Below are 72089 nucleotides of genomic sequence, written 5' to 3'. Positions count from 1 at the left end.
GATACTAAGTGTAATAAAAATACCTACATAGAAATTCACCTATCGTGCCTTGGGGTGATACTACGTGTAATGAAAACACCTATACAGAAATTCATCTACTGTGCCTTGGTTGCACCCTATGATAGGGTGACAGCTTTTCCCTCTCAACTCTCTTTATCTTGGCTAGTGAAGCAACAATAAGAAGATGCACCGATTCTGAATTTTTGGCCACATGATTGCCCATGCTAACGTCAACAAGGCTGACCATTTAGACTTGCTCCATCTTTGATAGCTGCAAGACAGACATATTCCTTTCAACTCTCTTCTAACAGTTTGAACTATGTTGATTATTTAAACCTGCTTTGCCTTATTTCCTTATTTTTTACAGCAACTGATGATGTAAGCAGTACACATTCACTGAATATAATTTGGAAAACATGGAAAGGTAGAATAAAATTAAAGTTATAATCTTACTGCTCTGAGGTGAACACAATGAGTATTTTTGGCCGATTTCAATCTGATATTTTGATTTGTACATATGTACATTTAGATACCTATTATTATTATTATTATTATTATTTTTTTTTTGGAGAGGTTTTTGCTATAGGGCATGTGCGCTCGCCAGACAGAGAGAGACAGAGAGACAGAAAGTGAGAAATCACCCCCCGGGAGGGGGATGGCCACGCCGCAATACCTTCTCCTCTCAGGATCTTGGGCACGCATGCACACACGCCCGGATCCAGGACGCAAATCGCGGTCGACTACATGGGAGTCCAGCGATATAGCCATTACGCTAACTGCTGGTCCCCTAGATACCCATTTTCACAATATTATATCTTTTTAAACTTAATATTTTGTCATAAACATCTCCCATGCCATCACATATTCTTTAAAGATACAGTTTTAAATGTATCTTAACATTTAAAGATACATTGTGCAGTGGTGAAATGTGATGCTCTGTGAAGTCAACCCAGATGGGAAGGCTCCTGGTCTGGCAACGACACCTCCCTGAGTACACTGGGCACATGAATGCTCATAATCCAGGAATGGCTAACGCTGGGAGTGGAAAGCAGCATCAAGGTGCTACTGGGGATGCTGTCTCTGTCTTTCCTCTTTGTCTCCATCTGACTGTTTTCGTAAGATAGGTTCCTAGAAATGAAATTATAGGGCCAAAGAGTACATTTTTAAAGTTATATATACAGACACACACACACACACACACTTATTTGCAGTCCCCTGGAAGTGAACAAGGTGGTCAATTTTGCTGCATCCTTGATAATTCCATTAGTATTTTTAGTACCTCTCTTCTCCTTTCCTCCTCCTCCTCCTCCTCCTTCTTCTCCTTCTTTGTCTTCTTTTTCTTCCTCCTCTCTTCCTCCTCCCTCTCATTCTTCTTCTCCTTCTCCTCCCCTCCTTCCTCTTCTTCTTCCTCTTTTTCTATTGCCAAATAGTGTGTGTGCTCACCGGAAACAGAGAGATGGGGTGGGGTAGAGGGAGAGCCTTTCAATGGGGCATGCTCAGATTACAATCCCTTCCCCTTGGGATATGAGGCACACACACACACATGCACTGAGCGTTGTGGGCTGGGAGTTGAACTGTGGACAGCCATGTGGGATTTGGCTTCCTTATCTATAGGCTATGGGGCCAGCCCCTTTTTAACATCTATTTCATTCCTTCTCTGCAATTACTTCAGTTTAGCTCTCATGTGAACCATTCCATTAGCTTCCTAAGGGGTTTCCCTGACAATGTCTTTCCTCTTACTGAAATATTGTCTATGCTGCAGTTGGGGGTATTTTTCCACACCACTGACCTCACTTCCATGAAAAAAACCTGGGATGGCTTTTCAGGCCCAATGAAGTTACAGGGGGCACACATACAGTCTCCCTTTTCCACCCATTGGTCCGTCACCTCTGAGTACAGTGACTCAGCCACACAGAATGTCTCTTTACTTACAAAGCATTCAATACTCATTTATGCCTCCAAGCTTTCACACATTATCACTCTGTCACGCTTCCTCCCTGAAACCTCAATTAATCCTGCAAGACACAGGGCAGAGGTCCCTTGGGTGACAGTTTCCTGCCTTCCCAGCATGAGGCAGTCGTGCATGGCACTGGGAGGCCATGCCCCCAGCACCGTGCCTGGGGTCACACTACAGGACTAATTCTGCATCCTATTCATTTGCTTGCCTTGTTTCTCTGCACTGAGTTTGAACACCTCAAGAACTTTGTCTTTTTTATTCTTGTTCTCAGTTTTTAGCCCATTATATAGTTGGAGATCAATACATATTTATTGACTTAGTGGCTAAAAGCACAGAGTTGGTTTGAGTATTCTGACCTTATGTAGCTCAGAGTAGTGAATCTCAGGGGTTTGTCATCGTTCACGAGTCCACGGTGGTTTCTTAAGTGGATGCCCTGAGCTAGCATCTAAGCACATGGTCTGGACTATTTAGTCTTCAATCTCAAGTGCCTGTGTATTCTTCCATCTCTTTCTATTCTTTATCTTAATGTGCTCTCCAGCCTCCCCCACATTTTTTCAGTCTATCCTCCACTTGAGTTCACTAGTCTGACACAGCTCGGTGCCATGAGCAGTTTTTTATGGCTTTCCCTCCATCTTTTCCCTTTGTTCTTGTACTATTCTCAAGGAGCACCCCAGCTGTTAACTTACTCTGCTCCTTTGTACAGGTGACTGATTGTTGGCTGGAGAAACACACAGAATTGTGTTGTCGGAATTGTCCTGTTGTGAGCTCTATTCAAATATATATTTATATATTTTCTTTGTCTCTGACTTTTTATTTTGCTGTTCTTGGAAATGCCCTGTAAACAACCTCGATCCTTTGTTGAATAAGGCAGAATGTAAATGCACACATAAGTCAATGCATCAGTGCATAGATACATGCTGATTTTTATGATTATAGAGGCATGCTCTCAGCAGGCTGCTAGGTGCTCTTGGCTGCCCACCTGTGTACATCCTGAGTCGTCTTTTGATGCAACTCCCAGGGTTGCTGTTACAACCTTTTCTGTTCTTTCAGTGATTTGGTCCTAAATTTCTCTTAAAAATAGATGCCACATGAAAATATTTCTCTTACCTTCTGTTGCTTTCATCTCTCCCTCTCTATTGGGGCTGTCCTGTTGGATGTTTGCAGGAGTATCACTCACCTCATGGTTGGTGAGCACGATACTTCTGGTTTTGTGCTATGCACAGTCTATGGCTCCTCCTCTGCCCATACACTTGCTACCTTGGGTCTCTGTCCAGCAACTCAGCTAATAGCTTACTTCTCTTCCTTTTCTATGATGCAACCTAATCTCTCTCTCTCTTTTTAAAGTTTACTTTGTTATTTATTTTAGGAGAGAGGGAAACAGAGAAAAAGAGAAAGAGACAGAGCGTTACAGAGAGGGGGGCCCCCATGAGTATCTTTATATCAAGATCTCACCTGCAACCTCAGCCAGCATGGTATGCATGCATGCATGGCTGGTGTACACAGGGTGGTCTTCAGATGTGAACTCAGGGCCTTCTCACATGATCTCATATAATGGGACATTGCATTACTGCTGTGCCCCATTGACTGGCCTTGTGCAATGTAGTTTCTGACTCAAAACCTCAGTCTAATGATGTGGTGAGAAAAAATGAACTTTCATCCTTCTTAGGGTTTACTCTTTCCTCCCAATGAGTCTTATGCAGTTGGAAGGTCTGAGAACAGGGAGAGAAGGAGGAAGACAGCAGTGGTTTAGTCTCTTGAGCATTGGTCTGTATAGGTTACCACTGAGAAGTCTGTTTTAACACTTCCTGGTGTGGAAGCATCTTTGTTGAGCCTCCGGGGTCCTGTGTTCCTAGGCAAGTCATGCAGCTGTTTCTCTCTAGGTCTTACTTCCTTCTGTGGGGCTGATGGGAGACAGAGTCCCCATTATTTATCTTGGAATCAACAGATGGCTTTCCATCCACCTCCTCTCCTTCCCTGTCTATGGAAATCTCCAATCTGGGGGAATATGCTTCCCTTCCTTTTGCTTCTAAAAAATGGCTTATTTGACTGAGTCAGTCAAATTATAAAATAGGATTCTTCTCCTTCTCCTTTTCCTTCTCTTTCTCCTTCTCCTTTTCCTTTTCCTTCTATGTCAGAGAATGTGTATATTCACCAAAGAGAGATGAGAGAGAGAGGTAGAAGGACAGGGAGAAAGCATCCCTTAGTGGGGCACGATCGCACTGCAATCCCTTCTCCATTTCTCCATCCTGTCAGGATTTGGGACATACATGCACATGTGCCTGGAATAATATTTAAGCCACAGGGGCTGGGATTACTACCATGACCAACCATGTGGGATTGACTACTAGGCTACGCAACCAGCCTCAAATTTCTTTTACACATCAGAATAAGTTTTCAAAAGACTTATTTAGTAAAACAGTTCATTTTATAGAAGCTTACTCTGTTTATCTTGTATTTCCTTGACCAAATCCTTCATTGTATCTTCATTGTCATTTGGATTATAGCATATTCAGTGTCTCTGTAACATAGTTCAAATTTATGTCTCCAGCTCGATCTCAAAGTAGATTTTAATGAATATCCGATTTACTGCAGGATGTATGTACTGTTCCTCAGCTACCACAGATGTTGCTTGATTGCTTTTGCTTGTACTTTTGCAGTTGAAATGTATAAAATATAGAATGTGTCCATTGCTATTCGTTGAATTCTTAGTCCTCTTTAAAACGTCTCATGGTTTTATGCCATGGAACTGTTTATATCTGTCTCACTAGATGTTTTCTTTCCTCCTTTGATTTCCTACAGCACTTTGTTTCAAACTCATGCTTGGTTGCTATCTTATTCCACCCTGTAGAATGGTAATTTTCTATTTCTTTTACCCTTTAGTTTAAACTTCAGTCTGGTGCCTCTTCTTACATTGCGGATTTAACTGTGCGCCTTCTATATGGAAGGACCCAGTATCTATTTTCTCTTTGTATTTGATACAAAACACTCTCTCTATCTCTCTCTCTTTTTTTTTTTTAGGGCAATAATGTGCCCAGATAAAAATACTTTCCACACTCCCTTGCAGTCAGGTGGCCACATGAGTCAGTTCTAAACACAGCGATGGAGGCTGAGGGTTTCTGACTTTGTAGATACAGACACCACACTCCCTTTCGCTTTGTTCTTTTTTGTGCCTGAAACAGGACCTGAGTCTAGTTTATGGCCATTAGGTAATAATCGTCAGAATGAAGATCAACATATTGATTCCTTCATTCAATAAATGTTCATTGAACAATTACTGTAGTGCCAGGCACTGCTATAGATGCTTTAATAAAGAATACCAGTGGGTTATGAATGTTCACAACATAATATAAAGTGTTAAAGGTGGTAAATATATTAATATCCGTGATTTGCTTATTATACACTTATACATGCCTTTAAAGACCATGCTGTACTCTCCAAGGTGGGTAATGATTATGTATAAATCACACATTACAATAAATATTTAAAAAATAAAAATAAAAACCAGCAGTGGACTGGCTCCTAGCAGTTAAGTGTTGTGCAAAAGAAAGCCAGATTCTACATAGACAACTGGGGTTCAAATCCTGCCTCATTGGCTTCATGCAAGCTGCAAGTGCATGTCAAGGATCCTGATGAGATGGAGAATTGGAATGAAAAGGATTTCAGTTTGACCAGGCTCCATTAGGGAGTTTTCTCCCTCTCTTTCTCTCTTTCATGTGCATATGCATCCTCTAACATAAAATAAAATAAAAAAATAAAATAAAATAAAGTAAAAAGAAGATAGCAGAAGGAAAGGAAAAGAATCAGAATCCCTGTTGGTATCATTAAACATTGTTAACAGCTTTCACTGCATACTTCTGGATTTCATGAATCTGCTTTTTTTCATGCTACTTTTACTTTGTTGTTTTTATTTTTTTAAAAATGTTTACTTATTTCTTCCATGAGATAGAGAGAGAGAGAGAAAGGCATCCCTAGCAAGGTCCTCACACCAAAGGCATTACAAGTCTCAGCATGCCCGGTGTGCAAGGGAAGTCCCAGGACACAAAGCCAGGGCCTTTCCCATGTGGGTCCAATTGCACTGCCACTGTACCACCACCTGGCCCAGTTTTCTCTTATTCTGAAGCTGGATGCATTTCTTAGTTACACAATGTAATTCAGTTATTTATTTAGTTATTTATTTACTGCTTAGAATGTTTTTTAAAAAAGAGTTATTTCATTTATTTATTCATTATTATTCGGTTTGACCAGAGAGAGACATAGAGGCAAATAGAGAGAGAATGAGAAAGCAAGCCACCAGGTCTAGGACTAGAACCAAGGTCAGCCATGTGGGAGTCTGGCACTCTAACTACCACACCACCTACCAGACCTAAAGCCTAGAATTTTAAGCCAGATTCTACATAGACATGGATTGTCTTAGGTTTATTTTCCTCTGAATTAATCATGTGAATTTTCTTTTATTCTATTTGTTATTAGTCATTTTCAAATCTTAATCAAACTCCCACTTTTACAATAAGCCTTACTTGATTTTAATGTATTTATTATCTTTTTTGTTTCTTGGGGGTTCAACTTGCTAATATTCAGTTTGAGATTTTTACATTATGGTCATGAAACATACTGGCCTGTAATTTTCTTTCCTTATAATGTTAGCATCAATTTTGATATCAAGATTATGTTGGTTTTAGATACTATGACTTAAGAAGCAGCCCTTTTCTATTATCAGAAATAATTTGCATAACATTATTTCTACTTCCTTAACTATTTAGAAGAATTTACCAGTGAAGCCATCTGGACTTGGCGTTTTCATTATGAAGTCCATTTCTTTAGTAAATACAGAACTATTAGTAGAAAAAACAATTGCCAGAGGGCACATGATTTGCTATAGATAGAGAGAGAGAATGTGAAAAAGCAGCCCTCATAGGGGATGGCCACACTGCAATCTCTTCTCTTCATTTTTCTCTCCTTTTGAGATGTTGAGCATGCACACACATGCAGTCAGCATATTTTTAAAGCTGCCAGGACCAGGACTTGAACTGTTCAGCCAGGTGGGATCCAGCTGCCTTAAGCACCATGCCTCTGGCTGATCCTGAGATTTTTCTACTGAGGGGAGAGATATTGGTCAAAGGATACAAAATTTCAGTTATTTTGTAGGGTTAAGTTCAAGAGATCTATTGTACAACATGGTGACTGTACTTATTAACAGTGTATTGTAAGATAAGTATACAAAGTTATGCATATATTTTTTAAGCTCAATTTAGCCATTCCATAAAGATTATCTTTATTCACTTCAGTTTTTAAAATTATTTCTTTATTTAATCTTATTTGTTGTTGTTATTATTATTGTTTATTTATTTATTTATTTATTTATTTTAATTTGACCAAAGAGACAGAGAGAGAGAGCATGAGAAAAGGGGAAAGTGAAAAAGTAAGCCACCAGGTCTGGGACTCAAACTGCAGTTGGCCAGGTGGGAGTCCAGCACCTTAACTACCATGCCATCTGCTGGCCCCTATTCACTTCAGTTTGAGGGGCTATTCATACTCTCTTCGTCCATCCTTCCAGGAATTTATTTATTTAACATATATTGAAGTTTTATCATGTAGTGGAAGCTGAAGGTACAAAAATCATATGACAAAAATCTCTTTTCTTGAAGAGAGGTAGGGAAATCTAATGAGAAAAATAACTCTAAGGAAAATTTTATCTTCTTTGACATATGTAATGATAGCAGAATTTACAGGGTGCTAGGAAAGAATATAGGAGAAAACTTAGATCCCATATCTGGAATTTCCTCCTGTTTATTTTTTTCTAACTTGTGGATGATTCAGATTTCCTAGACAGATGATCATTTGAATTGGGCCCTTTAGAATGACTAGGCATTAAACAAGTGGAGCAAACACATTTTCGTGTAGGAAAAAGAGGGCATCCTAACTATTCTAAGCAGAGAAAGGATTTATGTAATTATTGGAAGGGTTAGAATGGACTCCAGTCCGAGCGTCTGGGAATGAGTCACAGAGTGTCATCTGTGATGGGATCTTGTCATATTCAGGAAGTGGGAATTTAGAAGTTCACTGAATCTATTAATTTTAAAAACATGGTACTATAATTAGGACCTAAGGGTTGTGGAGCTGAGATCAGGAAGCGGCTGATGCCAACACTCTGCCACTCAACACTCGTAAAAATGAAAACAACATGCTGCCATGCAGAAATAGTCCTTATCTGCATAACTTTCCTTGCCTACAGGAAGGAAGCAATCAAAGTCCGTTGGAAGATGGCTTCTCCTCACCTCTACCTTCTGATCTTTGAGTGATTATATCTGACCCATGAAGCCTCTTTCATATCCAGAATCCTAGGTGTAAGTGATTCTGGGAAATGTGACTTTTAGTTTTTCCAGCTTTGCTGTACAGAGGAGTGTGCCCTAGGAGGAGAAAGGAACAAATGCAGAATGTAGATTCAACATCAAACATACCAGGTGAGGATGAGATGAGAGGAGGAGCATCAGAACGTCAGAATATTATGTGAGAAGAAGGCAAAATAAAAAGGTTTTAGGGAAATTTCTAAGAAGGCTGGACAGGAGAAACAACCAAAGATGGATAGAGAGGGAAATATTATCTAGACGATGACGTGGACTGAGAAAGGGTGGCAGCGAAGAAGAATACCGAACTTTGACACACCAGCATAGAGGTTATTACATTAATGTGAATGATGGCCATGGCTTGAACGAAGACACAGTGACAGAAATGGAGAAAAGGAACAATTTGGAAAGCTAGTTAAAAGATCATGATCATTTGTATCTCATACTTTTCTTTCTTCATGGTGATTCTTCTCTCTGGAATACCCTCTTCCTACTAGTTTTGTTTTATTTATTTGTTTATTGCCTATTTTAATATAAAGCTTATAGAATGTGTTGTCCTAGCCCAAGGTGATTCTCCACTTTCTGAGTAGCTATTGTACATGTGGTCAGTCCTGGTTCTACCCTCATGTAGTTTAAAAAAAAAAAGTTTTAGAGAATTTTGCCATAGGGCATGTACACTTGCCAGAAAGAGACAGAGACACGGAAAGTGAAAAATCGCTCCCAGGAGGGATGGCCACACCGCAATCCCTCCTCCATTTTCCTCTTGGGATTTTGGGCAAGCACACACATGCTCCTGGTGTGAGTTTCAAGGCATGGGATCTGGGACTCAAACTGTGGTCAGCCACGTGGGAATCCAGTGCCTTAAGCACTACACCACCTGGTGGCCCCTATCCTCATGTAGTTTTATATTTTGTTTGCTTTCTAAGTCAGAAATGAAACAGAGATCACACTTTGTACTTACTTAGGGGTAACATTTGAAAATTTTCACTAAGGTACAGTTAATAGATATATTTCCTGGAGAGGTTCCTGATCCAAATATAGGTTCAAAGGTGATGTCTCAAAACCAATGACAAGACTGTTACAATTCTTACTCCCATGGAGGGTCTGCAAAAGAAAGACAAAGGAAGAATTTTGAAGAGAATTTCTTTGGAGAGAGCTATGGTGTGATTCTAGCTTTCCCCAAGGGAAGAAGGATAATAGTACATATGCCTCAATTCAGGCGTGGTGCAAAAGACTTACTGGGAGCATTCACTGCACTTGATATGGAATTAGGACACAGAGTAAATCAGTGTTTGCCTCCTGTTGGAGAAATCTAACAAGCATGAGACAGGCTGATTTTTTTCTGGATGGATGAACTAGAAGAGTGTTCATGACTCATATCAAGGGAATTTCAGATAAGAAATCCTCCGTGAGGCAGCTCTTTCTAAGAATCCACAAAATAACTCCTAAGAGTCAGTATTCTAAGAGACTATGAGACCATTTTATGATAGTGCTAATTAGGTGAGAGTATCCTTATCCCACCCAAACTGTCCTCTCAACACCATTTGACCTTAGAAGAATGGACCAGAACCAGATTAACAAAATGGAAAAGGGGTGGTTCAAGGAAAAAGGACCCCTCCGATCCCCTTTCTACCACTTTCTTGTTTTCCTACCTATCAATTTTACAGGGGGAAAGAAGGGAACATTTACATTTCAAATCAGGTTTAATGCTTTAATTACTGCATGTAATTGTATATTATTTATGTCTTATCATTAGAGGGTGTATGCATGAACCAGTGAGAGAGAGACCCTCAATGGGGTGTAGTTATACTGCAAACTTTTTTCTTCCTGTGAAGGTTTTGGGTCACATACACATGCACCTGGCATGTTTTCAAGTGTCTGGGGCCAGGACTCGAACTACAGTTGGCCATGTTGGATCTGGCTTTCTTAACTGCTGGGCTATAGGGCCACCCATAAATATTCTAAATTATGAATTTGAGACTGTGTTTGTAACTCAAAAGGACCGTTCAACTTTTCATGATCTAAGTGGTCAGAAGAATCATAGAACTTTTGAGTTTTCATCCAAGTCAGTAAAAGAAAGTTTCTCATTGATTAACCATTAATAGGAGAGTGGACAGAGACCAGCAGAGGGAGTAATGTTACGTTGCTGGACTTCCACATGGCCAATCGTGGTTCGAGTCCTGGACCTGGTGGCCTGAAACTCACACTGGGTATTTGTGCGCAAGTGCCCAAAATCCAAGTGACTGTGGTGTGGCCTCCCCCCCACCCACTGGGGAGGGTGATTTCTCACTTTCTGTCTCTCTCTCTCTGTCTCTTCAATGAGTGCATATGCCCTATAGCAAAAGTTTTTCTCTCTCTCTAAAAAAAGAAGAAGAATGGACAATACAAAGTTGCTTGTTGGTTATACCCCTTAATCCTGTTTGGTTACGTACTGGTTAAACTTTTCCATTTTTACAGGGCTTGCTGATATACTTGTGGGCAGGAGTGGAACACATGAGTTGGTGTCAAGGGCCTCCTGTTATATCCTACTTGCATGGCCTCGTAAAATACACGTAATTCCTATAATATTTCCTACTCTGCAAATTACAGTAAATACATAATGTCTGCCTTTTTTACTCTACGGTATTATTGGGGAAATCACATAAGGTTGTATACTGGAAAATGTCTCCAAATTCCAGTAGTTACTCAAAATCAATTAAATGCTGATGATTGACATACCTTGACTAGATAATACCTTGAAAGCTCATAAAATCTTTCCCTCTCATTCATAGACTGAGTCATCCTAAACCCGTATCTGAGTAACAACTAAAGGAAAACAAAAAACACCTCTAGAAGAGAATATTCCATAGAATCTTCCAGTGATCCTTTTCTGTTTCCTAATACTGCCAGGATAATCTGTTGTGCTTGAATATTCATGTTTTATCACCTTTTATAAAAATCATTGACTACTTGGCACTAAGGACAGTTTTCTTCTCTTCATAGTTGCCCCCTCTGCCCATAGGAGTGTTGAATTACTGGCCAATTACCTGAGAACTGAAATGAACCCAAGAGAGTTAGTGAATTACTAAGAGAACCATTTACAAAGAGAAGTAACATTGATGGAGAAGGTTGATTGACCAAGTGTAGAACTGAGTGTAAAGAGACTGATAGACAAGTTTTTTGGACAAAAACAAAGAAAATAATATGACCACCTTCTAGATAACATCTGTCTCTGCTTACAGGATGGGATCTCCCTGACAAAGCAACTAGGAAACTGGGTGCCTCTAATTAAAAATGGTTCTAGCCATTCTTGAGCAAAGTAGAGTTCTGTTCCATTGTGTAAAAGAATAAGAATGGAGGCACATGTAAAGGAAAAATGAACCATAAATCTAAGGGATGCTTGAGTGTTGGTAGGAAGCTGTTCCTCTCTCTCTTCCCAGTGTTTCAAATTTAGATTTTTAAGCTTCTCAAAATCAGTGACAATGAATTCTACTCTCTACCACCACATTGTAGCTGCCTTTTTTCCCCACCCTGTATTACTGGGTTCCAAAAATTAGATTCAACTTAACCATCTGCAGCTCCCAAATTTCATTCTCAAACCTGTCAAGGTTCTTTGGCAGGAGTAGAGTGTACTGACGGGGGTTTGTACTCTGCTCAGGAGGTGCTGCAGTGCTGGGCAGGGGCTCTCTCTGAAGGAGGATCTGTGTGCTGTAGTCCAGTGAATTGTGCTGGGAAAAGAGGGAGTAACTTCTGGCATGGCCCCTCCTGGGAATGTTTGTATCATAGAAAGGAAATATTGGAGGGATAAAATACTCACCTCTGCACTTCTATGGTAGGAAAGGTACTGCTAGACACCACCACGCATCCCTGACAGATTTTCCTTTTGCCTTTCTGAATTTTCTTTTCTCTAGTGAGAGAGAAGACATCTGAAGAGTTGGCATATTGTTACCTTCTTTCTTTTCTTTTCTTTTTTTTTTTTTTTAGAGAGTTTTTTTGCTATAGGGCATGTGCACTCACCAGAGAGACAGAAAGTGAGAAATTATCCCCCTTCCAGGGCGGATGGTCACATTGCAATCACTTCTTCCCCCTTCTCCTCTTGGGAACTTGGGCATGCCCGCACACAAACCTGGTGTGAGTTTTAATCACCAAATCCTGGACTCAAACCATGGTCTATTATGTGAGAGTCCAGTGATGTAACCATCATGCCATCTACTGGTCCCGAGTTGGTGTACTGTTCCTAAAGGGATCCAATCCCTGACTAGATTTCTCCGGAGAAGTCTCTACAATACAGCTTTTTTGATACTGTACAAAATATTTACCAGATCATAAATATATTCAGAGAGAACGTTGCCCTTCAAGAGGGTACAATTGTAATAAAATAACATCTCTTTTTTTTTTTTTTTCAGAGAATTGTAAGGCTGGCCCCATAGCCTAGTAATTAAGAAAACCAGATCATGAATGGCCTACTATGGTTAAAATATTGCCTTTGGAGGGTTGAAAAACATACCAGGAACTTGTGTGTGCATGCCCCAAATACTGATAGGGTAGAGAAATGGAGGAAAAAGAATTGTGCCATGACCACATGACTATGCCCTGTTGAGGAGGTGCTTTCTCTCTCTCTGGCACATGCCCTCTGACAAAAAAAAAAAAAAAAAAAAGCAAACACAATACATATTCTTTTAAATCAATTTAAACATAATGCTGCTTATTGAATTTATAGATTTATCAAATTCTGTAAATATTCTACTCTGATGAGGTAGCCTATACTAGTACTAATTGCAAAAAACACTACTAAAGAAATGTTTTGCTTCAATTTTGGAAAAAGATTTTCTTCTTTCTGATTAGGTGGAAAGAAACTCCTTGTACTTCATGTTTGGCTGTTATGAACATATCTGCACACTATATTTATTTAAAAAGATTTGCCTTTAGCCCTAAAGGTGCATTTTCTTTTGAAATCAGGAAGGTTGCCCCATCCCCATTATTATTTTGGCCAGTATAGGCCGTAGTTCAGCAAAATCTTCAGGAGTGGAGGTGATGTTGGTGAAATGACAAGATGTAATGGACAAGCAATCTGTGAAATTGCAATTGTGTATTATATCACATTTTGTACTTCATCTTTTTTATCTTATTTTATTTCAAGTTCTTTTATACATTCAATAACATCATTTAGTTTGCGAAGTGAATATTCCAACATGTTTACATTTCTCCCCAGTCCAGTTGATAATAGTATAAAGTTAGCTTATACTTCATCTTCTTAATAAGTGCCATGACTCTCGGGGACCAGCAGTTAGTGTAATGGCTATGTTGCTGGACTCCCATGTAGTCGACCGCAGTTCAAGTCCCGGACCTGGTGGCTTAAACTCACACTGGGCATGTGTGCGTGTGTGCCCAAGATCCCGAGAGGAGAATGGAGGATAAGGGATTGTGGCGTGGTCATCCCCCCTGGGGGGTGATTTCTCGCTTTCTGTCTCTCTGTCTTTCTGGCGGGTGCACGCACCCTATAGCAAAAAATCTCTCAAAAAAAAAAAAAAAAAAAAAAAAAAAAAAAAAAAAAAAAAAAAAAAAAAAAGTGCCATGACTCTTCTTAGAAGGACATTTTCATTATTGTCCTTGGGAATAAGAATAGGTTAGAAATTGCCATTATGTACCAATGATCCACTGTTTGATGATTTTCATCCCTGGTGATCAGGCTCAAATGGGTTTTTATCTCATTGGCCTTACTACAATACAGAGCTAATAGAAACTAATTCGTTATATCAGGGCTTTCCCTATTGCAGTTTACAGCTAACCTGCTGGAGAATTGCAGGGTGCATTTTTAAAATGTAGATTCATGGACCTCACCCTAGAGCTACAGAATCACAATCTTAGCATCACAGCTACCCACCCATTTCTCCACTTTTTGAGGCAGCAATGTTTAGAATTGACTGTACGTTGGAATTACTTAAGAAGCTTTAAGACAATGATACCTGGGTCCATCTCTAGAGGTTCTGGATCAATTGTTCTGTGATATGGCCTGCATAGGGTATCTGAAAGCTTTTTTAGGTATCCTAGTAAGTAAACAAGGTTAAAAACCACTGTTCTCTTTAGATAGTAGGAGGAAAGGTTGGTTATTTCAACATCAACTTCTCCCACTTTAACATTGGCCATGAAAGAGTTAGTTTAGGGAATGTTGTTTTGCAAGTACTGTGGGAAATATTTCACTTCTCACTCTTTGTGGGAGAGACATACCTCTATTTCTCAAAAGTTTCACCAGTATTGAAGCTCTTTACTTATGGCTCACCTGACCTCACTTTCCCCTGAAGTCCTACAAGTGATATGGGTAAGGAGTCTCAGGGTATGGCCTATTTATAAGTGTACCCCAGGGGTCATAACTTCAAAACTACAATAATACCCTAATGATATTGGGTTGTTGGAAAAGTTATGACACATTATTGTGTAGAAAAACAGAAAAAAATAATGTCATGACTTTTCTGACATTAATTCAATATATTAAGCACAAAATGTAAAGAAATAAGTATGTGTACTTTGATATTGTTGACAAAAAAATCTTTTTTATATTTTTAAAGTTTGTTTATTTATTTATTTATTTATTTATTTATTTATTTATTTATTTAATGAGTTAGAGAGAGAGAGTGAGCAAGAGGGAGCACAATCCCAGAGGGATTGAGGCCAAGATCCTCCCATCCTTCATTTAGCCCCAGATTATGGACACGTGCATGTCCAGCATACTCAGGGAGGTCTCCAGACTTGAACCAGCAATTTTTCCATGTGGGACAACCTTCTAGATTGTTGTGCTTTCCTGCTATGTCACAATCTAGCCCCTATTGATAAAAATTTGTAACTCTTTTGACTTTGTTCCTTTTTTCCATCAAAAGTTTAAGCTCGATCATGGGTCCCCCTCTCCATCAAAAGTTCAAGGAGACTGAATCAGCAAGTGGCATAGTAGTTAAATCACTGGATTCCCACATTGCTGCCTATGGTTCAAATCTTGGACCTAGTGGCTCAAAAATTATGCCATGTATGTGTGTGTGCATGTGCCCAAAATCCCAGGAGGAGAATGGAAGAGAAGGGACTGTGGTAAGGCCGATCCCCCCCAATAGGTGATTTCTCACTTTCTCTGTTTCTTTCTAGTGAGCACACATACCCCATGGCAAAAACTTAAAAAAAAAAAGTTCAAGGAGATAAATCCATGAGTCCCATCTCAGCTTCTTACCATACTTTCTTACCTGCTTGCCTTTGCCTAAGCTTTTCTGTTTTTGAAATGCCTTTATTCTCATTTCTTCTACACCTGGCAAAAGTTTGATTCATTCTTAAAAGTTGAACTCACTTATCACTTTATTGTATAGCTTTTTCAAACAGCCCGTATTCTAAATAGAATTGGTGAATTATTTGTACATGCATGCACATCATCTTAAACTTCTTTTAATGACATCTCTTACCAAATTATGTTATAGCTACTGGTTTTCTCAAGTGTGATTTCTGCTAGATCAATTTAGCACACCCATAATGAGCAGCCACAACTGCCAGGTCTTGGGCTAAGGAACACGAAAATGAATCATATTTTCTCTGCCCTCTGGTTTGTTGAAGCTCACCCTGTGGTGGAGTAAATTAAAAAATTATTGCAATATCCCTGTGTAAAATGTAGATATGCAATGCTAAATTAAATTCTGAGTGCCTAGGAATCTTGCCGAAGACTTCACAGAACCAGGATTTAAAGGATGAATAACTTGAAAAGAGTTAATTTCCATTGGTGGATAATCTCAGGAAGGGAGTTCTAGGCTGGGGACCAGCATGTACAAAGGTAACTGAGCAGGAAAGTTCATAGCACAGTCAACAAATGCTATGTATAAAGGTAAAGCTATGGTTTCAGATGGGCATACTTAATTCTCGAGTGCTGGAATCACTCTCAATTGGTCATCAGAGAATACTATGAGCAACTATATGTCAATAAACAAGACAATCTTGATGAGATGAACAAATTTCTGGACATGTATAATCTAGCAAGACTGAATCAAGAAGACATAGAAAGCCTGAATAGACCAAAAACAAGCAATGAGATAAAATAGTCTTCCAACAAAGAAAAGCCCAAGTCCTGATGGCTTTACTTCTAAATTCTACAAAATCTTTAAAGTAGAGCTAACCCCTATTCTACTCAAACTATTTCTAAAGATACAAAAGGTAGGAAACCTCCTGAATTCATTCTGTGAAGCCTTCATCACTCTCATTCCCCAAACAGACAAGGACATTACAAAAAAGAAAACTATAGACCAATATCCCAGATGAATACATAATCAAAAATTCTCAACCAGATGCTAGCAAATCATATCCAATGACACATTAAAAAAAGATTATGTATCACTACCAGGTTGGCTTTATTCCAGGAATGCAAGGGGGATTCAACATGCACAAAATCATAAATGTAATACATCATATTGATAGAAGGAAATATAAAAACCATGTGATCATATCAATCAATGCAGAAAAAAAGCATGTGATAAAAGGAACATTCCTTCATGATTAAGACTTTCAGCAAAATTGGCATAGAAGGGACTTTTTGCAACACAATAAAAGCCATATATGAAAAATCCATAGCTAACATCATAATGAATGGAAAAAGGTGGGAAGCTTTTCCACTAAAAACTGGAGCAAGACAAGGCTGCCAGCTTTCTCCACTGCTTTTCAATATAGCACTGGAAGTCTTAGCCAATGCAATCGAATAAGAGACTAAAATAAAAGGCATTTGAATAGGACTTTTTGCAACACAATAAAAGCCATATATGAAAAATCCATAGCTAACATCATAATGAATGGAAAAAGGTGGGAAGCTTTTCCACTAAAAACTGGAGCAAGACAAGGCTGCCAGCTTTCTCCACTGCTTTTCAATATAGCACTGGAAGTCTTAGCCAATGCAATCGAATAAGAGACTAAAATAAAAGGCATTTGAATAGGGAAAGAAGAAGTGACAATATCTCCATTCATATACCTACACACAGAACTTCTGGAAGTCATAAATAAATACCGTGACAGGATACAAAATCAACATACAAAAATCTTTAGCATTTCTATATACCAACAGTGAACATACTGATCTAGAACTGAAGAAAGCAATTCCATTTATTGTACCATAGCCACAAAAAAGAAATAAAATACCTAGGAATAAACCTAACCAAGGAAGTCAAAGACCTCTACAAAGAAAACCATGAAATAGTTTAAAAAGAAACTGAAAAGGATACAAAAAAGTGGAAGGACATTGCACATTCCTGGATTGGAAGAATTAACATGTCAAAATGTTAATTCTACCCAAATTAATTTACAAATTTAATGCAATCCCAGTCAAATTACCAGGGACATTCTGTCCAGAATTAGAAAAAAAAAATCATAAAATTTGTCTGAAGTAATAAAAGACCTTGTATCACCAAAGCAATACTATGCAAAAAGAGGGGAGTAGAAGACATCTCACTCTCTGACCCCAAAATATATTACAAAGCTGTGATAGACAAAACAGCATGGTACTGACACAAAAACAGGCACATAAACCAAAGGAACAGAACAGAGAACTCAGAAATAAACCCTAAAATGTATAGCCAACTGCTTTGTGACAAAGAACACAAGTTAATTCGATGAGAAAAAGAAAATCTCTTCAGCAAATGCTGCTGGAAAAACTGGATATTCACTTGCAGAAAATAAAACTGGATCTCTATATCTCACCATTAACAAAAATCAACTCAAAATGGATCAAAGATCTAAACATAAAACCTCAAACTATGAAACTAGTCAGTGGAAAACACAGGGGAAACTCTTAGTAATATCAGAAGAGGCTAATACTTTTTAAGTAAGACTCCCAAAACACAGGCAATGACCTCAAAAACATACAAGTGAGATTACATCAGATTAAAAAGTTTCTGCACAGTACAAGAAATAATAATTAGAGTGAAAAGATAACCCTTGAAATGAGAGAACATATTTGCAAACCATACCTCAGAAAAGGGATTGATAACCAGAATATGCAGCGAGCTCAAGCAGTTTACCTCCCCTTCCCCCTCCAAAAAAATCGATCCAATTAAAAAACGAGAAAACAAGTAGAACAGACAGTTCTCCAAGGAAGACATAAGAACAGCCAAAATGCATATGAAAAAATGCTCAACATCTCCTATCATAAGGGAGATGCAAGTCAAAACCACAATGAGATACCACCTAGTCCCAGTCATAATGGCTAGTATTAAAAAAAAATAATAATGTAAATATTGGTGAGCCTGCAATGAAAAGGGAACTGTCCTACCCTGTTGGTGGGAATGTAAATTAGTGCAACCACTGTGGAGAACAATATGGAGATTACTCAAACCTACAAATAGAACTACCATACAATCCAGCAATTCCACTCCTGAGTATTCATTCAAAGGATAGGAATACATTCAGTTGGAAAAGTACTTGCACATCCATGTTTATTGCAGCATTGTTCCCAATTGTTTAAATATGAAATCAACCCAAAAGTCCCAGAACAGATGAATGGATTGAAAAATTGTGGCACATATACACTATGGAATACTACTCAGTCATAAAAAAACAAGACCCTAGCATTTGATTAAAAGTGGATGAATGGAAGATGTAATGATGAATGAAGCAAGTCAGATTATGAAAGAGAAACATTGTATATCCCTGCTTAATATATACCAAATGTCTGCACTCTATGACAGAAACGGAAAGATTGAAAGGCATCAAGGTATGGAGAGCAGCTATAGATAGAGAGAGAGTGCAGGAGGAGGATGGACAAGGGGGGGGTGGAAGGGAGGGAATCAAGAGAGTGGAAGAAGAAGCAAAATCACTTAACCAACACAAAAATGGAAAATTATCTGGTGACGATAATATATATATGGTGATATCTTTGACTGGACTAAAATGTAACGTGTTTATAATGGGAAAATCCATTTTGTATGCTGTAAAGATGTACAGTTATTGAATGTAAAAAATAAGAAAATTTAAATAAAGAGAAAAGTTGACTATTTGCACAAACAGCTAATCTTTGTCAAAATATTGTCAGAAAATTTCTGAGTACATCAATATGGGTATATACAGTGTTCTGGCTAGGCTCAACTGTTGGGTCTCCTAGGGGATGATCTTTGTTGTACTGTTATAAGCTGTGTACTTTAATTGTTGGCTACCTCGAAAAGACTGAACACATTCTTTTCTTTTTTTCAGTTTGGCTGTAAGGTGTATGTATGCTCTCACTAGTAAAAGATACCCAGAGAGAAAGTAGGGATTGTAAGAAACCACTTGCCGGAGAAGATGGCCATACTACAATCCCTCCTCTTCCATTTTCCTCTCAGGGTTTTGGGCATGCACGCACATGCCCCTGGAATGTTTTTCAAGCCACTGTGTCTGGGACTCGAACTGTGCTGTTGGCCATATGGGATCCAACTACCTTAACCACTACACTACAAGCTGGCCCCACATTCATATTATGGTATTGAGATAGAAATTCCCAGGTGCTGAGGAAAAAATACTAGGTTTTGAGTCCGTTAAGTTTGAGTTTGAACCTAGCCTTTATTATTTACTAATTCAGTAGCTAAATTCCTTACTCTGAGCTTCATTTTTTTGTTTGTTTTGTTAAGAGTAGATATCTCGTATGATCGTATAGTCATGTATGAAAAGCATTTAGCACAGTGCCTGGAACATAAAAGCAAACAAGCAGACAAAAACTTAGCAAATTTATATTTCTCTTCACATGCTTCCAAAACCTAAAAAACAAACAGGTTGGTCCCAAGCCAGAGAAAAAAAAAATGCCAGAAGGAATTTTGGAGTATTAGCTACTTGTTCCTCCTTTGATCTGAGTACTATCATTCCACGACTTGCTCTGCTCATCCTAGCAACTGAAGAGCTCATTTGCAGCTCCAGTTCCCTTTTCCAGTTTAGGTTCAGGCCACTTGGTTTCAGCGTGCCTGTGTTCAAGGTGAGCAGAGCCACCTTCCTCCTATGACAGCCCTGTGAGGCTGGCTGCCAGAGAAGCACTCATGACTTCTTTCACTCATGGCTGTCTGGGGAGAGAAAGAAGGCGCTTTCATCCATAGTTCAGTAAGTACCTCTGTTGGGCAGAGAGCACGGACTAGCAAAACAAAAGAGGAAGGGCTTTCTGATTTGTGTCTGGCTCCTCTGAACCCGGGTGATCTGTTCTTGTTTAAAACAAAAAGCAAAACGTGTTTCCTCAAACTAGTTTAAGAGAAAAGTGATGACAAAGGCAGTATATTTATTTCGGCTGTCACAGGAGTCATGAATTCCTAGATTTTTGGGAAAAAAAATTCTCCTTCTGTATATTTGAAAATACCATGATTCCCTTCCTAGGAACTCTTGAAAAGAAATTCTTTCTTGGATATAGAGATGGCAAGGGAACACGTTCTCAATTCTGAAAACTTTCCTTGTTTAAAAAGACAAGAAAGATTTGTTGAGAACATAGCTTTAAAGATGGTTGAGTGGGGTTAAACAAATGAATAAAGGGACAATTATTAACTATATTCATTCATTCTATAAATAAGCACTGTTCTGTAGCAGAGACTATAAATACAATTATAGAGTAACAAAGTTGAATGAGATGTACCTGAAATCTTATTTTTTAACAGCCTGAGGACTGCCAACTACACATATCATTATAAGGTAGAATTGTAAAGGCTCTGATATTAGAAGTACAATGTAGTGGGGCAGGTAGCATGGTGGTTGGGGCGCTGGTCTGCCACATGGTCAACTTTAGTTCAAGTCCCAGACCTGGAGGCTTACTTTCTCACTTTCCCTTTCTCTCTCTCTATCTCTCTGGTCAAATTAAATAATAATAATAACAAATAAAAATAAATAAATAATAATTAAAAAAATAAGTACAGTGTGGTGTAGGAGAGGAGTCAGAGACCAAAAGGATGAGCAGAATTTAGCCAGAAGAAGAGAGTGAAAAGAGGGTGAAAAATGTGTTCCAGGTAGAGGGAGCAGTATATCTTAGGCTTAGAAAAAGAGCAAAGTGGATTTTAATGTATTTAACATGTATTTTAATATATCTGGATCACAAATGTAGCAGGAAGAATGGCCAGAGATGAGGCTTGCTGGATACTATCGTCTTTTGGCAGCATGATGCTGGTGAGGTGTGGTCTTGCAATCTGGAAGGTAAGACTCCCTGTAGATTTTTGGGCCAAGCCATGTGCTCCAACAGAACCTGGACACAGAGATGTTAAATGTGGTTCCTTCTTTCCATTTTGCTGTTGTTTCATGTGTAGTCACTTGTCCAAAGGAAACTCAAGGGATGCCTAATGGATCGAGATTTAGGATTTCCTTGACCCATTAACTAAAAATCAGAACCTCATCTTAAATGCCAACTATTGGGAGATGTGTATGTGTTATAATATATAATTATATATTATATATTGTATATTATAATATCATATATATTGCACACATATATTATATATATATATGTGCATTGCACACATATGTTCTGGGATATTTTGTTTTCTTAGTTATTGACTGCCTTTTATAGTAGAATTTAAGCCAGGATTTATCTTAATTATTGTTGTATTCCCAACATTTAAAACCATGGCAAAAACATAATGGGCACTGAAATATATGTTTTTACATTTATGAATTAATGAAAAGTATATAAAAAATGGGTCAGCTACATCATTGATCTTTCTATTATCCTGATATTTTTCAAATTTTAGCATGCATATGATTTCCCTGGAGATATTTTTAAAAATTTAGATTTTGATTGAGAATATCTTGATTTTGAAACTCTGCACTTTAGAAAAGTTCTCAAGATGCCAATGATTGAGGTTGGCCCGTGGACCACATTGCAAGTACCCTACTGTAGCTGTGCTACTGAAGCAAAAGATAGGTAAGCTTTGCCAGAAGACTTTTAAAGCCCAGTTAGATACATATGGTTTAGTCATGATTTTCTTGTTTTGTTTTGTTAAATAATGAGTGGGAAGTTAAGCTGCATTTTGTTCACCATTTTATTATAAACATTTTCAAACATACAAAACTTAAAAGACTTTTACAGTGAACCTGTAAACAGTGAACAGACTCCTGGTTGGTGACCAAACTGTAGTGGCTTCAGGGGAGTCATTTATAAAGTTGGCCCCCTCTGTCCCTTCTCATATGGGCATTCTCATTTTCAGCCTATTTCCATAGCACACTGAAGTTAGTGCTCTGGGAAGTCTTGGACATATTTTATATTTTTTGAAGGTATCCCATTATGATTTTAAGCCTAAACCAAGTTTACCTGTGGGAATAATGTAAATTTTATTCTGAAAAAAAAAAAAAAGGATAGATGGAACTATAAGTTACTTTTGGCTCCTGGCATTTTTTAGCAACTAAATGAAAGCTGTAAAGTTGAAATTTTCCTTTTAGATTTAGAACTTCTTGAGGGCAGGAACCATTTCTTAGTCATCATTGACTTCCCAGTGCCTAGTACCACTTCTGGTGAACAATAAATACTAAGTGTTTGCTGGAAGGGTGAGTGAGAGAATGAATGAACATTCACAATGGAATAGTAGTTTTCTCACTTGATTGTTGGTGTCTGTCCCTGGCAGACTCATTTCTATACAGAGCCTCCACAGAATTCACATTTTAGGTTGGATCAGTCTTTGTTTTGGGGGACTGTCCTGTGGATGTGAAGTGTCTGGCAGCATCTATGGCCTCTCCTTACTAGATGTCAGTAGCGCCCCATTCCCCTCAGTGGTACCAATCAAAAATAATTCCTCCTATTGTCACATGTCACATAGTGGACAGCATTGCCCCATTCAAGAACCACTGAACTACAGTGACTAAAGCTCTACAACTTGAGGCCAGTTCTGTTTAATGTGAGCCCGGAGCCAGCCAGATGGCATGGTAGTAGGGCAGCTAAATCCCACGAAGCCAACTGCAGAGTTCGAGTCCTTGACCCAGGAGCTTGAAAAACATGCTGGTTGTGCACGTGTGCACATGTGTGTGTTCAAAATCCTAAGAGGACTATGGAGGAGAAGGGCTTATAATGTGGCCATCTTCTCTGGGGGTGTGGGCTGCTTTCTCATTTTCCCTCTCTGTTTTTGTCTCTCTCTGGTGAGTGCATGTACCCTGTAGCAAATTGAAAAACAACAAGGAAAAGCCTGGATATGTATTAAGAGTCAGAAGAATAAGAATATTTTGGTTCCCTAGAATTCGCAATGGAATTGAGAAGTGGTTTGTGGCTTAAAATGCTTTGAACGAACCCAAAGTGCCTTCCCTAGTCAGCATTTTCTGCTGGGCCCCATTGTGTGTACCCAGTCTTTATGGCCGATTTCTGTCTGTTTTTGATTTGTGCTCTGTTCCATGCTGGAATTCAAGCATTGTCCTCTTCCCTGATCCCTTGGCTGAGGGGCTGATTTCTTGTCAGCTTCTTCCCCTGTGGGTTGGACCCTGCTCCGCGTACAAGGTATCCAAGTTGCTGTTTCAATGCAGAGATACTCAGCTCCTCAGGTCTTTGACTCTGCACCTGTTTAACTATGTGTTAATGCAACCTAATGACTCCAGCTGTGGTTCCCTACCCCTAAGTAAACCCATGATACTGACAGTTCCTTGAGTATGACCTGAGTTTTCTGGATCCTTTGGATTGGCATCACCTGCACTTGGAGTTAACCCTGCTTTTTGCTAAATTTCTCTTGCCCCAGGAGCATTGACTCTGGTCTCTTACCCTTTTCTTGCCAATTCACTGGAAGTTATGATAGTCAGTCTCGACAGTCTGTTTCCCCAGCCCACATACGTTAGATTCCATCCTCATCAAGGTCTTTGTGTTCACAGACTTCGGGTTGATCTTTTCAGGCTGCTCAGCTTTTCTAGTCCTGTTATCAGATTCTCCAGTCCTCAGAGGTACCTCTTTTGTCTTCTGCCCTGAACCAGAGAGCTGCTGAAGAAAGACTCATAATTAAACACAAATAGCCCACAAAAAACCCTCCATTTCCTTCTTGGCCTCTGTACTCTGCTACAATTTGTTCTTCCTCTGTTACCTGCCTAAATCCATGCCCTAATGGTTGCTTCAAACACATTCTTGTATCTATGATCTTCCAGGCTATCTTTACCACTGCTGACACACTGACAATCTTACTTGTCTTCAGTAAGATTAGGACTATTTTTCTACTTCATCTTATCACTTTCATGTTTATCTATTCTTGATTCCTTTTTTATAGGCTTAGCCAAGAAGTGCCCTTTCTGTTTTGGTGCTTGTAAATTTTTTTTTTTTCTGGGTTCCTTAATCAGATTAAGCCCTGCAGTTGTTTGATTTAGAATCACTTCTTTAAATACGTGTGGGCAAAGTCTAGTTAGTTATATCCTGCTTTGACTCTCCCAGAGCGGACAAATGTGATCGCTTCTTTTATGCAAACTCCCCTTTTCATTTTGCTGTGAAGGGGAAAAGAAAATACAATGGACTGTGTTTATTATTATAGCTTAGCTGCTAGTATAGTTTTGAGGAGACCATTTTTCCATAAAACTTCTAGTCTAGTGCTGGGCATATAGTACAGAGTGGAATATTGAGAGACCAGCAGTTGGCATAATGGCTATGTTGCTGGACTCCCAAGTAGTCAACCGCGGTTTGAGCCCTGGACCTGGTGGCTTAAACTCATGCTGGGCACGTGTATATGTGTGTCCAAGATCCTGAGAGGAGAATAGAGGAGAAGGGATTGCAGCATGATCACCCCCTTGTGGGGGTGATTTCTCACTTTCTATCTCTCTCTGTCTTTCTGGTGAGCGCATGCGCCCTATAGCAAAAACCTCTCCAAAACAAAACAAAAATAAAACAAGAAAACAAAGTGGAATACTGAAATTGTCCATCAATTGCTCGATTAAAGGGGCGCACAACTCTGGTTCAGTCCATTTATCTCTTTCAAAAAGCAACCATGTTCCTGGCATAGTTCATCTGGTGTGGTTAATTATCTCCACCTCGGACTTACCTTTTCTTTATCTTCTTCATCAGCCATCAGTTTTCTCCAGAACTCTTCCAGTTAAATCAATTCCCACCAATTAGGTCTTAAATGCCATTCTTAGGAAACTGAAGTTTCTGGTAGAAACTTCATTTTTGTAGCCACCCACAGAAAATCCGTGTGGGTTTGCTTATACAGTGAGCAAATATTCAGTTCCTCAAGTGAACAGGCCTTTTAATTCACAATATTTCCAGTAATTTTTCTTTGAGTGACTCACTCTTGTTTGGCGGTTTGAGCATTGTTCAGTGTTGGAGGGCTAATCTATCCATATTGTTAGGCCAGCCATTCAATCTCTCTCTATTCCGCTGGTGTTGAGTAGGTCCCTACTGCCTCCTGCTATTCAGGATCCTTTGTTGTTGGATCAGAAAAAGGATCTGATCATTAATTTTGACATGAGAGCTAGGATATTTCTGATGTTTTTGGAAAGTGATATGAAATGACATTAAGAATACTCTACTGGGAACAGCCCGTGGTGTGGAAGTTTAGGTGACTGGATCCCAGTGACCAATAGTGCAGTTCAAGCCTGGGACCCGGCAGCTTGAAAAACACACTGGGTGAGTGTGTATGCATGCCCCAAAAATCTCGAAAGAAGAAAGAAATGGAGGAGAAGGGATTGTGGTATGATCATTTCCCACGGGAAGTATTTTCTCACTTTTCTTCTATCTCTGGCAAGTATAGGTGCCCTCTAGAAAAACTGAAAGAAAAAAAAATAAAGAATTCTATACTGAAATTTAGGAAATTTGAGGTTGTTGTAAATCTGACTATAGCTTAAAATAAAATCATCCTTAATCTCTGAGTCTCAAGTTTAGTTTTTGAAAAATTATGTTTCCTTTTGTAGTAAATGTTTTGCAGTTTCTGTTTCCAGTATTATAACAAGAATTTTTTAGGGACTTCATTTTATTCTTACTGCTCCATAATTTTGCTATTATAGATCTTGCTATAGATCTTTGTAAAAATCCCCCTCCCTGGGAAACTTATAGTCCTATAAATTTAGAGGTGATGTAGTTTAGAGATTTCCTCATACTATGTGAGTTTCAGATTTTTAAAGGAACTCAAAGTCAAACATACACCCTGAAAATGTATAGAGGTTACACTTAGAACATCCAATTTGCAGAGAAGATAATATTAAAGGCAGTTCTGAAGAGGCAGTATTTGAAGAGAAATTAAGAATTTTCCTGAGTTGAACAGAGACATGAGTCTTGATGTAAAGTACATGTCAATTTTAAAGCAACTTAAGTAAATAATTCCACCTCAGAGTGAAACTTCAGAAGATCAAGGATAAAGAAAAAATCTCAAAGATCACTTGATCCCAAAGAAAGATTTTGTATAAGAAAAGTCAATTGCCAGTATACTTTTCATCTGTAATCATAGATTTCAGAAGATGGTGAAGTAAACAACTTCAAAGTCCTGAGAGAAAAATAATTGACAACCTACAGTCCTATTGCCTGCTGAATCTTAATTGAAGGATGAGGGGAAACTAAGATCATTTTCGGGCATGCATTCCACCTATAAACCCTTTCTAAAAGAGAACTAGACCATAAAGACCATATATAATATTATATACAGATATCCCTGTATATCCAACAGGGATAGGAAGGATGTAATAAACCACAGTAAGCACAAAAGTTAAAAGATGCCAGTAAACTTAAAGAGAACATGTTGACTATCAAAAATAGTAGTAATATCTTATGTTAAAACATAAAAAAAAAACAAGGGCCAGCAGGTGGCATGGTGGTTGAGGTGCTGAACTGCCACATGGCAGACTGCAATTCGAGTCCTGGACTCGGTGGCTTAAAATTCATGCCAGGCACGTGTGCGTGTGTGTCTGTGCATGTGTGTATGTGTGTGTGTGCGCCCAAAATCCCAGGAGGAGAATGGAGGAGAAGGGATTTTGGCATGGCCATTTCCTTTAGAGAGGTGATTTCTCACTTTCCCTCTTGCTTTCTCTCTCTGTCTCTCTCACGTGAGCACATGTGTCCTATGGCAAAAACCTTTAAAAAAAAAAAAAAAGAAACAAAAGCTAGATAACATTGTGGGGATGGGAAATATGCAAGTGTTCCAGGGTCATTGTTTCATTTGTTAAGACAGGAGCTACATTGAGTAATTCAGATTTTGCTAAAAGAAGATACAACTAAGTATATGTTTAGGGAAAGCCCTAGAAGAATGGAAATATAATGGATAGCTTCCATAACAGCAAAGGAAAACCTTATTACCTAACCAAGACAGGAAAAGAGAGTAGAAAAAAAAAAACACTAATAAAAGCAAAAGGAGATGAATGAAACAACTCTAAATGGAGAAGGAATAATAATAACTGAATATAAATTATTTTTAATCATAGAAATTTATACCCATATATTATAGACTTTGGGATTACTCTGTATTTCCTTTTCTTTGAGAGGCAGGAGGAGAGGCAAAAGGATGGAAACCATTTAAGGTACCAGGATCGTGAGAGCTAGTTTATTCTTATATCATCCAGTTGTTCAAATACGAAAACTTTTTGCCTTTAATTATTTACAACATAATCTCAGATAGATTTCTAAATTTTCTGTATCTAAGCTAGATTATAGCACATATATGTGAAAAACACTTTTATCTAATACCTAAAAGAAGAAAAAAAAATCTTTGCACTCCTGCTCAAACACCTAGAATCTGGTGTATGATTCAGTTCCCAAATGAACTTCTTTAGTAGAGTTCTTTATAGACAGCCCATATAGGTTAGGAACACCAAGTAGTATGCTGCAATTCTAGAGACTGTTTATGCTAGAATCATAGAGGTATTTAAAAGTTTTGCATTTTGAGAGAGAAAAATAGAAGGATTTGGGGCAATCATTTGTTATGGACACATTTTGAAGTTAAATTGAAGCTCTGTTTAGTCTACCTATAGTAGAGTTTGACTTAAAAAAGTCTAGAGTTTTCAAATGTGCAAATATTCTAAATCCAGTTGCCTAAATTTCTCTAGCAACTTTAAAAACTGGGAAATCAATAAATTATGCGTTGTGTTGATGAGGCTTAAATTCCCAATTTAGTCATCTATTTTGTTCTCTTAATTTGTACATTTTTTTTTGTATTTATTAGTACACTTTATTCTTTTTTTTTTTTTTTTTGAGCTTGAGTTTACTTTTTGTTCTCAAGTTAAATCATTGGTCATTGAATTACTTGTGTCAATATTCTCAGGACTCCTCTAGTCCAAATTTTATTACATAGAAGGTGATTCTCAGTGTCAGTGAGAAAATGCAATTTTCCCAAGTTCCCAGGAATCATTAGAAGCAAAGAGATGCTACTCATAACCTAGAAAATTCTTTGTCTTCATTTAGAATTTCTTATTACATGTCAAAAGAAGTGATCATTTCACAATTTGGGCAAAAAAGTTGTTTTACTGCTTTAATATTTAATAAATTAATTTTAATCTGTATCAGTGGAAATTCAGCAAAATGTTTCATTGATCAGTTTTTGTTAAATGGTGTGGTTACTATTCACATTGCCTAATTCACAAGAAGAAAATAATTTAGGAAATTTCTGGATTTAGCCTGTTCTGCTTAATGTTGTATAAAATAGTAATTTGTTATTATTTTTAAATTAGAGGCTATTTCATGCACACAAAAAGATTAGATAAAAATCTAATAGATAGCCATATTTCTACCACCATAGTTAACATATGTTTTACTCAAACTATGGTTTTTACTTTTATCCATGATAATATTAAACATTCGATTCATTTATAAAACTATATCGTTTAGTGTTCAGTCATGTAGTTCACTCTTTTATTCCCCAAAGATAATATATAGTGTTTTTCCAATTTATTTCTGCTTTCATAGGCAATACTGTAGTTAACATCCTTGTACACTTTTCTTAGTACATATGAAGACTATGGAAAACATGGGAATTTTTTCCTAGGATGTATAGCCAGGAGTTTTGGAAGAGAAGGCTCAAAATTGCTCTTTCAGTTTTAATCAAATAATGTTTTTCAAAATATTTGTGCCAATTTCCCATCCCAACAGCACATGTGAGAATGCCTTTTCCTCCATCTTCATATACTCCTTTTTTTTTTTTTTGAGAGGTTTTTGCTATAGGGCACGTGTGCTTGCCAGACAGACAGAGAGAGACAGAGAGACAGAAAGTGAGAAATCACCCCCCAGGGGGGATGGCCATGCCACAATCCCTTCTCCTCCATTCTCTTCTCGTTACTTGTGTCAATATTCTCAGGACTCCTCTAGTCCAAATTTTATTACATAGAAGGTGATTCTCAGTGTCAGTGAGAAAATGCAATTTTCCCAAGTTCCCAGGAATCATTAGAAGCAAAGAGATGCTACTCATAACCTAGAAAATTCTTTGTCTTCATTTAGAATTTCTTATTACATGTCAAAAGAAGTGATCATTTCACAATTTGGGCAAAAAAGTTGTTTTACTGCTTTAATATTTAATAAATTAATTTTAATCTGTATCAGTGGAAATTCAGCAAAATGTTTCATTGATCAGTTTTTGTTAAATGGTGTGGTTACTATTCACATTGCCTAATTCACAAGAAGAAAATAATTTAGGAAATTTCTGGATTTAGCCTGTTCTGCTTAATGTTGTATAAAATAGTAATTTGTTATTATTTTTAAATTAGAGGCTATTTCATGCACACAAAAAGATTAGATAAAAATCTAATAGATAGCCATATTTCTACCACCATAGTTAACATATGTTTTACTCAAACTATGGTTTTTACTTTTATCCATGATAATATTAAACATTCGATTCATTTATAAAACTATATCGTTTAGTGTTCAGTCATGTAGTTCACTCTTTTATTCCCCAAAGATAATATATAGTGTTTTTCCAATTTATTTCTGCTTTCATAGGCAATACTGTAGTTAACATCCTTGTACACTTTTCTTAGTACATATGAAGACTATGGAAAACATGGGAATTTTTTCCTAGGATGTATAGCCAGGAGTTTTGGAAGAGAAGGCTCAAAATTGCTCTTTCAGTTTTAATCAAATAATGTTTTTCAAAATATTTGTGCCAATTTCCCATCCCAACAGCACATGTGAGAATGCCTTTTCCTCCATCTTCATATACTCCTTTTTTTTTTTTTTGAGAGGTTTTTGCTATAGGGCACGTGTGCTTGCCAGACAGACAGAGAGAGACAGAGAGACAGAAAGTGAGAAATCACCCCCCAGGGGGGATGGCCATGCCACAATCCCTTCTCCTCCATTCTCTTCTCGGAATCTTGGGCACGCACGCACACACGCCTGGCGTGAGTTTAAGCCATCGGGTCCGGGACTCGAACCGAGGTCAACTATGTGGGAGTCCAGCAACATAGCCGTTACGGTAAATGCTGGTCTCCTATCTTCATATATTCTTCAAATTATCAAACTTTAAAATGTTTATCAGTCTTATGAGGATAAAATGGTATCTGATAGTTTTAATTTACATTTCTTTTTTTAAATTATTTTTGAATTTGCCACAGGGTGTGTGCACTTGCTAGAGAGAGACAGAAAGAGAAAATGAGAAAGTGCCCCTCATTGAGGATGGCCATACCACAATCCCTTCTACTTCCGGGATATTGGACACATACTCATGCACCTAGCTTATTTTTTTAAGCTGGTGGGTCCAGGATTCAAACCACACATTTAGCCATGTGGGATCTAGCCATATTTACCACCATGCCATAGACTGGCCCTATATTTCTTTTGTTGCTGTTATAAATAACATTTTTTACTCTTTTGTTGTTGCCAGAGGGTTTATATGCTCACCAGAAAGAGACAGGAGAAAGAGAGAGCACCTCACCAGTGGGGCATGGTCATGCCATAATTCTTTCTCCTCCATTTCTCCAGCCTAAAAAGATTTGGGGGTAATGGGTCCAGCAAGTGGCATAGTGATTAAGGTCCTGGATTCCCACATGGCCAATCTAGGTTCAAATCCTGGACTAGTGACTTGAAAATCATGCCACGTGTGCGTGTGTGTTTGTGTGTGTGTTCAAAATCCCAGGAGGAGAATGGAGAAGGGATGCAGCATGGCCATTCCCCTGGGGGATGGTTTCTCACTTTTCCTCTCTCTCTCTGTGTCTCTCTCTTTGGTGAGTACACACACCCTACAACAGAAACCTTAAAAAAAAAAATTAGGGACATGCATGCACATTCACCTGGCATGATTTTCAAGTCACCTGGCTGAGATTTGAACCACTGCTGGCCCTGTGGGATCTGCTCCTTTAACTGCTAGGCTATACAACTGGCCTATTGTAGATAACATTTTTGTATATTTTATCACATTTTGCTTTCATCTTTTGTGAATCTTGTGGTCATAGCCTTGCTTAGTTTTCTATTCTTTAAAATTTTTAATTGATTTGTCAACAATATTTATATATTCTGGGTACCTATTCTTGATCTTTTACATGAGTTGCAAATGTATTTTCCTAGCTTGTCTTTTTGTTGTTATGGTTTATGATATCTACTGGAAATAAAAATTTAAATTTCAGTGAAGTCAAATACATCAGTCTCCTTTTTAAGGCTTGTCTTTCTTTGGTCTTATTTACAAAATCTTTTCTTACATTCACCAATATTTTGTTATAAAAGAGTTAAAACTTTACATTTCTCATTTAGGTTTTTAATTCATTTAGAATATGAATTATGTCTTACATCCTTTGATGTGGATAAATAATTTTTCTAGTACTGTTTAACAGCTTATCATTTCCATCTTTTTATCAAATACTAAGTTTCTCTATGTCTTATTCTGTTTTGTGCTACTATAACAGAATTCCTGAAACTGAATAGTTTATAAAGAACATAGATTTGTGGGGCTAGCAGTTGGTGTGATGGCTATGTTGCTGGACTCCCATGTAGCCGACTGAGGTTCGAGTCCCGGACCCGGTGGCTTAAACTCACGTCGGGCGCGTGTGCGCGTGTGCCCAAGATCCCGAGAGGAGAATGGAGGAGAAGGAGAAGGGATTGTGGCGTGGCCATCCCCCCTGGGGGGTGATTTCTCGCTTTTTGTCTCTCTGTCTCTCTCTGTCTTTCTGGCGATCGCACACACCCTATAGCAAAAACCTCTCCAAAAACAAACAAACAAACAAACAAACAAACAAATCCTCACTTTAATAATTTTAATAACGAACCCACACCCATGATAACGATGGTAACTCAGTGGGTGAAATTACTTCTCAAAGATCTTACCTTCCCGTACTATTACATTAGGGATTCAATTGCTCGCTCACAAGTGAATTTTGGGGGACAGCATCAAATCATAGCAGTCAAAACATGTGGATCTTTCCTTGGGCTCTATTTTATTCCATTAGTCTTTTTACTTATTCCTGCAAATCCCACACAATTTATTTACTACTTATTTTTAATATGTCTTGATAATTGATAGGACATTATCGCTCCTTCATCTCTTCTTCTCCCACTCAAAATTGTGTTAGTTGCCTTAGCCTTCTATTTTTATCTGTGAATTTTAGGATCAACTTTATAATAATGCAGTTGGGATCTTGACTGAAATTACATTCGGTTTATAGGTTAACTTGAGGAGAATTGCCATCTTCATGATCCTGAATTTTTTCCACAGAAATGATTCACTTTTTCCCATTTATGTTGGCCTTTTCTTATGCTCTTCATGATGTTATTAAGATTTTCCATATAAATATATTGGACATATTTGGTTAAATGATAGTTAAGATTTTTGTTCATATAGTGAATGAGATTTTTTAAAAAAAATCTTACATTTTCCTCTCCAAACAAACAAACAAACAAACAAACAAAAAGCTAAAACAGAGACCAGCAGTTAGCGTAATAGCTATTTCGCTGGACTCCCATGTAATTGACTGCGGTTTGAGTTCCAGACCTGGTGGCTTAAACTCACGCCGGGCACATGTGTGTGCGTGCCCAGGATCCCGAGAGGAGAATGGAGGAGAAGGGATTGCGGCGTGGCCATCCCCCCTGGGGGGGTGATTTCTCGCTTTCTGTCTCTCTGTCTCTGTCTTTCTGGTGAGCGCACGCGCCCTATAGCAAAAACCTCTCAAAAGAAAAAAAAATCTTACATTTTCTACCTGATTATTGCTAGTAGATGAAGGCATTACTTATTTTTTATTTTGTGTACTCTCGATCTAATAGAAACACACTAATTTTAAAAAATAATTATTATATTTAACTTAATTAATTTGTGTATTTTTAATTTGATCAGAGAGGGACAGAGCAAGAGAGAGAGAAAGTGAGAAAGGAAGCTGCCAGGTCCAGGACTCAAACCATAGTCAGCCATGTGGGAGTCCAGAGTCTTTAACCAACATGCCACCTGCTGGTCCCTGAAACACACTTTAATTAATTCCAATAATTTTGTTTCTTTCTTTTCTATACTTGTATTTCTACTTTATTTCTTATTTTATTGTACTGGATGGGTAGTCCAGTAAAATGCTGAATTAAGCCAAGAGTAAGCATCCATATGTTGTTTCTGAATAGACAATGGATGCTTCCATTATTTTGCCTTTAAGTATTATCTTTGATTTCTTTTTAATAGATAAAGTTTTTGTCAGTTTCAGGAAATTTCTTTCTATTCACAGTTTGCTATAATTAAAAAAAAATGGTTTTCCATTCATGCAGTGGATTGATTTGGCCTCATGGGCTATTGCATATTTTCGAGTTTGTTTATTTATTTATTTTGTGAAAGAGAGGGAGGGGGCTGGCAGGTGGCATGGTGGTTAGGGTTGCCAGACTCCCACATGGCCAACTGTGGTTCAAATCCCAGATCTGGCTACTTGCTTTCTCACTTCCTCTCTTTCTCGTCAAATTAAAATAAATAAAGTTAAATAAAATAATTCTTAAAAATAAATAAATATAACTTAAAAAGAAAGAAAGAAAGGGAGAAAGACAAGCACCCTCACACCACAATCATCTCCTATCCTTCCCAGCCAGTCAGGATCAAGGTTGACCTAGGAATTAAACTCTGATCTTCCGTATGGTTCAGGCATGAAGGAGGTGCATTATCACTGCACAGCTGTCGCTGGTCGTCATGAATTTATGTTAGTTACAGATTGCAATTTGTCTTTTTTTTTAATATACAAATAAAAAAAATGAAATAGAAAACAACCTAATTGTAATGCAACAAATACAGACTGGGCTGAAAATATTGTATCTGCTAGCTAGTACTCTAAAATCAGGACAGAAAAGAGGCATGAGTCACAGGAGAACTTCATTACCAAGAAGGTTCTAGTGTGTGCTGAAGCTATGTTGGGTTGATACTTGCAGGCCTTGGATACAGGAGTTTAGAAGAAACAGGTATATCAGTCTAGTAATGCCAAAAGCCTGTTGGAACATATGGGCTGTGGGATTATGAAAAAATAATCAAAACTACTAACAAATATCTGTGGGAGGGCACACCTACTTAATACAGCAGGATTATCAAAATCTTTGAGGTTCTGGTGCAATTAGCTTCTGTTAATTAGCTTGTTTGAATCCCAAAGTGTATGTTGGTTATTACTTTTCCATAGAAGCTAGGCTGCAGTTAGTTCAGGCAATCCCCTACACGTGTGCTTGCACCCTGCTCTAGCCTGCTAAGAAAAACTAGTTTTTCTCACAGCTATTTGTTCTGCTTCATTCTAAAGTGGGTACAAAAATTAAGTCACCATCTCGGGCTTGTTCCCTATGTTAAAACGAACAAAACAAATGAACAAAAACAATCCTTGACATCAAGTCATTTTAATTCTGCAGACGTTTGCTGAGAGCCTGGTTTGGCAAATGTGTAATGCATGTGCCCTCATCAGTGAGAGAGAGAGAGAGAGAGAGAGAGAGAAAGCAACCCCTCATGGGTGATGGAGGTGCCACAATTCTTTCTCTTCTATCTCTCCCTTCTTTCAGGATTTTGGGCATGCATGTACACACACCCAACGTGTTTTCAAGCCACCAGTCTGGCACTCAGGCTGTGCAGTGTGCCTTATAGGATCTGCCTTAATCTTCAAACCATGAACTGGCCCAGCACTTATTTTTTAAAATTTTAGATTTACAGAAAAATGAAGAAGATAATACCAAAGCTCAATCTCTGTGGTGCAGTTGTAGCTTAACAGACTGTGAAGCTAGAAGCCTCATACTGATTGCGGTTCGACTCCCTGGCCTGGTAGGCCCGAAGCATGCATTGTGCCCAGAACCCTGCCGAGCAATTAACGAACTGATATAGACACACTATTATCAACTGAAGCTCATACTTTATTCAGATTTCTTTAATTTTTATGTAATGTCTTTTTTTCAGTGCCAGGATCCCATCCATGATACTATATTACATTTGGTTGTCATGTCTTCTTAGTCTTTCGTTGTGATAGATCTTCAGACTTCCCTTGTTTTATAATGACTGTGACAATTTGAGGGGTACTAGCTGTGTATTTTGTACAATGTCCCTCTATTAGGATTTATCTGATGTTTTCCTCATGATGAGACAGAGTTATGGGTTATGGGGAGGAAGATCAGAATCATTTTCATCCCACAATATCAAGGGCTCATACTATCCCCATGATTTATCACTGTTCATCCTTATCCTGATCACATGATGAGGTGATGTTTGTTACGTTTCTCCACTGTAAAGTAATCTCTCTACTCCCCCCATACTGTGCCCTTTGGAAGGAAGTCACTGTGCACAGCATATACTTAAGGAGTGGAGAGGTGGTCCACCTCCTTGATGACAGAATAAGCAATAAATTATTTGCATTTTTTTCTCATGGGAGATTTTTTCTTCTCTCCCTTCTGTTTATTAAATTATTTATTTATGGACCAGTAGATGGCATAGCAGTTGGAGTCCTGAGCCCAGTGACTTGAAAATCACGCCTGTCATGTGTGCATACATGCCCAGGATCCTGGGAGGAGAATGGAGGAGAAAGGATTGTGGCATGGCCATCCACTCTGGGGAGTGATTTCTTACTTTCTCTCTCACTGTCTCTGTTTCTCTCTAGCAAGTGCATGTGCTCTAAAGCAAAAACCTCTTAAGAAATTATTTATACCAGTATAGATGTATGGACATTTATTTTATACTTTGAGACCCAGTTCAGTACTACTTATATTTTTTGTTAAAATTTTCTCAACTTTGGCCATCAAGAGCTCTTTCAGAGTTAGTTGGTCTGGCAACACATGTTACTCTATCTAATATGTGATTTATGATAAAATGTAAGAAACGTGGCTTGCAGTATATGTATATACACATAGGCATTTTATTGCACTCTCCTTTACTGCAGTTTGCAAATACCACAGTTTCTACAAATCTAAGGTTTGTGGCAACCCCATGTCCAGCAAGTCTATGGGTCCCATTTTTCAAACCGCATGTGTTCACTTTGTGTCTCTGTGTCACATTTGGTAAATCTTGCACTATTTTGATCTTATAAAAATCACTATTACGTATTTTATCTGTTACAATGAGCTGTGATCAGTGATCTTTGGTGTTACTATTATAATGGTTTTGGGGCACCACAAACCATGTTCATATAAGATAGCAAATGAATCCATAAATGTTGTGTGTGTTCTGACTGCTCTGCCAATCCGTCTTCTGGCACTCTCTAGGTCTCCTTATTTGCTGAGATACAATAATATTGAAATTAGGCCAGTTAATGAGGCTATAGCAGCCTATAGTTCCACTGTGTGGCCAGATCAAGTACTGGAGAAGGTAGGTAATTGGAATTTAATATCCTTTGGAGAAAAGCCAGGCAAAACTTGGCACACCATCTAAATAAATTGAATATATGTAGAGCAATAGAGGTGATTAGAAGTAAGAGTCTGTGACTTGACCCAGACCTTCAATCCAAGTTTATATACGCAAAATCATTTTCTTCAGAAAATCTGAAGAGGGGACCTCTGTGAGAGGGGACCAGCAGTTAGCATAATGGCTATGTCGCTGAGCTTCCATGTAGTTGACCGTAGTTCAAGTCCTGGACCCAGTGGCTTAAACTCATGCTGGGCATGTGTGCGTGCATGCCCAAGATCCAGAGTGGAGAGTAGAGAAGGGATTGCAGCATGGCCATCCCCCCGGGAGGTGATTTCTCACTTTCTGTCTCTCTGTCTCTCTGGAAAGCACACACGCCCTGTAGCAAAAACCTCTCTAAAAAGAAAAAAAAAGAAAACACCTGTGAGAGACAGCGAGGGAGGAAAAGACTTGATGCTGCGATCCTCCGGCCTCCATTGTTTTTTGCTGTAGGGCGGGTATTACTACGTCCTAAACAAACATCTGTGACTATTAAATGACAAACCCAGACAACACAAGCCAAGGTAAAGTTTCAAAATGTAGCCAGTTTCCAAGAATTAAAATGATGATTTTCACCATGTAGCTTGGCTGTTCTGTCTTCTGATAAGCGTAGAAGGATATGCACTCTGCCAGTTGTTTGTGGGGCTTACTGGAGCGCATACTAGAAAGTCAATAGATGAGCTTCCTGCAGCACATCCTCAGACGTGCATCTGGCTTGTGGACTTTGGGATAAAGGCTGGGGCTCTTCTCACACAGGCAGCAAGAATGACTTTTTTCAAGCTAAAAATGACTTTTCAAGCTAAGGTCACAGGCTCATAAGCCATTCAAAGTGTTGATATCAACAGGGAACAAGGCTGTGCAGAAAGTGTCATCTTTGTGCATGTGTGAGTTACCAGGAACTGATGGTCACTCAAGGCTATTCAGAATGATGCCACAAACTGGTAGCAACACTAATTGCCAGCCCTCTTTGGATGAGGAGGGGCCTATATCGTTATCCAGAACTACAGCCATCATTCAAATTAATTGCATTTTTAAAAACAGACAGTTGGAAGGGCAAAACATAAGGAAATTATTCAAGAAGAGACTCCATTTGACATTGAGGGCCTGAGGAAAAGGTATAGTTTAAAAATGAATAAGAAGGGAATAGAAAAAAAGACAAAAATCTAGTTTAGAGATAAATGGAGCCTTATATCTCATCATACAGCCAAGAGAAGATAAACTTTACTATAATAATAAACCCAGAGATCTCTGTGGCTTCACACACTAAAACTTTATTTCTTAGTCACACACATCCAGTTTAGGGTGGTGGACACTTTCATCTACCTGATGATTTGAGGGTCCTCGCTCTGTCCATGTGATGATACTGCCATTGCTTCTGCAGTCGCCATGGTAGGAGAACAGAGAGATAAAGTGTCCACACTGGCTTCTCCCAGGAGTGACACATGATTTATGGTCATGATTCATTCGCCAGACTCAGGCATGTGGTTTCAACCTAAATCAAAGTTGCTAGGAAATGTAGTTTTCCTTTGAAACACTGAGGCAAGGATTGGGACCCACGTAAGGCCATATTATGTTCCCTCTTCTCAGTGTTTGCCACACTCAATTGCTCCCTGAATCTGGTTAATATTTTACCTTCAATCAATTCACTTAAAAAAATTCTAAATACCAGTCCTTAGCTGGTTTGATGTAAGAGTTACCATTTTTTTTTTGTAGTATGCATTAAAATATTTATGTGCATTAAAAACATCTCTCCAACACTCATGGTAAGTCTTCAAAAACATTCTAACCCTCTATTGTAGGATGAAAAAATTGAGGCCCAGAAGAATGAGATGTGTCCCTTGAAGTCACAGAGGAAGCTGAATGGCAGCTAGGACTAGAGTTTAGGTTGCACTTTATCATTTCTTTAATCCTCTGAGTTTATGGGGGAAAGGAGGGCACTGGAAAAACAAACTGAGTCACTGCAATTAGGGGAATTAAAAGAACACAGGCACAATGTACGAATATCTTAGAGGAAAAAGAAATCAGTGGGGAGAATTGGGAAGGCTGCAAGGCAGACAGGGTCTCTTGGAAAACATGACTCCCACACAAATCAGCAGATTTGGGTCATGGCTGTCTGAAGGCTGATTTTCCGAATTACTTAGAATAACTGATGAATAATGATAGAGGCCTTGAGAAACACCACGGGAGTGGAGAAGAGGACATGTGGCTGCAGGAGCCACTGGACAGCAAAAGCGCTGCACAGGAGGCACCAGGAGTGGTGTCTGTCTCACAGCTCATTGCCCTTGGGTGTAAGAGCTACCAACCCTCTGGTATGCTCTTCTGATAAATAGAGGGAAGAGCATCACTTCGATATGGATGAAAATAAAATAAAATGAAAGATGATTGGGATAGGAAACTCCTGGAGGATTAGTGAGAGTTCATTAATATTCTATAAATCAGCTTTGCAAACAAATGTCTGCTCATGAAGAACCATAGCAGATGCTGGCAGACTGAATTTTACTAATTAGGATCATAGGCTGTGACACCTAAAGAGATTTTAGAGGTCATCTACTCCAGTGGTTGCAAATTTTCTTCCAAAACCCATAAAACCACTTCTTCCACGTAAGTCTTATGGACAGATATACAACATTTACAGAACCACTTTGGTTTTTTTTTGGAGAGGTTTTCGCTATAGGGCGCATGCACTTGCCAGACAGACAGAGAGAGACAGAGAGACAGAAAGCGAGAAGTCACCCCCCAGGGGGGATGGTCACACCACAATCCCTTCTTCTCCATTCTCCTCTCGGGATCTTGGGCACGCATGCACACGCGCCTGGCATGAGTTTTAAGCCACCGGGTCTGGGACACGAACTGCGGTCGACTACATGGAAGTCCAGCAACATAGTCATTACGCTAACTGCTGGTTCCTGACAGAACCACTTTGGTTGGCGGAGTTAAGAGAGGTTCTGCAGCTTTGCCATCCTGGTTCTTCTTACCACCCTCCCTTTCTCCACCTTCTGGGCACAACATAATATAATGCCCCTTCATTCAGTCTAATGTTTTCATTTTAGGAGTGCAGAAACTCAGGCTAGAGAGAGAGAAAGATTTCTGAGTAATAGCAGAGTGAGAATTAGAATCATAGTCTTACAATTCATACTGAGTCTTCTTGTTCCTACAAGAATGGCAAAAGATCCTGATATTGTGATGTACTATTGATGTATTATTGTTAAGTCATATGAAAAAATGCTCAACATCCCTCATTGTAAGGGAAATGCAGATCAAAACAACAATGAGATACCACCTAACCCCAGTTAGAATGTCTAAGATTAAAAAAACAAAAAATGATAAGTGTTGGCAGGGGTGTGGTGAAAGGGGAACTCTCTTACACTGCTGGTGGGAATGTAAATTAGTCCAGCCACTGTGGAGAACGGTTTGGAGATTCCTCAAAAATCTACTAATAGAACTACCGTGTGATCCGGCAATTCCACTCCTTGGTATCTACCCAAAGGACAGAAGAATTCTTCATCAGAAAAGTGCTTGCACATCGATGTTTATTGTGGCACTTTTCACAATTGCTAAGACATGGAACCAACCCAAATGCCCCTGAACAGATGAATGGATTGAAAAACTGTGGCACATATACTCTATGGAATACTATTCAGCCATAAAAAAACCCCAACAAAACCCTGACTTTTGACAGAAAGTGGAAGAATATGGAAATTTTACTGCTGAGTGAAGCAAGCCAGGCTATGAAGGAGAGACATTGTATATCCCCACTTAATATATACCGTGTGTCCACACTCTATGACTGAAACTGATTGACTAAAGGATATACAAACACAATAAATGGGTGTAAATACCATATATAGTGTGTGTGGAAGAGTAGGGCCTGAGGAAGGACATTTAGAAGAAAAATTCGGAGGCAAAACATTAATGGGACAAAGAAATGTGGTATTATCTGTTGAAGATATAGTTTAATCAACTGGACTAGGGAGAAATGTTCACGTATTGAAATATTCACTTTGTAAGCTAAAAAATGTAATTGAATGTATAAAAAAGTGAAATAAAAAATATACTATGTGATTAATATAGAAAATTTCTTTATTAATAATATTTAAAAATTATACACTCTTTGAGATACAAAATAGTGTTCTTTCATGTTCTAGACACTTAAAATGCAAAACACAGATAATTTTATTTTTAAAACAGAAATATTGAGGTGTAATTCATATAAAATAAACTGAAATAAAATAACATAAAAATAAATATTTAACACACATTTGTAAAACCATTATTAAGGTCATGAACATATTTACTATACACAAAAGTTCTCTTGTGCCCTTTGTAATCTCACCACCTCCCCCACATTTTCCCCAGTCTAAGGCAACAATTGTTCTGATTTCTGTCACTAAAGATTAGTTTGCATGTAATACAATTTTATATAAATGAAATCATGAAGCCTATACTGTTCTTGTCTGCTTTCTCTTAGCATGATTATTTTGAGATTCATCTGTATTACTGCATGTGTGACTAGTCCATTCAAGTTTACCATTGAGTACTATTTCATTACATGGCTACAATATACTTCCAAAAAAATTTTAAAAATGTATTACTATTATTTTAAATTTGACCAGGTAGAGACACAGAGAGAGAATGACAAAGAAAGCCACCAGGTTTGTGACTCAACGCATGGTCGGCCATGTAGGAGTCCAATACCTTAACCACCATACAACCTGTCAGCCCCTATGATACACTTTTTAAATCTATCTGTTAATAGACATTTTAGTTATTTTCACTATTACAAATAAAGCTGTTTAGAATATTTTTATACAACTCTGTGTATGGGCATTTTTCTTAGGTATTTACCTCACAGTAGAATGGTTTATTCCTATAATAAATGAATAATTAATATTTTAAGAAATTGTTGATTGCTTTCCAAAGTGATACTTTCAGTTCCTATTCCCACTTGTGGTCCATCAGAGTGTCAGTTGTTTCACATCCTTATTAACATTCAGTGTGGTCATTTTTGAAATTTTAGGCATTCAAGCAGGTATGTAGAGGTATCTCATTGTGGTTTGTCATTTCAGTGTAATTTTTAGAAAATATTTATTTATTTATTTAATTGTATTTGTTATTTTTATTTTTTAATGTGACCAGAGAGAGAGAAAGGGAAAGTGAAAAAGCAGGCAGCCAGGTCCAGAACTCAAACTGTGGTTGGCCATGTGGGAGTCCAGTGCCCTAACAACCATGCCACCTGCTGGCCCTCTATTTCAACGTAATTTTATTTGATAATGATTGATGCTATTGAGTAGTGATCTTGATATACACTTATTTGCCATCTTGGCCATCTGTGCATCTTTTTGATGAAGTGTTTGTTCAAACCTTTTGCCAAGTTTTTAAATTGAGTTGTTTATTGTTACATTGAGTTTTGAGAATTCTTAATGTATATATTGAATACAAGATCTTTATCAGGTACAACTGTTTACAATGTTTCACCCCAATACATTACTCATTTTTTCATTCTTTCAACAGTGTCTTCCAAACAGCAGAATTCTTGATTTTTATGAAGTCTAGTTTATCCATTTTTTCTTTTATGGTTTGTGCTTCTGTTGTACCTAAGAAGTCTTGATCCACTATAAGGTCACAAAGATAGTCTTATCCTTTTTTATACAAGTTTTAGACTTTTAGGTTTTACATTTAGGTCTCTGACCCATTTTTACTTAATTTTTTATATAGTGGGATGTATAGGTTAGAGTTATTTAATTTTACTTTTGTATATGAATATCCAATCATTAAAACACCATTTGTTGAAAATATTCTTTTCTTTCCACTGAATTGGATTTATACTTTTGTCAAACATCAATTTTCCATACATGTGTTGAAAAATTTTTGTATTCTATTCCATTTGATTACATTTTATATATTTATTTAGTTCTATGTTAATATTACAGTCCTGATTACTATAGCATTTGGATACATTTCAGAAGATAATGTAAGTCTTTAAACCTATTTGATGCAATCCCAATCAAAATCATGGCAGACATTTTTGGAGAAATAGCATAGCTGGTTCTAAAATTCTTGTGAAAATGGAATAAACCTAAAAGACCCAAACTGAGTTTTTAAAAAGGAACAAGGTTTAAAGATAGTTTTTATTTCTTCCTTTTCGTCTGGATACCTTATATTATTATTATTTTTTTCTTGTCTTATTACATTGACCAGGAACTCCAGTATAATATTGAAGAAATGGTGAGAATGGACATCTTTTTCTCATTCCTTTACTTAGGAGAAAAGCATTCTGTCCCTTACTATTAAGTATGATGCTAGCCATATATTTTTCATGGCTGTCCTTCAGGTTGAGAAAATTTCCTATTTTTCTGAGAATTTTTTCTAGGGCTGTATATTAGAATTTGTCAAATGCCTTTATGAATGTGATTTTTAAAGTATACTTTAAAGAATATTGTATGATTTTTTAAAAAATATTCTGATATATGGTTAATCACATTGGTTGATTTTCAAATATTAAAATCACCTTGCATTCCTGGGATGTATTCTTTTCAACATGTTGTTGAACTTGATTTTATTTTTAAATTATTTTTTAAAATTTGCTATGAGTGTATGTTCTCACCAGAAAGAGAGAGAGAGAGCAAGACAGAGAGAAGCCCTCCCACCCCCCAAAGAGGTATGGCTATGACACAATCCCTTTCTCCTCCATTTTCTTCTTGAGATTTTAGGTAAGCATGCACATGCACCCAACATATTTTCCAAGCCACCAGGTCCAGGACTCAAACTACACAGTTGACCATATGGGATCCAGCCATCTTAACCACCATGCCACTGGCTGACTCTGATGTTATTTTTAAAGGAATTTTGCATCACTCTTTGTGAGAAGTGTTGAGCATAGATTTCTTTTCTCTATGTCTTTATCTCATTTTGGTGTCAAAGCAATGTGGCCTTAAAGAATGAGTTGGGAAGTATTCCATCTTGAATTTTTTGGAAGATTTTGTGTAGAATATGTGTTTCTTTTCTTAAATATTGTGTAGGATTTCCCAGTGAAGTTATCTTAGGTTTCCCTTTTGGGAAGGCTTTACACTACAAATTTAAGTGTAACAAATGTAGGGCTATTCAAGTTACCTAGTTTTCTTGAGTAAGCTTTAGTAGAATATGTCTTTCAAAGAACATATACAGTTCATCTAAATAGCTAAATTTATTGGCATAAGGTTGCTCTAATATCTCCTAATTCCTCCCCCCCGTTTTTTTTTTTTTTCTTTTGAGAGGTTTTTGCTATAGGGCATATGCACTCGCCAGCCAAACAGAGACAGAGAGACAGAAAGCGAGAAATCACCCCCCAGGGGGGATGGTCACGCCGCAATCCCTTCTCCTCCATTCTCCTCTTAGGATCTTAGGCACGCACGCACATGCGCCCGGCGTGAGTTTTAAGCCACCGGGTCTGGGACCCAAACCGCGGTCGACTACATGGGAGTCCAGCGACATAGCCATTACGCTAACTGCTGGTCCCTCCCTTTTGATATATGTAGAATCTATTGTTATATCCTTTTTCTCAATTCTAATATTAGTAACTTTTGTCTTCTTTTTATCTTGATCAGTTTGGCTAGAGGTTTGTCAATTTTTATTGATCTTCTCACAGATGATTCAGGTGATACTGAGATGCTCTCTTGGTTCCATCTTTTCTTACTTTATGTAGCTCTAATTTTCATAACTGGAATTTCCGTACTACAAAAAGATAGTCTTTTCTAAAGGAAAAAAAAAGAACAAAACTAAACTTGGGATCACACATAAGACCTAGTCTAACATTCTGCTATTGTTTATGCTCCAGTCATTAACAAACTACTTGGCATTTTCTTAGTATGTTAAGAATGTAATATCTTCAGGGCTTTGCACATGTTGTTTCCATTACCAAAGATATATTCATCTCCTCTTTATTCTTTCTTTTTTTTCTTTAAGAATCTGTTTAGGTTTGACTTCTTTTCCTAGTATGACTTCTTTGACTACCTCTCACCTGAGTAGGGCTTCCAGTGTTTCCATAGCACCCTTGCATATAGCTCTATAGCAGTTATCATATGTGTATCATTGAGATTCCATTTACTTACATGTCTAATTATTTAAACTGTAATGTACAGAAGCAATGCCTCATTCTTCTTTGTATCCCCACTGCTCATGCCAATGACTATCATAGAGTTAGAGGTCGGTAATGAGCCGATATTAAGTGTTGTTCATCATTGGTCCTCAAAGTTTGGTTCCTGGATCAACATCACTATCATCTAGGAACTTGTCCTGCCCACCTCTACTGAATCAGAAACTCAGTGATACCACTGGTTTATGATTTAACAAGCCTCTGGGTAATTCCATTGCCTACTAGTGTTTGAGAATCATTTACTGAGTAGCTTGAAAATGACTGTGGAGTCAACAGGATCCTGTCTGAATCCTGCTTCTGTTACTTTCAAACTCTTTGACCTGAAATAACTTAAGATTTTTAAAATCATAAGTCCCTCACATATAAAAGGGGGACAGTAGGAGCTATTTTATAAGTGAGATAATTTAGGTAAAGCTTCTTGTGTTATAAGTAATTCATGATATGTGTTCAACAAATGATAATTATGAACAACAGTTAATGATAATAATAATAAGGATCATACTACTAATAATTGCTACATGATGGAAATGCAAGGCTTGTGCTTATGTCAGTCTCTCTGGATATTATTTTACTTATAAATGGAGAGAAACAAAGTTACAGGTAAATACAAAATAATTGCTCTTAGAACAAAATAGCATAAGTAAATAGAATCAATAAAAAAATGGAAAGGAATAGAGTAAGGGAGATGAGTGTATTAGAAGAGGACAAAATGTGATGAAATTATTTGAAAATGTGGTACCTATATTTTGCAGTAAATTCACAGTCACAAATCTTTTGCTTGGTTAAGAAAAGAGACCTGGCCAGTCAGAGTGTGAGGGGTACTCACAATTAAGAAAAAATTATTGTGTATTTAATTTTATTTATTTATTCATTTATTTCAATTTGACCAGAGAGAGACACACAGAGAGTGAGAAAGTCAGAAAGCAAGCCACCAGGCCTGGGACTTGAAAAATAGTTGGTCATGTGAGGTTGTCCAACAACTTAACCACACCACCTGCTGGTCCCTGGTACTCAATTTTTAAATTATCATTTTCTTTCAGTTATAACACTCTTTTTGAGAGCCAACCATTGAGTAGGAATGGTGCTATTTAGAGAGAGATAGTATTCTCTGTGGAAACTAAGCTGAGAATCCAGTGGCACTTCCTAGATATTACCAAGATTATATATAAAATATATTAAGCAGAGTACTTCTTTAGAATTTTAAATACTTTTTTAAAGAGAGGTTTTTGCTATAGGGTGCATGTGCTCACCAGAGAGATAGAGAGAGACAGAGAGACAGAAAGCAAGAAATCACCTCCGCAGAGGGGATGGTCATGCTGCAATCCCTTCTCCTCCATTCTCCTCTTGGGATCTTGGGCGCGCATGCACACACTCCTGGCATGAGTTTTAAGCCGCCGAATCCAGGGCTCAAACTGCGGTCGACTACGTGGAAGTCCAGTGATGTAATCATTGTGCCATTTGCTGTTCCTGAGAATTTTAAATAATTTTTAATGGGGATGTTGTAAAGAGGAAAAATAGCTGGACAGCCAAGAGGCCCGACAGTGTTTGGTGTATCTATGAACAAATAGAAAAGAGATTTCCTTCAACACCGTATTTGAGTGGGTATTTCTTCTGGAATTTGTATCCCTGATTTTTTTGGCATGTCACAAATCCAGATCTATTACATACTTCTGGAGATACACGAACAAGAGGGTAAAAAACTATGTTTATTATTTTGATTTGGCAGGTAGAATTTCAAACTTGGTTCAATGCTGTAAACATATGTTGGTTATCTATACATTAAGGCAGTATGCTAGATAAATAAAATGTAATAGTAGCAAAGATAAAGAAAATGTAATCCTTTACCTGAAATATTAGGTTGTCAGGAAAGTCATGATGCATTTTTGCACAGGAAAACAAAAATACATCATGGCTTTCTCAACCACCTTATAGTACAAGTTTATTACAAATTTTGAAATATGTGCATAGTTTTTTTTTTTCCTAATACACCTTTTCTATGAAATTTTGGAAGACTCCTCATATTATTAGACCATTTTACTGGTAGACAATTGAGTGAAAACAATGCCGACTATGCAGCTGTAAACATATACATTGACACCATCCTCTATCTTATTGCCCGTATGCAATCAGTCAGTAAGTTTTGTTGATTCTACCACCCAACTGTCTGTAATTTTTGCTTCCCTCACTATTTTCACTGCCACTGCCTTAGTTGAAATAAGTTCATCCTTTCTTGCCTGGGCTATTTCAATAACCTTCTAATTGGTCTCCCTGCCTACAAGTTCTGCCCACTCCAATCTGCCACCATAATTCTTTCAAAAACAAATGATCATGCCATTCAGCTGAAAAACCCTTGCTGGCTCACCTATTCACCAAGATACACAAGGATGGGCCAGACAGGTGGCGTGGTGGTTAAGGCGTCTGGATCCGACATGGGTGACTTCACGGTTTGAGTCCTGGACTTGATGGCTTGAAAAACACAGCAGGCATGTGTGCCTGCATGCCCCCAAAATCCCAAGAGGAGAATGGAGAAGAAAGGATTGCAGTGCGGTTATCCCTCCTGGGGATGCTTTCTCACTTTCTCTCTTTCTCTCTCTCTCACTTTCCAGTGAACGCACAAGTAGAAAACAAAACAAGAGAAAAAAACCCTTTTACACATGGCATAAAGAGACTTCACAAGGTTACCCCAGCCTGCCTTTCCAATCTCACCTCTTGATGTCCATCAACCCACTCTCTCTATTGGATACACACAGACCAGAAGATACAGCAACACTGAACTTACCATGTTTTTTTGGTCTACATACCTGTCTGATAAACTTTGTATCCTTCAAGATCAAGCTCAGATGTTACCACCTCTGGGAAACCTATATGATTATGGAGATCTCTCTCTCTTTTTTTTTTCTTTGCTTTGTCATCTCAGACCCCTTTGCATCTTCTTTTATACCATTTCTCACAACGTAATAGGACAGTTGCGTGACAGACTTTTCTCTGGAGCTACACTTAAAGCCTTCTGGTGGAAAGGGGTCTCATTTTGATTATCTTTAGCAAATCCTGGAGACCCCAGTACTAAGAGGGAGGACCCTTGCCAGGGTCATCAAATTGGTCAATAGGATGACCACCTAAATTTCTGTTGCAGATCTGCAATAAGTGATTGTTAAGTATAAGTGTGTTTTAAATACTGCATGAAATATACTTATGCTAACATTTTTAAAATCTAAAATTCAAATCTAACTGGCCATCCTGTTGTATTCTTTGCTAAATTGGGAAGCCCTGGCTTCTGTGGACCTAAAATCTAGCTCCTATAACTGGTGGCAGTTAAACACTGCCATATTTGCAATGTCCAGTGAAAACCAAGGCTGAAATTCCTGCCCGGCCCTCATGGAACTTCTGGTTTAGCAGAGAATTTGCAAAAAATTATTTCTAGAATTAATATTTCATTCTCAGAGTGATGTGTTTCTGATAAACACTGACATGGTAAACTCCATGTCTAAGGGCACATCGAGTATTCACTTTATGGGAGAAAATAAATCTGAGTCTTTTCAGTTGTATAATGATAAGAATGTATTGAAAGGTGTCTGGAAAGCTTAACTAAAACTGACTTGGTTGCACTTATAATCAAACCACCACATTATTGGGATTAGGAAAACCTTGGTCAAATTGCTTCATTTTCCTGTACTTCCTTTTCAAGTATGCCTGGAGGAGGGGATGGGTGGGACTAGGCGGGTAACCCAACTTTCTTGCCTAATGAAATGACTGTCTAGCTAAACATGTAACTTCACAGCATGCATTCAGATGAGGGCAGAGGCAACGGTAAGGTCAGCAGCGTTAATTACCAGGTTTTTAGTTCTTGTGGTGGAATGCACAAACCCGGAATTGGAGCCAGGCGATTGCAAAAATGATTCCAGATCTGCATGGTAACAATTTAGACTGACTTCCACTCCTGCCTGAAATTTAGCAGCAGAGGAAGTTCTTTCCCTGGCCTGCTGCCTTGTTGCGCCTCCCCCTTCCCTTAGTACCTCCGCTGCTCACTTCCCACATCTGTTTCCAAGTCCTAGAGCGTAGGGTCACAGCATGGCGCAATAGGAGCATTAGCAGGCAGCATGAATCAGTGGTAAACCTTTGATTTTAATTCCTTGTCTCTCCTAGAGAGGAAGTGTGGTCTAGTGGCTAACCCACTAAAAAAGCAACTAGGAGGCAAAATTCCTGTCCTTCCCTCTTCTATTCTTGTTGAGACACTCTGCCCATCAAAGATGCATTTTTTTAAAAAACTTTGCTCTAATATGTTGTTTCCTGAACTGGCTTGATAATAAGACTCACTTGGGAAACGGCTTAAATGATTTCTGAACCCCATCCCAGAATTCCTCCAAGGAAAGGCTTAGAAATCTTCATTTCCAGCAAGCAGTACCTGTGGATGAGTCTTTACAATCGGATCCAACTCAGCTGTAGGCTGGTTACAAATCATACAAATGAGAGAGAGCATTAAAGGAAACTATAGCCCGAGGACTGAGGTGAAAAAAAGCATATCTCCTGTAGGGTTTGCTATTACAAGCTCAAGTGAAAAAGGCAAATGACAAGGAATAAAGATGTCTAGATTCTAGTTCTGCTCTGTGGATCTGTAGTTGCATGAGCTTGGTCAGGTCAGCGAAACTCCCTTGATTGCATTTTCATCATTTTAAAAATAAAGAAGGTTAGATCATCTCTTTCAGTTCTGTGATTCAATGAATTATTTCTGTGATTTCACAGAAATGCCATGATGGATTCAGAAAATCTCTTTTCCTGAAAATGACAGTGGGTGCAGTCACCAAGGTGTGGGCTGGCTTGTTTGGGACTATGGGAAGACAATGGAGACAAGTGGCAGCCTTGTGGTTTGGGGCCAGGGCTACGAGGAAGTTTCTCCCCCTCTGCTCTCTTGAGGCTCTGCAGCTGGCCTACTTATGCAAAGGCTTTGGCTCCTCTTTCCTTTTTAAAAGCTTTTCTGACTCGTACATTCCCTGAGGAGCAGATTCATCGTTTTGCAGAGAACTTGCATACGCTTTCCTGAAAGCAAGGAGGAGGGAGGGTTGGAGGGCTTGGGTGGATTAGTGAGCAGGCTAGAGTTGGTTGCCAAAGAAATGAGTCTCTCCATGTGTGATAAACACATACCCATTACGCCGTTGGCCCTGGAAATATGCAGCCAAATCCTTTGTCCCATTTCCACAATGCCTAGAAGTGTGTGCTCGTTAGTGGACTGGACATCCGCCTCCTCATCTGTCTCAGGAGCATTTGGGCATTCTTCCACCCAGAACAAGTGGGGGGTGAGTTAGGAGAAGGAGGAGTGAGTCATGATTGTAGGAAAAGGATGTCTTACGAAGCCAACGCAGAACTAGCTTCCTAGAAACATCATGACAGGTCCCATAAAGCCCACGTTTGCTTCTAATTATAACATGCCCACATTTGAGCATTTTTGCAGTTTTCCCATGGTAACAACAGGGTTTCTGAGGAAGAGGACTTGGCTCAAATGTGCTCTGTCTCAGAGCGAGAGCTCGTCGGACTTTTTTTTTTTTTAAGTAGTTATTTTTTGCTATTTTACAAAGGAGATCTCACTAGCTTGTCTATGGCTATTAACTGTCGACTGAGGTGAAGTACGTGATATTAAAAGGCCAATATAAGTTACAGAATTTTTGAAAATATATTTTAAAAGGTTAAGATGAACATAGGAACAAAATTGAAAAAACCAGAAATTTTAAATAAGTGGAATTTGTTATCTCCTTCAAATTGAGACAAATGGCAAACTAAAACAAACAAAAATAAAAAAAAAAAAACTCAAGGGCTTACTTAAAAAGCAACCTGACACTAGGAACCATTATGAACCATTTACTTGTAGTTCTGTTTTCTGCAATTTCTGATACTGTTAAATAATGACTGCTCTTTCTTGGGACAACCATTAAGCACAGCGCCTATCTTTGAAAGATCGAATTATGTTCACATGTGATTTTAGCACCATATGTTATTATTAGTTTTTACTATAGAGGTGTGCATTCGCTGGAGAGAGAGAGAGAGAGAGAGAGAGAGAGAGAGAGAATGAGAAATCACCCTCCAGGGCAGATGGCTATGCCGCAGTCCCTTTTTCTCCATTCTCTTCTTTGGATTTTGGACTTGTGTGCACACACACCTGGTATTTTTCAAGCTGCTGGGTCTGGGACTTGAACTGTTCAGTCAACCACATGGGATCCAGCCACCTTAATTGCCATGCTGCTGTCTGGCCCTATTTTATTTTTTTAAATCATCAAAATTGCTGGGACCAGCAGATGGCACAGCAGTTATGTCGTTGGACTCCCACATAGTTGACAGTGGTTTGAGTCTTGGACCCGGTGGCTTTAAACTCATGCCAGGCATGTGTGTGTGTGCTGAAGATCCTGGGAGGAGAATGGAGGAGAAAGGACTGTGGTGTGGCCATCCCCTTTTGGGGGTGATTTCCTACTTTCCCTCACCCTCTGTCTTTCTCTTTCTATCTTTCTCTCTCTCTGGCATGTGCCCTAAGGCAAAAATCTCTAAAGAAGAAAAAAAAACCTATTTATTCTGGGAAATGATTATTTATAACTTGTCATTGTATCCAAATTCATCATTTTATGTAAATGAAATTGTGTTCTTTTTGATCCATTCTTTCCCATATTTCATCATTTGTATACCGGAGATAATAGTTAGGGAAGGTGGAGAGAAAACTTTCCTTGTGTCGTATAAGGTGTTCCAGATTAGAGTAACTATATCCGGGAGATCCCCAAGGAAAGAGGAATTACCTGGGAATTCCCTACTCTGGGTATAGAGCTGAGGAAGAGTGTGTGCTCCTGCTTAGAACCAGCTTGGGGCTGGTTGAAATATTTTTTTTTGTTTGTTTTAATTGATGTAAAAGCTGACGACACATGGGACATTTAGAAAAGGGAGAGAAGTACTGCCTACTTCTTTTGAAAGTTTATCAAATGAGCCTTTACTCTGTAAATCTCTGCCGTTTTTCAAGTTGCTGTGGTTTTGAACCCCACCACCGGAAGCAGGAGTGATCAGAAAACACGTTGGTCATGTTTCAAAAATTTCCAGAAGAGATTCTCTTTCTGTATGAATAATAATGACCTCAGGTTTAGTAGCTTCTTTGGAAATGATTAAGTCAAAAGATACACACTTTTATCAATCTTAGTTTCTTTAGGTAAGTCTTTGGGGTTTTGTATGATAAATTCAGGAACTTACTACAGTTTATTTTCATGATAAGTAACGTAATGTTAACATATATGCACATTTTCAGTTTTTTTTTAAACTCATTTTTATGATAAAATGTCCTTTCAACAAAAATTGTGGCTAAGCACTAATGTTTTGAGGAAGCTCCCCAATATAGTGTTGGAATTAAAATTGTGGATCAAAGTAATCACTGGCATCTCATTTTTATATAATTTATATAGTTTACTACATGCCAGGCACTGTCTTAAGTACTTCCCAAAATTACCAGTAATATAGTTAATTTTCACAAATACCTTTATCATCATTTTACAGATGGCAAAACCAAAGCACAGAAATAGGTCACATAACTTGTCCTAAGTCACCAGGTCATAAGTGAAGGAGCTAGAACACAACTCTGTGTTTCCCCAGTCTGTGTTTAATTGTTCTGTGACATTGCCTCTTTAAAAACTGACCCAAGGCCCATCATAGAGACAGGGCTGTAGACCAAACTCTGGATGCCTGGTAACTAACTCTGACCATCACTTCCTACAAAATAGAAAGAGGAACATATTTCTAGTGATAGTCAGAGGAGTCGTTGGCATGACTGTAGCATACCTAAGGTCTAAGAGATACTCCTTAAATGAGTTAAAAGGGGATAAAAGCCATTAGATGAAGTGTTTCATCTTCTTTATCAGCTGAAATATTGTGCCTATAAGTGCCATAAAGGCACATTTCCTGTCTGTGAGGAACTTGTGGTTTGATAAGATAAAGGTAATTGTTTACATTTGATAAGCTCTTATTGCAAAACCACTGTAAATACGGAATATAAAGATGAATGAGCCATCATGTGTGTCTTTGAGGTAGTTGCAGCCTGGAGGAGGAGATGGACAACCACTGTAGGGTGTAGTAGATGCCATTGCAGTGAGAGAAAGTTTACAGGGAGGGCAGAAGGCAGAGAATTCCAGGAGGGCTTCTCCAAGGATATGATGTCTAACTACCATTCTTTATAATAGATCTTCCCCATTTTCACATCACTCTCACCCTCTCATTCACATATGAATTAATATATATATATATTTCTTTTTTGTGGAAAGAGATTTTTACTATAGGGTGTGTATGCTCCTCAGAGAGACAAAAAAATGAAAAATCATCCCCTGGGGGGATGGCCACACTGCAAAACCTACTCCCCCATTCTCCTCTCAGGATTTTGGGCAGGCACGCACATACATATGCCCAGACTGAGTTTCAAGCCACCAGTCTGGGACTCAAACCATGGTCGACTACACTGGAGTCCAGCGATGTAACCATTATGCCATCTGCTAGTCTCCTGCATGAGAATTTTTAAGTACTATCCTTAAAGACAATTTGTTTCTCAGTCATATGTCTTCCTTTCCATCTAGCTATCAGGTCAACTGCTGAGGTCACTCTCGGTCAAAATAGCTAAGGAGCTTTGGACCAGGCAGTTGATTTCCTCAGGACTGATTCTTTTTGCAATTGGCACTCCTCATCTATTTCTAGACTGGGCTTTCTGTGTAGGTGGGTCTCCTGGTTACTGACCACTTTCTCCTAATGTTGAGCTTTCCTCTGTGTTTGCCTTTGTTAGCTTTTTATTTTCCCATATATTTAACATAATCTACTTTTTTGTCTAGTTCTGATCTGGTTGGTAACTCTGATTTTGGTTTATTTTCTTTCAGACTTGCTTAACCATGTTCAGTCAAGTCCCTAGCCTTAACTAGATGTCTCCCTTTTGGTTTACACACTCTGCTTTCTGTACTCAGACCCAGGGTGAACATTCCTAACCCTCAAATCTGACATTCGAAATCCTCCAAAATCCAAAAAGTTTTGAGTGCTGATGGGAACTCACAAGTGGAAAATTCCACACCTGACTTTTGTGATGGGTCACAGCCAAAACACTATAATCAAACAATATATTGCATAAAATTACCCTTAGGCTCTGCACACAAGGAGTCTATGAAACAAACAAATTTTATGTTCAGACTTGAGTCTCATTGCCAGGATAGTACGTCTATGCAAATATTCCAAAATCTGAAAAAATCTGAAATTTTAACCACGTTTGGTCCCCTGGTCCCCTACCTTTTTTTTTTTTTTTTTAAAGAGAGGTTTTTGCTATAGGGCGCGTGCGCTCGACAGAACGACAGAGAGAGATAGAGAGACAGAAAGCAAGAAATCATCCCCCGGGGGGATGGCCATGCCGCAGTCCCTTCTCCTCCATTCTCCTCTCGGGATCTTGGGCACGCACGCACACGCATCTGGCATGAGTTTAAGCCACTGGGTCCGGGACTCGAACCACGGTTGACTACATGGGAGTCCAGTGACATAGCCATTACACTAACTGCTGGTCCAAGTAAGATATAGATATTTTACTGTTCTCCCTAAACCAGAGAACATTTCTGGGAGAGAAGTAAATTTCAAAAACCTTTGACCATTGGGGCCAGTAGGGAGTGTGTTGGTTAAGGGTGCTAGATGCCCACACAGCTGACTGTGGTTCGGGCCCCGGACCTGGCGGCTCGCTTTCTTGCTTTCCCTCTCCTTCTCTCTCACACACACTCTCTCACTCTGACCCTCTCTGGTGAGATTAAAATAAATAAATAAATAGATAGATAAATAAAGTTAAATAAAGTAATTCTTTATAAAAAAGAAACCTTCGACCGTAATTGTTGTTATCATGGACACACCACCTTTGGATTATAAAGGAATGCTTTAGACTCAGGTAGGCAAATTGAGTTGGCATTTTTGTGTATTCCCTTAGTTTTAAACAAAATTAATTGTGACATGTGAACCTACAAGATGACGCTAGGACATGAATACGCAAGAAAGGATACTGTTAAGCTGCTGTCACAAGCTGTCCTGTACTTATTGCCACAACCTGCCACTGTGAGGTCCATAGTGGGTGTGTTCTCCAAAATGCCTCCATGCTCTACATGAAAGATTTGACTTGAAGATTTGAAGGAGGGCCCAGGGCCAAAGACCAAGGAAAGGCCAAGTTCAGAAAATGAATCTTAGCATAGGAACTTTCAGACACACGCATTTCATACTCCAGGTCTATATCCTGCCATGCTGAAAATGCTTTCTGCAAAAGTTAAAAAGACAGAAATTGTCTTCATTGTACAAGTTGTCCTCACTCTAAAAGCCTCTTCCCATTACAAATAACACTTATTTCCTCAAAATAGAAATACCAAAGAGCATTTCCTCAGTGTGCCAATCAATTTTCTCCAAACACAGGGATGCTAGGTCGGCTTCTTTCTTTTTTTTTCTCTTGAACCAGCTTTACTTTCTAAAGCTTTGCCTGCTGTCACCATCTTTTCAAGCAACAGCAACATAACTATTATTTCACATCGTTATGGAGGAAGGACGGACAAATATTGGCATCAGAAGGACATACTTAGTGAGATGCAATAACAAAGTTAAAGTTTGTGCCCCCCAGCTCTAATTTTATTGTCTTATTGAATATATAAACACTTAAGAGGGACATATTTGAAATGGTGTCTGAGGCACTTTACAAACTGAAGCCAGTAGGGAAGTATTTCTTAGATTCTTCTGATTGACCTCCTACATCAACATGGGACAAGTGTGTTTACTTATGATCGAAATTTCTGGACTCCATCTCCAGACTTAACTGATCAGAATCACACCATAGCATCTACATTTGTAACATGTTTTCTCCATGATCCTCTGGGTCATATGGGAGCCATTGCTCTAGGATCATACTCAAAATAGTCAAGAATCCTGTCATTATAGTCAATAAAATTATACCTGGCTCCTACTAAATTGGTTAAAATTGTAATGACTGGTGGATACATCATAAGGAGAAGAGGATGACTGGTGTATACTTAAAAGAATTAAATGGAAAGGATCTCTTTGTGGGGAACAAGGATAGGCAGCCCTACCTTTTAATGGTTCCAGTGGTATCATAGCTCTATGTAATTGCCCTCCCTCTTCTGCCTGTAGAGAAAGCAAATGCCATGATAAATAGACTACCTATGGTTATGACCCAGCAAAGCACCTTTTATTAAAAGATGAGTGGGTCCGGCAGATGACGTGGTGATTGAGGCGCTGGACTCTTACATGGCTGACTGCTTTCTGAGTCTTGGACCTGGTGGCTTGCATTCTCACTTTCACTCTCCCTTTCTTTCTCACCATCTCTCCCTCTCTCTGGTGAGAGTATGTGCCCTATCACAAATTTAAAAAAAAATAAGAAGAATAAATTAAAATAAATAAATAATCCCTATAAAAATTATTTATAAATTTAATTCCATTTGTTATTATTATTTTTTTTATTTGACCAGAGAGAGAGAGAAAGGGAAAGTGAGAAAGTAAGCCACTAGGCCTGAGTCAAACCGTGGTTGATCATGTCATAATCTAACACACTTTTAACCATCACGCCACCTGCCGGGCCCTAAATAAATAATTCTCAAAAAAATAAAAAGATGAGCAAACCCTACATCAAGCCAAATCAATAGCATTTCTTCTTTCCCCAAAAAAGAATTCAGTGTTTTTTGATGATAGTCACTAGTTAGTTAAGTAAAGAAAACCAAAGTCGATGAGATGATGGTGCTCAACCTTTCTTTGTACAAGTTTGAACACTAAGATTTGGGCAGCGCATTTGAAGGAACTCAAAGTCTTAGAAGCACTGAGAGCTGGGTCATATCCTACAAAGTCCTCACAGTTATTACTGTCTTCTCACCTGAGTGCTCTGCCTCTGTCTGAGATCTGGTGGCTCAGCCCCCACCCCCACACTTGGGGCTCTTACATACTCACTATGCAAACTACATATGCATGAAGTCTCTTTGGAACCAGCTTGACATCATGCCATGCCTCTTACTGCTATACCTTACTATTATGCAATGTCTCACAGGAGCTGTTCAGAAAAAAATGGCATCTGACAGATACCACCGTAGTTCCATACGCACATATGAACAACGAAGATGCAATCTCACTAAAAATTTTGAAAGCAAGCAATTAAGAAGTGGTCCTACCAGGGAACTTCAAAAAATTTATTTAAAATCAAGTTAAAAGTCCAAGTTTATTTTGATACAAAGAAATTGGAAATGCATGCATAGTTTTTTCATACTATGTATTTTCTATGAACGTGTTGAAGACTCCTCATAAATGCTGTAACATGGGTAAACCTTGAAGACATTATGCTAAGTAAAAGAGTCCAGGCACAAAAGGCCATGATTTCATTTATATGAAATGTTCAGAATAGGCAAATCAATAGAAACAGAAAGTAGATTCGTGGTTGCCAGGGGCTGGAGGAGGGGAGAGTGAGAGTGACTGCTAATGGATGCGAGGTTTCTTTTTGCAGTGATGAAACTGTTCTAAAATTAGATGGCCATGATGCTTGCACAACCTTGTGGCTGTACTAAAAAATCACTGAACTGCACACTTTAAGATGGTGGATTTTATGGTACAGGAATTTAAAAACTGTCCTTAAAAAAGTAATTACAAAGTGTTCTGAGAGGCTCCTGTGAAATTTTTGGTACACAGAGTACTGAAATAGAGAAAAATTAAGCAGTGATAAAGTGATGAAGTTGATAAAGTGCTGAAGTTTTATTTGCATCGAGCGTTTTCTTGAATCACATCATACATAAACTGGGTCTGATTAGTTAAATCTAGCAGGTATAATGGGTAATGAATACTTTTTTCTTAAATTCTGTTTTTACATAAAATACCAAATTGGAGAGTACTTTGGCATTAAACAGATTACAATTCATAGTAGGGAGTACGGTTAGATTAGAATTAGTGAGAGGAGTGGGACTAGCAGTTGGCGTAATGGCTATGTTGCTGGACTCCCATGTACGCAACTGCAGTTTGAATACCAGAAACGGTGGCTTAAACTCAAGCCAGGCGCGTGTGCGTGCATAGCCAAGATCCCGAGAAGAGAATGGAGGAGAAGGGATTGCGGCATGGCCATCCCCCCTGGGGAGTGATTTCTCGCTTTCTGTCTCTCTGTCTTTCTGGTTAGCAAAGGTGCCCTATAACAAAAAGATCTCAAAAAAAAAAAAAATTAGTGAGAGGAGTATCAACTTATCATCAGCATTCATTTCTTCAAATGTTATAATGTTATTTCAGAAGATATAGCTTATTTGCTTAATCATTAATTTGAAATTATTATTATTAATGTTATTATTTTTAAATTCATCAGAAGACATGTGTGCTTGCCATGAGAGACAGAGACAGAAAGGGAGAGGGACAAAACACTCCCTCATGGGGCATGGTCATGCCTTAATCCCTTTTTCTTCTTCGTTGCTCTACGCAGTCAGGATTTGGGGCACACATGCAATGTACTCAGTGGTTGGCCAGGTGGGACCAGCTCTCTTAACCTCTAGGACACAGGGAAGCCAAGGAAATATTATTGGGGGGGCAATTAATAGGGAGAAGGACATCTGCTTATCAGTATCTTACACAGTTATGCTTTAAACTATTCAGTAGTTACTTGAACTATAATACATGGTTGTTAGCTTATGTCAGAGTCAGGATTTGGAGGAGAATTCGATTTCAAAGATTAAATTGGTAAACGCAAATCATGAGGTTATAGCATGTTACTTAATGTATAATGCTTGGGGTCTAAACTAATGTATATGATCCTTAACAGTTTTTGTCAGGGGCCCTTTTGAGAATATGAAAAAAGCTATGAACCTTCTTTCTAAAATGCATATGTGCTGGTACAACACTGTTTTTCCAAATCTTTTTTAGGAGGTTCATTCTGAAGTCTGTCTATGGAATCTTCACCCATTCTGAGAACTCCATGCCTTTAGCAGTCCATACTAATGCTTGTTTTGGTCAATTCAAACTATCTTCAGTAATTCTCTATTTGTTAGGGTACTAAACTTTTTAAAAATAAATCCATTCACAAGGTCAACAGGTGGCATAGTGGTTAAGCGCTGGACTCCTGTATGGTCAACCATGGTTCGAGTCTCAGACCCCGCAACTTGAAACTCATGCTAGGTGCGTATGCATGTGTGCCCAAAATCCAGACAGGAGAATGGAGGAGAAGGGAATGTAGTGTGACCATCCCCCTGGGGGGGGGTGATTTCTCACTTTCTGTCTCTCCAGCAAGTGTACTTGCTCTGTAGCAAAGAATCTCTCTCTCAAAACAAAACAAAACAAAACAAAATATATTAACACAATATATTGGACAATGAATACCCACCCTAGCAGGCTAACTGTTAATTCCAAGATTGGACATTAATTATCTTGTCTTTCTGTGATGTGACAATGACTTAGAGGAATTGGTATTGTGTGGGATTATCAATTGTTTAATCATTGCTTTCCATTGAAACAGGAAACCTTCCTTAAAAAGAGACTTCTGATATTCTTTCAATTTATGCTTTTAATGACCAACTCTAGAAATAAACGTTCAACTAGAATCTAAGAAATTTTCCAAATACGAGTGCTCTCACCCTGGAGAGCATATCCAGACCAGCTTACTGCATGGATCCAGAGAATTTGGGCAAGCCCTGAAGTTTGGTCTGAGTTCTCCACAAAGAAGCCTCAATGTTTATTCTTCATTGACCATAAGTGATATATTTAGTTATCCAGAAGGGTAGTCAATCTGCCAGGGAAAATATCCTGAAGAAAATGAAGCAGGCAATTATGCCGGGCAGACCTAGGGGTTAGTGTGGATGGGCCTTGTTTTAAAACAGATTCCTAACTTAGTCCATAAGTCTCATGTCCATGTGTTTTCCGGGGGAGAAACTTACAAGGCAGCAATGTGAAAACTAACAGACTTGATGAAGGGGTGTGTAGCCATCTGGTTTGCTCACAAGCAGAATTGCTCTTTTTATCAGAATTATTTTCAGATTTTTGTACGGGGGAAGAGTTTGTCATCTTTAGCTTTAAGTCAATATTAACCCAATTTTTAATTCTATTAAAAATTCTCTTAATAAGGATACTGGGGAAACTTTTTTTCCTTTAGAAGAGAAAACAGAGACCTGGTGAAAGTGAATGAATCCATGTCAGGGTGGGGGAGGGGCAATAAGAAAAACAGTGGGGTTTTCCCAAGGCTTAGGACCAATGCGTCCCGATGGGCGGCTGAGGATGCCCTCATCTCACATTGAACTTTTCACTCACGGAAATAAGAGTTAAGATCTAATACAGCAGCTCATAGTCTCATAGAACAGACTTATTTTCTTGTTGGGGCCAAAGCCTCTTCTTCCCATCCCTGTGACTGAGGTGAGTAAAAAAATGCATTTGAACACGGGTCACATAATTTTGTCTGTGACAGAGTCAAAGGGAAATATAACTGCTTTGCTCTACATTTTTTTTTTAGTTCTAATAACTCAAAATACTTCACTTCTAGAATTTTGAATATTTAGTATCTAACAAGAAGAGCTTGCCTGTAGGTTTCTACTGGGGGCAAAAAAAAAAAAAAGTGGTGGTAGAAAACTGAGATGACTTTTTTGTACCTCTTTTTCTAAAAATTATTCTATATACACTCATTCTCATTCTCATGACAAGAAGAGCAGATTAAAGGTGGCAACTCTCAGCCACTATTACACACAGCAGCGTTTTTCCTCCTTGCATGTAAAGGGCAGAATTCAGAGGAAGAAGGCAGGATGCAGGTTGTTGTGGGAAAGTTGAATATTCAGAGGAAAACCTGCAATGTGAAGTGCTGACAGTGAACTCCTCCCTTTTTGCTATCTTTTTGGTTGGTGTTAGTCTGTGCTTAATAAACCAGTGGGCAGGCTAAGTTTGAAAGGTTGAACCTTGTTGGCTGAACAGACATTTCGATGCTTCCTTTTCAAGAGACAATAATAATCCTGCAATTTAAAAGCAAACCTTTTACCTAAGTTGATGTGATCTTGGGTTTCAAGGGCAAATGAAAGAAAAAAACAAAGGAAATGCTACTTGGAGAATTCTGCAATTAATTTGAACTAATGGCTTTATACATACCCATTTGCACAACTATAAGGTGAACTTTTTTTTTCTGTCTCCAAAATTAATCCCCAGAAAAAAAGGAAGTCACCTTTTGCACACATACTTAGGAAATCATCTTTTGTTGCTATGTCAATACCTCAATTTTGGAACAAAAAACAATGTAGTGGAAGATGCATGATGGTGAAATGACCTATGTTAATGTCTGTTTTGGATGCTTATGAAGGTCATCTGCCAAAACTGGTTTAAAAAAAAAAAGAGGAAAATAAATGCATCAATGATTTAATAGATATTCTTGAAGTTAGTAGCTTCAAAACGCAACTGTTAGATATTTTCAAAAACAAGCCTTTTAGAAATCACATCAAAATGCACTTCAATAAGTTGCACATTATAAAGGTCGTACATACAGACCTACGGAAATGAAGGAACAAAAGACCAAGTAGGATGCAAATGGATATTTCTGCTTTGGGATGACATTGCCTGGAATGTTTTTCAAGTCATTGGGTATGTGTCTTCAACTGCATTTTGGCCATATGGGATCCAGCTATAATACCTACCTGTACCCATGGAATGTAAGGGTTACTCTGTTGGAAACCCATAGCAATGCTAGGATTAGGTGAGAGCTTTGAGAAATGGCAATCATTACTGTTGATTTTAGACAGAAGAAAGGAGACTATAGTCAACCAGGGCTTCAAGGATCAGGAGGAGGTCAAATGAATATTGTTTTCAGCCAAAAGGGCTTGCTTTACAATTAGTTGGGCTCTAAAAAGACATATTTTTTTCTTCATCAGTACTTCTTTTGGTATGTTCCTCTTATACAGGCCACTTTTATATTTCTGGACAAATTTCTTTCTATTCTCAAATCATACATCTCATAGAGCTGATTTCTTTTTTTAAAAAATTTTATTATATACTTTATTAAAAAAACAAAAGCACACACACGCACACCCTCCTCATGCCCACAATCATTAGTGAGGGAGTTCACATCTTTCTTAATGTAGGTCTGGCCATTTGTAAAGTAGACCATTATTATTTGCTTTTATATATACCCTTAGATATTTTTTCCCCTTAAGTATTTATATCCCAACTACAAAAATGGAGATGTAAAAGGTGTATAAAGATGAGATTTTCCTGCTCTTGGTATAGTACAAATACTTCAGGTGACTGCAGAACCAAGAGAGTAACAAGGAACAAGAAACTCCAACTAGTTAAGGAATGCAATGCCTGTTCCCTGTTAATAAGTAGCTGTTATTTAAGTGGCACCTCCTTGACAACTGACTTGTAAGAACATGGGTGCATGAAAATAATACAAATTTCCAGAAGGCACATGTCTCCTCTACCACTCAGTAACTAAAGTACAGAAGAACCCAGGATTTAGGTTCCGCCCAGTTTTGAGGTATTAAACGTGTAAGCTGATAAACAGTTTTCCTTCCTCAATTCCGTAGACCTCAAGGCACTAACTCTCCTAACTGGCAACTCCTGAAATCAGCATTTCTAAAAACTTACGTATTTGCTAATTTAATATTGACAAATAGAAGAGTTTTGAGGTAATGTAAATTTGGAGTGAGACCTCTCAGGACAGTTCCTCAGATCTCCTTCTCTTCCCTTTTGTCTCCTGTGGTTTTTGATGTTGATGAAAACAAGTTCATTCAATCAACTAGCCAACTAGATTTTTACAAACCTTTACTCTTCCCTTAAAAAGCATCAGAAAAACCAAGTTTAAACAAGCACTATGTAAGGATTTGTAGTGGTGAATGTATTGGTTGTTGGAAAAGTCATGATTCATTTTTGCATAAAATAAAAAAAAAACAGAAAAAATACACCATGACTCTTCCAACAACCTAATATTTCCAGTGTCCCTTGTTCTAGATGTAGTCACATGAAAGGACTATGTCAATGTGACAAGTACCTACTGGAGAATTCCAGATGACCTATAGACTTAACACTATCTTTGACTTACCCAGAATTTCTAGGTAAGTGGCCAAGCTTATTCTCCTCCACCTTTTGTATAAAAAGGGGACTTGTGGAATTGTTATTCTCTTCTGCAATTGAGTGAGGAATATAGTTGTCAGTGACTATAAAATTATTTCTAATAGTTTCTTCCAGAGAAAGAAAAATACAATGTAAACTGGTAGGAAGTTTCAATAGTCTTGTTAAGAGCACTGAATTTGCATGTCTTGGAATTAGCATCCATGATAAAGCTTATTTTCACTCAGAAGTATGGAAAGCAGAGAGTTTCTGTTCTGTTTATTGGCTTCCTTTTTATCTGCTAGGTAGTCTGAAAGTGAACTGCTACAGTCTTTGGTTATCTTAGGCTTTTCATATGTACAAGATTGCTAAAACGTCCAAAGCAGGCAGATATTAAGAAGCATGATCAGGGATCAGCAGATGGCATAATGGTTATGTTGCTGGACTCCCATGTAGTCGACTATGGTTTGAGTCCTGGGCCCGGAGGCATGAAACTCACACTGGACATGTGTGCATGTGTGCCCAGAATCTCGAGAGGAGAATGGAGGAGAAGGGATTGCAGCATGGCTATCCCCCCTAGGGAGTGATTTCTCGCTTTCTGTATCTCTGTCTCTCTGGGAAGTGCACACACCCTATAGCAAAAAGGTTCTCAAAAGAATACATATATTTGACTAGAGGAAAAAAAGGAACCATAATACTTATTATGGTTAATGGTGTTTAAACAAATATTTCCCAAATGTTCTCCAATGAGCACATACTATTCTTTCAATCAGGTAAAAAAAAAAATGCTACTTTAAAAATGAAGTTAAAACTCTGTGTCACAATTTTTTATAGTTAATTCTTACAGATTTATCATCTTTGATTTTATCTAAGCTATTGGTCTAAGAAATTGCTTTTTCATGAAGGTGATACAGAAAAAATGTTTAGTTTATGAGGCACATCAATGACTTTCATATAAAATATTTTATTACATAAAGTGGGTAAATGAATTAGCTTATACCTATAGTTTCTTTTTCACTAAATATAAGAATAATAATGAAAGCATTTATACTCCTTTTTATTACTGGTTAATAGACACTTTTGGGAACTAGAAATACAGAGCTGAATTTTCCACCATTCAACCCTTTTTTGTAGAACACTAACACTTTCCAAACTCATGTACATGCGCCAGCTCACTTACTAGCTAATCTTACTTCAGCTTTGAGCATCAGATGTCATATTACCTGGCCAAAGACACAAAATGAGTTACAGGCAGAAATGGGCTTAAAATTAATTCTGGTGTTTTGGCATTGTCCTTCCTCTCTGACTTGGGATAGAAGACACCTCAGAGGTGGAGGTAGATTATGTCTACCTTTTTGTTTTTGTTAATTGCCAGAGGGTGTATATGCTTGTGAGAAAGAGAGAAAGACACCACCTCCGATAAAGCATTGTCACACCCCAATCACTTTTCCTCTCTCCACTCTGTCAGAATCCTGGGCACACATGCATACATGCCCAGCATGTTTTTCAAGCTGCAGGGGCCAAGATTTGAATCGCGGTCAGCCATGTGGACTTGACTCCATATGAGCAGCACTTAACAGCTGCACTAGTGTTTCAATCTTGAGTTGGGAAATCCAACCTAAGAATTTTAAGGCTTATCCACTCCTGTTTTCATAACCCAGCCTTCATAGAGTTATAGAAGACAAAGGACAAATGTCCCCCTTCTTCCTATTTTATCTTGTATTAGAGATTGTCTATCAAAAGGGTGCTAGAAAAGAGATTAATTATAGTGTCAAATGAATATGTTTGTTTTCTAATATGTACATGCCAATACTGGTAAAGAATCACAAACCTCCCTTTCTTGTCTTTAGAAGCACCTCATTCCTTGATTCTGGGTGCAGGAGTTTCTGTATGTTACTGCCATTTTATACCAATAATCTATGGTCAACCAGGCTAACCACATCTGCTTTGTCTATTTTGGCCATGATGTCAAGATCCTTAAAATTGCAAGTCTTGATTTGGGGCTGTGCCTGGTGGTGAAATCTTATACTGTTGTATGTCTTTAGTTTGTAGTTTGTTTATGGTCTTTTCTAGGAGAGGTATTGGAGTTGAGTAGGGGGAAGTTACATCAGATCCATGGTTTTCTTGATTAGATCGTTATAGGTTCCAAAATAAACCACCCCTTATGAAATACAGCTAAGTCCTGGCAGATAGTAGGTAGTCTTTCTTCTCCAATCCCTTGAAAAGAGAAAATCTTTAGCAACCTTTATTGCCAGAGGGCACATATGGTAGGAATTAAGTTAAGCCATCCTTTAATTTATATAAATAATCAAGAAATAGCAACTGACTTTGTTCACAGACCAATCTAAATCTATTAACATATGTAAACTTTGTACAACAAAAGTACATCTGCTTCATGGACATACTGTCAGCATCTTTCTGATTTTAAACCCATGCAGGATTTTGTCCCCTGGATTGTAGTCAAACATGATCAAAAGTAGATGGGCTGGAAGGCTTAGGATAATCGGGCAGGTAATGAGGTTTTCCTGAAAACACTCTGTTCAACACAGTTAAGTTCAAGGAAGTGGAAATTACTTTAACTTGTAATAGCTAATTAAATTAACTCTCCAATTACAGAGGCCTCTGCAATGTGGTCCTTAATTAAAGCTAGTGATTAATTTATCACACTGATAGGAGAATGGTGGCTCTTGTTTTGCTTTTGAATGAAGTTGTAGACGTAGGCAATAGAACTTGTATCTCACCATCCTGGAGAGGACTTCTGGGCATGGTGGTCACTACATTTGACAATGAATGAAGTGGCTGCTTCTTGATGTTTGTGAAAATCTCAAGGTAACTTTTTTTTTTCTTTTCTTTTTTTTTTTTTTTTTATAGAAATCAAGGGAGCACTGATGGAAAATCACAAACAATTCTTATGCCCTGCGTGAAGAAATATATCTGAGGTAAGTCCCACCTGAGCCAACCAACATACTTTTTAGCTGTCCCAGTTTTTAAGATCAAATTCAAGGCCGCATTCTAGATTAAGCCTCCTTCAGAAGAACAGTCATTAATAATTATTTATATTATTATTATTATTATTATTGTTGTGATAATTCTTTTTTTTTTGAGAGGTTTTCGCTATAGGGTACGTGCGCTCGCCAGAGAGACAGAGAGACAGAAAGCGAGAGATCACCCCCCAGGGGGGATGGTCACGCCCCAATTCCTTCTCCTCCATTCTCATTCTCCTCTTGGGATCTTGGGCATGCACGCACACATGCCCGACGTGAGTTTTAAGCCATCGGGTCCGGGACGTGAACCACGGTCGACTACATGGGAGTCCAGTGACACAGCCATTACTCTAACTGCTGGTCCCTTACTGTGATAATTCTTATTAGCAGTACAAATGACAAGCTTGCTTTATAGGGACTCATTTAATCTTCACACCAATTCTATGATGTAGGTACTATTATTATCTTTATCTTAGGGTTAAACAACCAAGACTGAATTTTTGAATACCTTGCTTAAGGACAAATAGTTTGTAACAGAAAGATCTGGAACTTGAACCAAGTTCTTCTAACTTCAAAGCTGTTTTTTTTTTTTCACTTGCTCTGTGTGTGTGTGTGTGTGCACGTGTGCGTGTGTGTGTGTTCACCTCTTTTCAAGTATAGACTTTTTAGATAAAATCTTTAATGAAGAGTAGACTTCTTTCTTGAGTGAGCACCTCTGTCAGTTCCTAGCAGAAAACAGATGGTATTCCTGCATTTGGATGCTTCCAGGAGAGTTTATTTACAGGAGAGTGTTTATTGAGGGATGTGTGTGGTGTGTGTGTGTGTGTGTGTGTGTGTGTGTGTGTGCTGGGGCCTCAGCATAGTGAATCCACACGCAGAGCAGCAACCTGAGGCTAGTAGCATAGCTGTGTAGGACAAACTTCTATACCTGAAAGGATGAGAGCCAGGAGCAGTGACTGACCCAGGAAAAACATTGGGCTAGATGCAATGACATGTGCAACCCAAGGCCATTTCACAGGAGGGAGCTGAGGTTTCTCCTGCCCTCTGATTCGCCATGTCTCTCAATGGCCAGACCCAAGAGGAAGCTGGAGGGCAGAGGAGTCTTGTTGATGTGGTCCTTGTAGGTCTGCCTAGCCAGGCACAGAGCAGAATGGAGACAAATGGAGAGGATGTGGAGGGATAAATAGAAGGTCTTTAGCACAGTGCCATGCCATGGATGAAAAATGCACCGACTGTAATTATAGATGGTTGGTTTTTCTGTGAATAAAGATGTCATTTGGAAACACAATTTCTCTTAAGAAGAACACTTCAAATTTGACTTTCTTGGACCCACCTGTGGCCATTGCATGGTATGGAGTCTGATTTGGGGCTACTGTAGCTGTTACTGCCAGTGGAAGAACTGTCCTCCCAAAGCAAGTTTCAACAAGGATCGACCTTGCAGGATCAGGCTCCCTTCTTCTTCAAGAAGAACTGCAGCATCCTTAAAGGAGTTCTAGGGAAATACTTGTCTACTCCCACCATTTCCAGGGATAAGACATGCATCTGCCCATTTAGAATTACCTGAAGTTGACATAAAGGATTTCTGGGAAGTCCTTTTAGTTTTAGAAGACTAAAAGGAAAAGATGGAGGACAAATATGAGCTGAGAACACTGTGGGATCCTAGGAGGGTCTCAGGATAAAGGGCTGGACCATGTTATGGGTGGGAGAAGAATAAAGAAAAAGAATGAAACAAAACTTATTAATGCCCAGGTGGATCTTCTATCCAGATTTTAGTTCTTTCAAAGGATATTAAAATACCATATATTTCTAATTTTGCATATTTTACATCTTTCTGCCACCAAATAGCCATAATTTCTATAAATATAAATTAATTACATTTCAGTTTCTTATAAAGGCACAGTGTTCCATTCTGAATGATTTCCTCCTGTTTCTCCCGCCTCTTTTGGTAGTATGCATCATTCCTTTGCTAAGTTATACACTGATTTTTTATGCAGGTTCCATCTTCAGCATATTTGCTGTGCCAGAGAATCTTTTATCCTCAAGTCACCTTATCGCTTTCTGAAAGTTCTCTACCACTTCCTTGGTAGCAGTAGTACACCTACCTACTCATTTATTTTTAAAAATTACTTCAAGAAACTTTTAGCAAAGCAGATCCAAAAGTTCTTCCATATAAAGTATTCAGAGAGCAGAACCTGGCTCTTTATCTGCTAATTTTATTAGGAGGGGCTAATTGTGCCTGGGAGTTCCACTATGCAGAAGAAAGGGAAATTTCATTATGTAAAATTCACAGTATGGGTCAGAAGTGAGGCCATCTAGTGACTCACATTAATTATGCATCAAGTTCAAGGCACACCTAGGATCACAGCCTAGACTCTCAATACAGTGGGTTAAAAAAAATATGATTATCCATATTTTTCTTAGCATATTTTTTCCCTCGAGGGTGGAGTAACCACGTTATAGTTTCCTAATATGAATCATCTGTTCTTGCCAAATTCCTACCCCTTCCCCCATGCCTTCTCTATGTTCTACTATTCCTCTCACCCTGAATTCGCTCCCTCTCAGAGGCTTTCCACATTCTATGAAATTTAAGTTCTACTTTCTTAGAGAAACTTGTCCTCACCTTCTAGACCAAAGAAATAACATCTGAAAGCCTGCAGTACTCAGCTTTAGCACTTCCTTTCACTTAATCGCATATAGCACCAAATTAGGGGCTTAGCATATTTTCAACGTTTGTATTAATTTCCTTTAGAATTTTTAAATGTGTGTATATTTTGTCTTTCAACCTGTATATAAACTTCATTAGCATTAACAATATATTTTACATGTCCTTGGATCTCTTATTATTCACAGGAATATACTTGTGTGGAGAGAATATTAGTCAAATAAATGAGTGAAGTCCGGTGGAAGGAGTCTGAGGGACCTGTAGTCTGCATGATGGATGGAACACATGAGCCATCTCCCCCGGTCCACCAAATCTACCATGAAGTGACAGAAGTTTAAATCCACCCAACAGAGGAAAGAGACATGAAATGCAAAAGAGAGATGCCACCAGAAGGCACTCGTAAAGGAGGGAAAGCCCAAAAATGAGTGTGCTTACATGAGGAAAGATAAAAGGAAACATAGATTCTTGCCGATGAATGTGAGAAAGAATTAGGCACAACCTGCTCTAGAAGTAGTGCAAATGGAGTTGAAAATTCGGGTCTGTAATTGAGGCATTAGATCCAAGACACCTCCTCCAATCAGCTCAGCTGTGAATACTTCAGCAACTCTGGCAGAAGGTTGAAAAAACCCTACATTTTCTTTTTAAAGAATTATTTTATTTATTACTATTATTATTTAATTTGACCACAGAGAGACAGAGAAAGAGAGAGATAGTGAGAAAGCAAGCCATCAGCTCCAGGGCTTGAACCGAGGTCGGTCATCTGTGAGTCCAGCACCTTAGTCACTAAGCCAACTGCTAGCCATAAACCCTACCTTTCAAAGATGTTCAATCAACAGAGCCAGAAGGTGGTATGGTGGTTAAGGAGCTGGACTTCCACACGGCTGACCATGGTTTAAGTCCCAGAACTAGTGGCTTGAAAAATCACACTGGGTGCAGGTGGGTGTGCGTGTATGTACATGCCCAAAATTCTGAGAGGAGAAAAGATTTCGGGGTGGCTATCCCTCCTGGTAGGGGGGCGGGAAAAGACTTCTCCCTTTCCCTCTCTTGCACGTGGCAAAAACCTAATAACAAAACAAAAACAAACAAAAAAAGACATTCAAACAGAAAAGCCTTGGACTGGGAAACACAACAATCTGAGAAGATGTGTGAGAAGTAGTGTTAAAAATTAGGGAATAAATGACAATCTGAACCCCGGCTTTCTTTCCTTGAATTGTGCATAGATTCCTTGCAGCCAGTCAGGACATAGGGAAATTATTTTCTGGAAAGTGTAACTGCCCAAGGGGAAAAAAAATAAAGACTACAGGCATTGATATTTTGTATACTTAGTATATCTACAGTTATCAAACCTCACCCAAACATATGAATTGTCCCAAACGCTTTTGATCAGAGCTTAGGTGTCTTGTTTAAACATGAACATAGAATTAAAAAATCACTAGATACTTCTTGTTTTTTGAATTTAATTTGCATAAGGTGAGAGCAATCTCTGAAGAGAGAGACAGCAAGAGAAAGAGAGAGGGAAAGTGAGAAAACATCCCCTTGAGGAATAATCACACTGAAATCCCATCCCCTCCATTCTCCTCTTGAGATTCTGGGCATGCACAAACACATGCCCAGCGTGTTTTCCAAACCACTGTGTCCGGAACTCAAACTGCATAGTTGGCCATGTGAGATTCACCACCTAACTGGCTCAGGTTTGCTAGATACTTTTAATGTGAAAAAAGAGACTGAACTCAACACATTTATTTATTTTCTTTTTAATGAAAGCAACTCAACAAGTAGAACATTTCAGAAAACAATTTCTCAGAAAAATAAAAGAAATAATACTGTGAAACATGCAAACAACAAGGAACATTATTTGCAAATTAAAAATATGAGAACCGAATTAAAAACATTCAGAGTAAGAATTGGAAAATAGAACTGAAGAAAACTCCCAGCCAAAGAAGTGGGAAAAAGAGAGAGAGAGAGAGAGAGAGAGAGAGAGAGAGAATGAAAAGAGAAAATGATTAGTGAATTGAATTCATTCAGTGGCTCCAGCCTCAATCAAAACAGATTTCCCAAGTGAGGAGGAAAAGATATTTTTAAAAAATGTATATATGAGAGAAACTTCCAGAATTAAAGAAATTCTTCTCTAGGTTGAAAGGGCTTACCAGGGGCTGAGAATAGAGAATGTAAAAAAAAAAAAAAAAAAAAAAAAAAAAAACCCACATCATTGTGACATTTGTGAATATCAGAGTTAAAGAGAAAATTTAGAATTTCCAGCAAGGTGGTTAGAAAAGTCCCACGGAGTTTGGGAATTAAAATAATACCACACTTCTCAGCAGCAACACTGAAAATAAGAAAGCAATCCTTTCAAATTTCTGTGCAAAATTATTTCCAAGCTAGATTTCTTTACCAAGTCAGACTACCAACCAAGCATGTAGGAAGGAACAGAAACATTTGAGACTTGCATGTGCCATTGACCTTTCTGTAACTTTTTTTTGGGAGAGATTTTCACTATAGGGCGCATGCGCTCGCCAAACAGAGAGAGACATAGAGAAAGAAAGTGAGAAATCACCCCCCAGAGGGGATGGTCACACCGCAATCCCTTCTCCTCCATTCTCCTCTTGGGTGAATGTGAGGTGGAAGCTGCTTATTTCTTTAAATGATAAAACTTCTGATGCTATTATTTGAACTAAAAATGTACATGTATATATATATTTGATAAAATAGAATTTAAATTTTTAACCAAAATTTAAAAGAGAATATTGACAAAAAATGACTGTCCATGGCATATACACACACACATACACACACACACACACACACACACACACACGTATACAATGAGTGGGAAACAGGCTAGAGGGCAGTCCTGGTAGATAACTAAAGACAAAATGTGAATTTTTCTCCCCCAGGATGTTATGACAAATTTAAGTTCATATTATCAAAGTTTGGGAAAACTGCGTCCACCTCTGAGGCAAATAGCTGGGTAGGCAAGAAGAACATAGGGAAAAGTGAATGGAAGGGAGAGGAAGGGTTAGGCTTTGGCAGCAGGTAAGGCTGTGGTTGAAGGGCGTGTCCAGAGAACATGATAACAATGTCCAGAGTTGTGCTGAATCAGCCTCCCTGATGGGTGTGTCGCAAAAGGTAAATGGTAGCATGGCAATAGTCCGCTGTAAGCAAGAGTAAAAATCAGCCTCCTAGTCATTACTGCAGACTTGTTAAGTTCTCAAAAATTAAAAACAGTGTGAAAAAAGTAAAACAATGTCAAGAAATGAAAAACTTTGTTTGCACACATATGTGCCTGGCGTGAGTTTGAAGCCGCCGGGTCTGGGACTCAAACCACGGTCAGC

At 38.4% G+C, this 72089-nt stretch overlaps 1 long non-coding RNA gene across 1 annotated transcript; it reads left to right on the top strand.

Annotated features, from left to right (window-relative positions):
• The first annotated feature begins 21344 nt into the window (after window positions 1-21344).
• Window positions 21345-69379, top strand: LOC114004621 (uncharacterized). The gene is made up of 3 exons (XR_003546740.1): window positions 21345-21420; window positions 65983-66050; window positions 68946-69379. It is a non-coding gene; the product is annotated as an uncharacterized LOC114004621 (long non-coding RNA).
• The last annotated feature ends 2710 nt before the right edge of the window (window positions 69380-72089 follow it).

Source organism: Tupaia chinensis, unplaced genomic scaffold (assembly GCF_000334495.1).
Source record: "Tupaia chinensis unplaced genomic scaffold, TupChi_1.0 Scaffold000062_1, whole genome shotgun sequence".
Classification (NCBI taxonomy): domain Eukaryota; kingdom Metazoa; phylum Chordata; class Mammalia; order Scandentia; family Tupaiidae; genus Tupaia; species Tupaia belangeri.
Note: the sequence above shows the minus strand (reverse complement) of the source record. Positions and strands in the feature narration are given on the sequence as shown.